Source organism: Lissotriton vulgaris, chromosome 7, assembly GCF_964263255.1.
Source record: "Lissotriton vulgaris chromosome 7, aLisVul1.2, whole genome shotgun sequence".
NCBI lineage: Eukaryota > Metazoa > Chordata > Amphibia > Caudata > Salamandridae > Lissotriton > Lissotriton vulgaris.
Window position 1 is genome coordinate 1,202,428,179 of NC_141695.1, and position 72,089 is coordinate 1,202,500,267.

The 72,089-nt window shown below is 47.0% G+C and overlaps 2 protein-coding genes across 2 annotated transcripts; one reads left to right on the forward strand and one right to left on the reverse strand.

Annotated features, from left to right (window-relative positions):
• Positions 1-16,494: 16,494 nt before the first annotated feature.
• Positions 16,495-18,614, forward strand: LOC147703177 (claudin-4-like). The gene has a single exon (XM_086931711.1). It carries the CDS (start codon positions 16,643-16,645, stop codon positions 17,297-17,299), a length of 657 nt encoding a protein of 218 aa, XP_086787837.1. The 5' UTR covers positions 16,495-16,642; the 3' UTR covers positions 17,300-18,614.
• A 43,700-nt stretch (positions 18,615-62,314) lies between these two features.
• Positions 62,315-64,735, reverse strand: LOC147703178 (claudin-4-like). Its single transcript, XM_086928893.1, has one exon. It carries the CDS (start codon positions 64,150-64,152, stop codon positions 63,496-63,498), a length of 657 nt encoding a protein of 218 aa, XP_086785019.1. The 5' UTR covers positions 64,153-64,735; the 3' UTR covers positions 62,315-63,495.
• Positions 64,736-72,089: the final 7,354 nt, after the last annotated feature.

The window sequence follows — 72,089 nt, forward strand, 5'->3', positions numbered from 1 at the left end:
GCTCAGCTGCCAGAGAGCCTCTAGGGCAGTGGTCTTCAAACTTGTTAATGCTGACCTCCCCCTGCCCTCCCCCAGTGTAAAAAAAATATCATTGCCCCACCCGAGAATTTTTCACAATTATTCGATTAAATTGGTAATGTTTAAATATGTCTAGACTCATTTAAACATTGCAGTTAAGTAGTTCTGTTACCCTTTTTAAAAAAGAAATCAAATACATGATTGCCAAGCATACTGTTCTGATCAGGCAGGCCTTACTAACGTGTAAAAGTATTCACAGTGTGATTATTAGACATGGGGGCGGGGAGGTTTGAAGAATATTTGGAGTCCCATCCATTTGATACATACTCCCAGCCAGATGTGCATGACAACAGATGCTAGTGATGGACCAGTACAGAGTGGCGTACTGCTGCTCATTTTTTCCAGCTTAAAACAAGGCACTGTTACTAGCATGAAGCTTCTTTCAGCCAGAGCCTGCCCCCCACCCCCTGGGACCAGTTAAGGCCCACCTAGGGGAGGGGGTGCCCCCCAGTTTGAAGATCCTTGGTCAGGTTGACAGGCTAGTGATGGAACCCAACTCATAGTCGAAGCCATGGCCTGCGGGTCTTCCACGCGGCTGGAGGGTGTCTAGGAGCTTTTGAGGTAGACACTCCAGTGATGTGGCAAGGGTGCCACAAAGCCATTTGTCCCTAATAAAAGCAAGGGAAATGCAACCTCCTCCCCTTACACCCTCCTCTCAACACAGGCACTGGTGCACAGTAAATCCAGCCATAAATGAGATTCAGAGGAACCACTCACACCTTTGGGCCTGTGTGGCACTGCACCTGCAGCACTAGTGACGATTACACACACTCCTGTGCAATTTTACGCTTGAGTCTGTGAAGTCGGTGCCACAACATCCACGGGATAAGGCAGGCGCCCGCTACTGAGCCAAGTACTTAGTGGGTAGACTGATTCCTAATGTCGGTGAGAGCAAAATCTAGAATTAGAAAAGGATTTCTAGAACTCAATATTATTTTTCTTCAGTCAGAGATATCTCTAGAAAGTGTGTCTCTGGGTGTAGGTTCTCATTCAGACCTGACAGCACTGAGCTCCTGAGGCGAAAAGCCGGGAGTGCCAATTTGTTTTTAACTTGTATTTTAAACATTGATTTGAGAGTCACTGTATTCCTGTGTCACTACCTACCTACTTCGCCTCCTCACTCCTGGTCACGCAGCCGATTTAGCGCTGGCGCGGCCCCTCTAAACAAACTTCTCTGCCGCCATCGCGGCGTGCCCGGAGGCCACGCCCCCTTTTGCCGAGGCCACGCCCCCTTTTGCCGAGGCCACGCCCCCCGGCCGCCGCCCTTCATTTAAGACGCTGATTGCAAGCGCCCAAGACCTGACAGCACTGAGCTCCTGAGGCGAAAAGCCGGGAGTGCCAATTTGTTTTTAACTTGTATTTTAAACATTGATTTGAGAGTCACTGTATTCCTGTGTCACTACCTACCTACTTCGCCTCCTCACTCCTGGTCACGCAGCCGATTTAGCGCTGGCGCGGCCCCTCTAAACAAACTTCTTCAAACATAAAGCCAGCCATGCTGACGCGCAGCGTCATCACGCAGCGTCATCGCCGGACTATCGCCGGAGTTTCGCCAGAGTCAAGCCCGTCTGTGCCCGTCCGGGCCCAGACGGGCCCAGGGCATACCACTCTGCTAAACACCTCTTGCCCTCAGATCCCCTGTTACAGGTATTCACGGGACACACTGCTTGCTTTACGCACGCCCAGACACCCCAGCTGCTGCTATTATTGGGCTGAGGGCTCCGTTTTTAAACATTGTCTTGACTGTCGCCCGTACAATACTTGCAAGAACCCTAACTCTCTTACTATGGCATTGCTCAACTGTAGATCATTGCCTTGTCATACTACCGAGGTTCATTCCCTCCTTCTGGACCATGGTCTGGATGTTTTATTTCTGACGGAAACGTGGCTGACTACAGGTTCCGACCCCGACATCGTCAACGCTCTCCCCTCGGGATATCTCATGTTCCATCTTGATAGGCCGGATGGGAGAGGGGGTGGAGTGGCCATTGTTTACAGAGACACATTTGTATGCAAAGCAGTCGACTGTGGCATCAACAACGCTGAAAGTTGTCAGTTTACCCTTCGCATCTCCTCAACTGTCTCTATCTCTGGCCTCCTTGTGTATCGGCCTCCCGCTACTCTAGGGAATTTCGTGGATTCCTTCATGGAGGCTGTTATCCCACTGGCTGCTGCCTCGTCCAACTTTGTCACCCTTGGGGACTTCAATTTTCATTTTGACGACCCTAATGACGTAGTGGCAAGGGAGCTTTTAAGCTCGCTTGGTGCACTGGACCTTCATCTTGTTAATATGGGAGCTACCCATAACAGAGGCCATCAGCTTGATGCAGTTTTTGCTAACTCTGTGAACCTGCAGGCTCTCCAGATGTTGGCTCTCCCCTGGACTGATCACCACCTTGTTCCGTTTAGCTGGCTGCTGGGGAACCGCAGAGACCCCGCTCCTAGACAACATACTGTGGAACGACTCTGGTCGAAGCTCCCGGTGGACAGTTGGGCGGAAGAGCTATCTAGAACCTGTCCTCACCTCACAGATGACCCCAACACTGCTGACCAGCTCTTGGGCAAATGGCTTACCAACTCTCTGGACTTACTGATCCCTAATAAAAGGAGGCTTGTCAGGGAGAGAAGAATTGGCTCTGCCCCCTGGTATACCCCTGAACTTGGGTGCATCAGAACCTCTTGTAAAAGGCTTGAACGTGCCTGGAGGAGAGAGCGGACGGAAGAAAGCCGGGCCAATTATAAAAGGGAACTAAGGAAATATAAAAGCGCACTGAAGGACGCTAAGAAGACTTTCTTTAGCGATCGGATTGAGAGAGCAAGCAATTCTTCAGGAGAATCGTTTAAAATCTTCAAGCAACTTCTGAAAGCCCCGGTCCCTCCAGTGTTGCACGATAATCCCAAAGAAAAATGTGAGGAACTGGCCAGCTTCTTCCACTCTAAAATAGAGAAAATATTATCCTCCTTACCTACTATCCCTCAAAGCGATGAATCGGTTACTAGTCCTACAAGTCGCCTGATTGAGCTAGCATCTTTTGGCCCCTTCTCGGAAGAGGAGGTCATAAAAGTCCTGTTAGAGATGAAGAGTGGCTCCCCGAGTGACCCAGTCCCCATAAAACATCTTAAACTCGTGGCTAACACCTTGTCAACTCCTCTGACTGACCTCTTGAACCTTTCACTTACGCAGGGCATAGTGCCCCAGAGATGGAAAAAGGCCGTGGTGAAGGCCTTATTGAAAAAGCCAGGAATGGACTCATCCAACTTGACCAACTTTAGGCCAATTTCACTTCTGCCTGGATTTTCAAAAATTGCAGAGAAGCTGGTTAACCGTCAGCTCTCTCACCATCTTGAGTCTAACCACCTGCTAGGAGACTCCCAGACTGGTTTCCGTCCCGGCCATGGAACAGACACTGCCTTGCTGGCAGTAGTGGAGGAGGCAAGGAGCACTCTAGATACAGGAGGGTCAGTGGCAGTGATCCTCCTGGACTTGAGTGCTGCCTTTGACACTGTGAGTCACCAAGTGCTCCTCCAACGTCTGTCAGAGGTAGGTGTCTCAGGGACGGCCCTGAAATGGTTGGGATCTTTTCTCTCTGACCGTTTCTACCAAGTCTGGGAGGGGTCAGAGCAATCTGCCCTAATCCCTCTTCAATGTGGAGTCCCGCAGGGCTCATCGCTGAGCCCTACTCTATTTAATATATATATGACTCCACTTGAAAGAGTGGTCGCCCCCTCGGGGGTGAAGATCATCAGCTATGCTGATGATACTCAGCTGGTGGTCGGCCTCACTCAGCTGGCGGAACAACCTGAGGTTTTACACGACTGCCTCGCCAATGTTTATCGTTGGATGTCTATCTCTGCCTTAAAGCTCAATGGAGGTAAAACCGAGCTGATGCTCCTGGGCAATCCCAGTCCCTCCATTATTGCGACCTGTTGGCCCCGGTCTCTTGGTGACCCACCATCCCCCAAGAAGGAGATCAAGTCCTTGGGAGTATGGCTGGAAGAAGATCTGTCCTTCAGGACTCATGCCAGGAAGACCGCAGGGGTTTGCTTTGGCTTACTGAAATCAGCCCGAAAGGTGCTACCTTTGCTTCCTGATTCAGCAAGGAAGCTGTTGATACGTGGCCTAATTCTATCGAGGCTCGATTATGGGAATGCGCTGTTTCTCGGTGCCCCCGAAGCGACCTTCAAAACCCTCCAACAGGTGCAAAACGCAGCTGCGAGAATCCTTATGGATGTTCCCAGAAGGCAGTCTGCTGCTCCTGCCCTCAGAGCGCTTCACTGGCTCCCCGTGAAGGAGCGGGTGAAATTTAAAGCGCTATGTACTGCCCATAAAATTTTACATGGCAAAGGCCCCCCTATCCTTGCTAATATGGCCCGTCCCTATAAACCCCCACGTCTGCTGCGCTCGGACCAAAAACACCTTTTGCAGTCAGCCAGAGTAAGAAAAGCTCGTTCTGGGGGCAGGCGTTTCTCGGTGCAGGTGGCGTCTCTTTGGAACTCTCTCCCCCTCAGGATTCGCTCAGAGCCCAAGATCCTACCATTTAGGAAACTTCTTAAGACCCACTTGTTTCCACAGTAGTGATTAGCTGAGTCTCCCCTTCTGGTCTGTTGCGCCGGGACGCCCCTGGGTAAGCTGAGCGCATTATAAATTTCATATTATTATTATTATTATTATTATTCAGCTATTGACATTCTTTCAGGGGTCCCCATGCTTATATTGAGCAAAGTGTCTTTCACCCCGATAATGTGGTTTGTACCATTGACATACTCTTTAATCAGGGCCAATGGAATTATGTGACCGGAGAGGGCCAAATTATGCGGCAGGGGAGAGCAAATTATGCGGCAAGAAATGGCAAATTATTCTGCATAATGTGGCACATTTTTTTTAATACTAATTTTTTACACTTGTTTACACTGTCTGGGCTATTCACCAGTGGCGGGGCAGGTAATAGGCGTCCGTTGAGGATATTGAATATATTTATCCTTATGTTCACAGGGATTGCCGACGTGGCCCATCATTCCTAATATAGGGGCTGGGTAACGGTACTCGAATTAGACGTTCCAACTAGCGCCTAGACGCATTGAAACATGACTTTGGGTGCAGTAGGAATACAGGGTGTCTTCTCCCTGATTCCTAGTTTTATTTTCACTTATTTTTCACCTCATGGTCCTGACGAAGCGCTCCTGGATCCTCTAGGGACCAACATAAAGCGTGAAACATGTTGACCTAACCATACACTTTTCTCACTTATTTCTCACGGTTTTGAGAGCAGCAGGAAGACACTCATCCATTCCTGCTCTACATTTGTTCCAAGGAAGTACTCCATTTCCCACGTTTTTTTTTAACTTCATTTTCCTGACCCCCCGAATAAATTTGTTTCTGGGCACAGTGAAGGTAATTTTAACTCACTCACTCATGTTTTTAGGCCCACACACCCACATGCACAACTACTGCGTCTCCTTAAAAGATCTCCGATAAAGAGCCCTCTAGCGGGCCCATGGAGGACATCAGCCCCACCCCCACGAGGAGCAACGGCCGATGATGAAGCATGCCACTTGCAAGGGTGTGTGAGGGCACTAAGTGAACAAGCATTTGCAATGCAATAGGTCTCGCATTTGTGAGAGTTGGGGCTATTGGCGTTCTAAAAGATGATGTTTTTTACCTGTGTGTTTTTCAGGGGCGGCTGGTGAAATTTTCAAGTGGTAGGGCGCAAACTGATTTGCGAGTGCGGGCCCCAGGCCACTCAGGCCGGCGGCGACCCCCCTCATACACAACACTCAAAGAAATGTATTCACACACGCATACACACAAACACATCCATTCGCAACACTCTCCACCAAACATTCATGCATACACGCACGCTCGCACCAAACACTTTAAAATAAAAGTAAAACACACACTCTTACCTTGCTGCCAGTCCCGGTCCGCGCCACCTCTGGGCTCTGCTCCCCACACGTCACAGACTCACAGCGCCCCTGGCCAATCCTGGCGCCAGGGGCACAGGTACCTTCTCGCCCGCAGCACGCCCATTAGGGCTCCTAATGGGCATGCGCAACGTCACAAAAACATAAGTGCGCATGCGTGGGCACGGGTAAAAATTCACCCTCCGTCCCCACGCATGCGCACTTGTGTTGCCGTCTGTACAATCATGTCAATCAATCAACATGACGCCAGACCGCCCACCCCTTCAGACTCTGAAGGGGCAGGGCAGTCTGACGTCATGTTGATTCATTGACATGATTGACGCCCCCACGCCCCAATGGACGATCCGCGCCTGGTGTTTTGTTTTGAAGTTTAGTGGATGTATGTGGTGTGGACTAGAGCGGAATTATGCAGGTTGTATTCGAATTGTTAGTTGTATATTTGTGTGTTGTCTAGTGTATTTGTATAGTGGAATTGTATGCCATGGTGAATAGATAGTGGTGAGAGCTGCAGAGAATAGATAGAAAGGAAGAATGAGAGGGATAGGTAGTTTGTGTAGGGAGCAGTTATTGAACTTGAGACAGAGGAGCAGAAATATGTATGAGAAAGATAGAAATAAGGTGAGAGCAGGCCATTGACGGATAAAGAGTGAAGTTTTGTGTATGCAGAAGACACCCTAAGAAGAGGTGGAGAGCGTGGATTGGATGGACAGAAAGTTTGAAAAGTTATGGCATAGAAACTGTGCTTGAAAACCTGAGTCAACCACTTGAGAGAGGCAGAAGTAGTGTGTGAGAGAGCGAGAGGGTTGTGTGAGAAAGAGTACAAGAGATAGAGGGACAAGTGGAAGGGGCACCGGTGGGAGGCGAGAGGTGGCCTAGCGCACAGAATGAGGAGGTATGGGGAGGTAGCATGTGTGAGTAGGCAGTATAGAGAGGAGAAAGTTTGTGTGAGGGAGGGATGAGAGAGGGCAGTGGTTTTGCGAGATGAGAGTGGGTAGTGGGAGTGGGAGTGTGATAGAAAGATGATAGGGGAAGTGGGTATGTGGGGGAGAGGTGACTGTCCATGTGGGACAGACACAGAGCAGTAACAAAAACTGCCTATTGAGCAGGAGCAATACACATTTTACACTGACGGAGTACAAACACACTGATCCCTTATCACTCTGAGTACCGGCACTTCTCTGCTTCCGAGGAGAGTACCAGTACTCACAAAAGGATAGGCGCATTGGCAGTTAGTGCTGGTGACCTGTCTATGACAGTCAAAACACTTCTGTAGCCGTGAGCCAAGCACCGCTGAACTATTCAGCATGGGCTCATTTGCAAGATATCCAGGTGTTCATCATCATGCTGTGTTACAAGGAATCGAGGCAGCCTGGTGACAGTGCAATTAAGAAAGGCATGGAAGGTAACGAGGCTAAAATGGCTTTAATCCCTCCCTATTCTTCTGTGAGTGTGCTCTTATGTTTGTCTATCTACCTGAACGTGTTTTAATGTGAGAGAAAAAAGAGGGAGGAAATCAAGACACTCGGGGGAATATTAAAAGAAATGTGTGGAATGCTTTATGTGTGCACATCTGCTTGTTTCTTTCTGTGTGTATGCATGCTCGAGAATATATAGTGTTGTGCCAAGTAACAGCAAAAAACAGTATTCCAGCTGCAAATATTACAAAACAAGAAAATGTTAAAATATCACTGCCTTTTTCTTTCATTTTGTATACCGACAACCTATTTTGTTCATAAAAGTGTTTTGGTATGTGCTACAACTAGTATAGAAGTCAATAAGTATGTCATGTCTTGCCTTTGGCCACGCCCCTGGCCCCGTCCACTCACCACATTTAAATGAGTACCTTAACTATTTTTTCCCCATTTAAAGCACTGCAAATACCAACTGTAAAATATCAAAGTATTCTGACAAAAAGAACATTTCGGGAGAATTCAGTTATTCCCCCAACATCCAAGTAGCATTGCTATTCAAAGTAAAGTTCACCTCTACATCTTACTCAAGAAATTAAACATTCACGCCCACTGGTTCGGTGTTTCACTGCTATCAACCTCCTCAACCACCAGCAGATCTCAATGCTGAATAGCACATGGACATAATCTCTGAACTGCTTGCAGGGAATCGTTCCTGCAGAAACTAACAATTTCAATAAGAGGAATCAATTTATATACTTGATTTATCCACTACCCCCCCTTCAACCCTAAATTAAGCACGTTATTACTGACTACGATCTATCCAAAATATGCTACACTAAACCCTTCCAGTAAGTCACTGTAACCTGATGGCTAAGGAAGAAACAGTAAATGTGCAGTTGATTGGTTACGCACATCATTACCCTGAATCACTCAAGAACTCATGGACACACTGCGGGAAGTGGTCGTCTAACTGTGGTGTAGGCACTCTCTAAGGAGACCACGGCTGTGAAACGGGGGGGGGGGGCAGATTTACAAGCCCCTTGCGCCTCATTTACGCCACCGTTGCATCACTTTTGTGTTGCAGTGGCGGCGCAAATCCTGCTCCATGGTGCAGGGGTACTTACAACATGACGCATCTGGGAGATGCGTCACGTTGTAATGCCCTGCGACACATGTAGGCGTGCCTGTGCAGGGGGGGGCGTTCCCGCGCAGGAATACCTCCTAAAAGTGGCTGAGTGAAATCTACAAGATTTCACTCAGTCACTTTTAGGCCCATGCTGTGTCAAAACCCTGTGCCTGCCTGAAGCAGGCGTAAGGATTGACGCAGCATTAACTAGATAGGGCTCCCAGAGCATTGCTGGAGCTGCGTTGCGCTTGCGACACAACTCCAGCAATGAATCACTTTCACGGCACAGATGCGTCCCGCATCTCTGCCGTTTTTGCCCCATGGTGCGCCGCATTGTAAATGCGGTGGATCCATAATGGCGGAGCTGTGGCGCACAATAACTGGCGCATCCCTGCTGATTTGCAGGGATGCGCCAGTTATTGTAAATATGCCCATATGTATATTGGGTACCCTGAGGCAAGAAAGAAGACTGGAGCATCCTCAGCCATTTTAAGAGACCATCAAGGACCCAAAAGTACCATCTTGCAAAGTGAGCATCTTTCCAATATTGGAAGACGTTGAATGCCTCAATTATAATTTTACAAATTGGAAATATTGTAAAATGTAACACAGCACACCTTTTTCGAACACGTCCTTCAAAATTGCCCTTTAGATCGCACTTGAAAAGTATTTCTTCTGTGCAATGTTTCACACTGCATATTTAATTCCAGTAAATCGAAAATCGCTTCTGGATACCCGTTTTTGTCTAGCAGCCTGTTACCATCCGTTAACACAATTGTCTGAATACATTACGCCATTTCTGGTACCTTTAGATCATTTAACAGGCGTGGATGGGCATATAAACGTTCCAAGACACCCGCTTTAAAGGATGGAGGAGGTATAAAGCAAGAGGACGTGCATGCAGATCATTTTGCAGCGTTAGGTGGGCAACACGTGCTAAGACAAAGAACACTATCAGCGTGGCTGACAAAGAGGCGAGAAGCGAAGCTGGACAGGGCCTCAAGGACACTTCAGGAGGTACGTGGAGACAAAAGACACATCACTTTTCAACAGCTGTTGCTGCCACAGTCCCCTCCTATCCCAACCAACCCAATACCCCATGCCCCCAATCTCTATCCACTGCTAAGCAAGTAAGCAACAATGGACAAGAGTCAGCAGAGTGAAAGCTGAGAGGGCAGAAGAGGCTGGGCACTCACTCAAATGGTGCCTGTCAGGTGCCTGCAGAACATGGGGGCGAGCGCATGGGGCGCTGTCATTTCCTCACTCGGAGTATGGGGCAAGCCAACCCTCTCCCCATCCCCGAGCCCCTCCACACCGGAAACAGCCGGTGAATGTGTTGCCAGTCTCCCACGTCCTCTTGCGACACACGTCCTCCATCCCCGTGGACCACAGAAGTGATGCTGCAGTGAGATTAGGCTGACACCATCAAACTGAGAAATGCAAAATTATACAGAACGAGGAACCTCTAACTACCAGCACCAAAAATGAGATGGTGGTGTAAGGAGTGCAATTGCCTAACCTCACACTTCCAAGCACAGACCCGTCGGAGTGATAGAGCATGGAGCTCTACAACACACCACCTTCGCCTCCCCCTCAAAAGATTCAAGAGAGAGCATCACTTCTTCACCTGCCCAGGTGCGCGAGCTCTGCCTCGGCACCTGCCATCTCACAGACCGCGGCTCCACCCACGCCACGGCCCCTGGGGGCGGGCCCCCCTCACACCCAACTGCCCCTTTGACCATACCGGGCCCCACCAACCCCACCCGAGCCCATCCATACCTGAGCAGAGGCGGCGGCAATGGCGCAGGCGCGAGCTCAGCTCTCCTCGTGGCAGCGAGGGTGACCCGCGGAGTAACCCGCGGCCCACTGGAACGGAAACCCGGGCGGACAAGCTAGGCCCTCTACGGCTGTGGTTCCCAAACTGTGTGCGGCAGCACCCCGGTACGCCGTTAGGAGTAGCCAGTGGCGCCACGCACGATGTGGGAAAGATAGCGTGTGCTGAGGAAGGTTGAGCTTCTAATCGTGTACGTGTGAGAATGTTAACAATTAACTACATCTCAGCCGGAAGGCAGCAAGTGAAGCTTATTTAAATTACACTCAGCTGCAGCCAACACACGGGGGAGTTACAAATGATACCTTTGTAATCCGGAATCATGATTTGGCCCAAGAGGGCACATCCGCTACATGCGCGTAGGATGTGTTTTCACGTAGCCTCCGCATATGCAGCAGCCAACAGACTGTCGAGCATTATTATTGCTCGAGTTCAGCTGCGCCTCTGAGGACCCTCTTCACAATTTACAAGTAGGTTGTATGCTCACTAGAATTCTCCTTGCTTTAAGGTTAACTGCACAGAAAGGGGACATGAAACGCACCTGCTTGTGAGCCCCAAGCAGGTGCGTTTATGTTGGCTGCTTTTCAGGCACATTGTTCTGTGAAGAAACATTTTGCCAGAATTTATTAGGTAAAAAAAAAAAAAAGAAATTCCAGTGGGCAAACTCGCTGTGGAACTAGGCCACATTGCAGCCTGGATTAGTTTCCCGGCCTTAGTCTGACCCTCAGCCAAGGCCAGGCAGGACGAATGTTTCCCAGCCTCAGTGAAAGCGGTTCCTCCTTCCCTCAGTATATTTCCCGATGTTAGTGACAAGAGTAAGGCCTCACAAATTAAATGAGTAGTATACCTTATCTGGAACCGATACTACCTTTTGAAGCTGTTTCCTACGGCTGAAGATGTATTTCACCAAGAGAAAATGTAGTGTTATGAACCACTGAACGCACTTACATTTTCTCCACTTTTGTCTGATTCAGAAAAGCTTCCCTTGAACTCGGGATAAAGATTTTGGAACTCATTCTGAGCGGTCTGATGTGGTTATTTCTGCTTTAATTTGGTTTAATTTCTGCTGCACAATTAGCATCTTTACTGATTGTGGAGTTAAAAACAATCAAACAAAGTGTGTTTCTGCTCACATTTTCACTTAGGAAATATAAACAGAGAAGTACCTGGAATTCAAGGATTGCACGCTGCTAAATCACCCCAGACTGGGCCACCTATGTTTTATATCTGGGAAGAGGAGTGCAGCAGAGGTATGAGAGCAATGCAGAAACTAAAAGTGACACCAAGACACTCAGGGACGGATTTACAATAACTGGCGCATCCCCAGGGATGCGCCAGTTATTGTGCGCCACAGCTCCGCCACCCATGGCATTTACAATGCGGCGCACCATGGGGCAAAAACGGCACAGATGCGTGACGCATCTGTGCCGTAAAGGCGGCGCATTGCTGGAGTTGCGTCGCAAGCGCGACACAGCTCCAGCAATGCTCTGGGGGGCCCTATCTGTCCATTGCTGCGTCAAGCCTTACGCCTGCTTCAAGCAGACGCAGGGTTTTGACGCAGCATTGGCCTAAAAGTGCCTGCGTGAAATCTTGTAGATTTCACGCAGGCACTTTTGCGAGGCGCACCTGCCCCGGAACGCCCACCCTGCGCCGGAACACCCACATGTGGCGCAGGGCTTTACAACGTGACGCATCTGCCTAGATGCGTCACGTTGTAAATGGGTTGCAGGGATGCGCCACATTTACGCTGCCGTTGCGTGACGCAACGGCGGCTTAAATGTGGCGCAAGTCCGACATTAATCTGCCCCTCCGTCTGAGAAAACAAGGGCAAGCAGCAGGTGGAAGAAGAAATACATGGGGTAAAAAAGTGTGAAAGAATCAAAGGGGAAGAAAAGGAAATCAGGACATAAAGGCAGAGAGAGGGGCGAAATAGAATGTATGAAGAGGAAAGACCGCAACAAGAGGTGGAGAAACGAAAAGGATGAGGGCATAGAAGACGCTTTCGCTTTTTCATAATTGAAAGTTTAACAAAGTGTCATTAACTGACCATATAAAGATACAGCAGGGTTTGCAACAGTGCAAGCTTCCTTTAATGCAAAGAACAGGCACAACTATAGCTGCTCTTTGGCTCTATTTTAGTGTTTAGTAGTGCATTCTAGGGCTTGCAGACTGTCTTTTTTACAATATCAGTATCATCTCACAACTCGTGGCAAGCAAGAGTTAATAGGTGACTCGGAGAGGTTTAGGGTGGGCAGCGGGGCAGTGCTTGTGCAGGGAGGCCAGAATGTGCCAAAAAGCCAAGTGTTGTAGCCCGCATTTTAATTCATGTGCCATTATAGAGGAAGCAGCAGTGATAATTAGGATGCTGCTTGGCTCTGACAGCTCTGAGTTTCAGAGCTTTAAAATTGGGCTGCAAAACCTGGCTTTGGCAATCGCTGGCCTCGCTGCACATGCCCAGGGTTTGCTTCTTCACTGGCAGCAGCACTTTGCATGACAGTGCTTACCTCAGTTAATACTGAGGTGGCATGGTGGTAAAAAAAACTGATGGATGGGTTGCGGCCTGAGTAATGTGCGTGGTTGAGATTAATTCAAGCATTCCAACCATCACCTTGTTCTTTGTACTACACTTATTTGGAATACTCATCGCCTTCATCCCAATTAATTTCAGGGAGAAAACTGGAAGTACTTCCGAGGTCGGGCTTACATCCCCCCACCGGTTAAAAAAAAGTGACATGATGGGGAGCCATGGCCAAATGCCAATTAGGTCAAGGGAGCCACAGGTCTAAAAAGTTTGGGAACCATTGCTCTACGGGCACGCTTAGATTCGAGCGACGCCAGGCCAGGGCCAATGAAAGCCAGAGCACTGCCCTCAGAGCAAGGGGACACCCCGTACACCGCATCCCCAACATCCCCAAACCCAGTGTCCCATCAGCCACTGCCTGCCACTCAGGAGCGCCTCTTATGCTCAAACTCCTTTGACAATAACAAGTTAAACACACTGGGGCTCGTATCTTGTTAACACGAGTTTTAACAGCACATGTTGTCACGTTGTCTGTCACAGAAAAACACTTACGTTCCTGGAAATAGTTTCCTAACCTCCAAAAAGGAAAGCAGCTTGGTAGCTTGCATTTTACAGCGGTAATGCCAGAGCAGCAGAGTATAATCGAAAAGAACTAGTGGGAGAAAAAACAAGCAGCAGGGAAAGCGTTCTCTTTCACTCCCGCTTGAAAAAAAACCCAAAGCCCGCAGGTGGTGTGCGCGCGCGCGCCTCTGCGAGCCATGGCCTTTTGGTGTCTATTACGCACATAAAGCGCGTAATAGACACCAAAAGGCCATGGGCAGAGCAATGCGTCCGCCTCTTGCCAATTGCGTGCAGTCTTTCAAAAAAAGACACACGCACAGGCCAATCGCGTAGCAGAATAGGAATTGCACACGCACCAGCGTGTGCGATTCCGGGGTTAGCTTAGATTCCCCATTTTTCACCTCCTCCAGTGCACTGCTAGGCATGAGACCTAAAAAGAAGCAACTCCCTCACCTCCATTCAAACCCGACTGTATTGAGAGACCACCCGCAGACTCCACTTCAATCACAATAGGTTGGACTCTGTTTATTTTCTTTCCTCTCCTCTTTAGGAACAGCTAACCCTTAGTGAGTACTACTAGCACAGTAAATCCAGCCATAAATGAAATGCAGAGGGACCACTCACACCCTTGGGCCACGGTGGCACTGCACCTGCAGCACTAGTGATGCCTACACACACTCCTGTGCAATTTTCCTCTTCAGTCTGTAAAGTCGGTGCCACAACCACCACGGGATAAGGTAGCCGCCCGCTACTGAACCAAGTACTTAGTGGGTAGACTGAGTTCTAATGTCCCTGAGAGCAAAATCTAGAATTAGATTAGGATTTCTAGAACTCAATATTATTTTTCTTCAGTCAGAGATATCTCTAGAAAGTGAGTCTCGGGGTCTAGGTTCTCATTCAGCTATTGACATTCTTACAGGAGTCCCCATGCTTATATGGAGCAAAGTGTCTTTCACCCCGATAATGTGGTTGGCACCATTGACATACTCTATAATCAGGGCCAATGGAATTATGCGACGGGAGAGGGCCAAATTATGTGGCAGGGATGAGCAAATTATGTGGCAAGAAATGGCAAATTATTCTGCATAATGTGGCAATTTTTTTAAATAGTATTACTACATTTATTTTGCACTTTTTACACTTGTTAGCACTGGGCTTTGGGGGCTTCTCATTAGTACCCTGTTTAATACCAAAATATAGCAATAAGCAACAGAAAGGTGACCAGTCAACCTTTGAAAAAGGCCTTCCACTGCGCAGAAACATGAGGTGCTGTGCTTTTATTAACTTTTGAACCGTTTGAACTAAAAGCTCATTTTTCTGGTTAAAATCTGCAGATTTTGCAGCAGATGATGGATTATATGGCAAATGCTGCAAACCTATAATTATGCGAAAATCGCAGCGGGTGCATAATCCCATAATTCTACTGCCCCGGTCTATAATATTGGCCCAAATATTTCCATTGACTCCATATTGATTACCTGTGGGGGACGTGGTGGAGGGTTGGTGTAAGCCCAGGACCACTCTCTAAGTCTCGCATTTGATCACGGTGCTGGCCCTGTCCTGCACAGTGCCTCGAGGCACATTCTGTTTTTATCAGTGTGGTGTGGCCCAGCGTGTCAAAGGAAGCCAAGCCATCCAGCACGAGCAGCCCTGATGCCTCACCATCCCAGCAAATGGGCAGCCGCTCGCTGTTTCCCTCCCTCCTTCTCCATCCATCCTCCTCTTCCTCACATTCTTCATTCCAGTCTTCTGCCCAGTTTACTCCCCCGTATCACTGTCTGAAGCCAGCTCCAGAACAACAACAAAAAACAATGAACAAAGACCATGTCAAAAGCCATCTCGAAGGCAGGGAGGGCTTTTCTGTTTATCCCAACATCTGCAATGCCCTGAAGCCCTCCTGCCCACCACAGACCTACTGTTTGCCCCTCCCTTCAACATGCGTCTATAAAGGACCCTGAGTGCTCTGGGCACAGAACTTTGGAGTCTAGGAGCAGCAGAACCTACACTCTTCATGAGAAACCTGGACTGTAAGAGACGTCACAACCTCAGAGGTCAACTACTGGGACCAAAAGCCAACACACAACCAACAGAGCTCAGCAACTGGAACATAAGACAATCTCCAACCATCGTTACACTCAGCTGGAGGCAAAGCTATCCGTGATTCCAGGTTCCAGGAATCCAACCACTTAGATCACACCCTTAACTGCAAGGACCAAAAACCGGTTGCAATACCCCATCACCAGGACTGAAGACAACTCATAATCTCAGCCACTAACACCATAGACAATTAGAAACCACCAATCACCCCTGCTGAAGGAAAGTCAAACAATTCAACCACCTGGATCACCAGCAGCCCACATCCACTGGGAACAAAAACAATTTAATATTCACAGAGATGATCGGCAAATCCCCAGCCCCTGGAGCAGGCAACTGTTAATAGCCTTGACGCGCTGTGACCAACAACAATCCACAACTCTGGAACAAAAGGAAATATGGACCCTTCAATGAAATGTGGTGGCAGTAATCCAAAACTCCCAGAACCTGTCACCACGTAAATCTGTGTAACCCCATGACTGGGGCCAACAATAAAAAACTCCCAAACATCATCTGAGTCAACAACAGGACCCCACAACTGCTTGCTTGTTGGTCTTCAGTGAAGGTTCCTTAGAAGAGAGTGAAAATCCCTGCAAGCTCCTGCTGGTGTTCAGCAGATAGAACTTTACCATCTTCAGTGAGTGAACATCAGTTCACCTTCTCGCTTGTTGATGCCCAAATGATATTCCTTGGACGCGTTGTATCAGACTGAGGTGCCACGCCCCACTTTCTGGCGCTTAACAAAGATTCCTTGGAGCCTACTTAGAACTTATAAACATTTAAGCACCCACTTGCTTCCTTGTTGCCACTTAAACTAGCCAAGGTCAAGTGTGCCTCACCAAAGCCACTTGCTTGATGCCACCCACTGGAAATTCTTTGGATTTTTCAAATTCAGTTGCTCATCTCTGTGACCATTTTGTGGTTTGTTGGCACAAATAGCATATTCCTAAGACTGGTCTTGATCCAGTGCATGCCCATCTATTAGCACATGTTGGCACCAAGAGGAGGTTCACTGGACTTGGCTAAGTAAACTGCACTCCTCTGCTCACTCGACTCCTTTGAGTGACCGGGAGATAAGTGCACCCAGACTGCCTGAGATGCCATCAGCTGGGCGCGAGATGATGGGTGTCTCCCTTAGCATAGTGGGTTTGCTGTGTTCTGTAATCGCCTGTGCCCTGCCCATGTGGAAGGTGACTGCCTTCATTGGAAGCAGCATTGTGGTGGCACAGATCATCTGGGAGGGCCTGTGGATGAATTGCATTGTACAGACGAGCGGCCACATGCAGTGCAAGACATATGACTCTATGCTGGCTCTGCCCCAGGACCTGCAGATAGCCCGCGCTCTCACCATCATCTGCATTCTATTGGCCATAATCGGCCTCTTCGTCAGCATCATCGGGGCCAAATGCACCAAGTGTGTGGACGAGGCGTCTGTCAAGACCCGCATCATGATTATGGCTGGCATCCTTTTCCTCCTCGCCGGCCTACTCGGCTTCATCCCCATCTGCTGGTTGGCTATCCATATCATTAATGACTTCTACAACCCGCTGGTGGCCGAGCCCCTCAAGCGCGAGTTGGGTTCTTCACTCTACATCGGCTGGGGCGGCAGCGTTTTGCTCATGCTGGGTGGGGCACTGCTCTCCTGCTCTTGTCCAACTTTGGGTGACCCGTACCAGCAGCAGAAGGGACACTCAGCCCCACCTGCCCCCACCACAGTAGAGCCAGCGGGCCTCAAAAGGCAGGACTATGTGTGACCGCGAAGGAGTGAGCAATGAAAACCAACATCAGGGGAGATCTGGACTGCAGAGGGATGAGGCATGGACCGCAAACCGATGATCTGACTGTTGCATGGAGGATAGAAGGCATGGGAAAGGGTAAACGCTACATTCCCAACATGCATGGAGGAAGGATTTCCATCAGACGTATGCCAAGCGATCCTTTGGGGTCGCCTGATGTGGCCAATGCCGTTGTGACTGGACTCCTTCCACAATGCTTTTTCTGTATTTCTTTTAGTGTGTTTTTCCGTCATGGGACCATGGACACACTACAGCAGATAAAAACATCACCAAGATGGTCTCAACAAATGCCAGGACGGAGGTGTCCTGTGGCATGGTGAGCCCACAATTGCCATGGCATCTGTGATGCGCCTACCTTCCTTCCTAGCACATGTCATATGTTGGTTTTGTCGAGGGTGTCAGAACCTTAACAAAACCATGCACAATAGGCCATTGAGTGACCGTTGTTGACACCACTCAGGTAACTTTGTGGGTTATTGGGGGGTGGGGTCTGGTGGGGGGCAACATTAAAACTGCATGCTATTTCAGAAAAACACTCTTTATCTGCTGAAAGGCGGCCATCGTTTTTCAGTGGAAAGCAACATTTAATCACGTGTACCTTCTAAACCATTTACATAAAAAATTTCAATGTAGCTAAACCTCCTAAAATGATTTCGATGTTTTTTTTATCGAATTCATATTTTATCGCCCTCCTGAATGAAGTTGATAAAAAACCGGGCTTGTTTATTAACATCTTCTAACGCACCATTTAAAGGCTCAGGAAAAAAGCTTGCTCTTTTTGTTAAATACTGCTCTTTTCCACGGTAATTTCCTGTATTGAAAAAACCCTGCCATGGCTAATTTTGCAGAAGATTCTGACACACGAATCCCTTTGACTAGCGGATTGGGGAGGCCTCTCTACAACTACAGGGCATTTTATTTTTCAATGTTTTGCCTTTTTAGCTGTGAAAGAAGATACCGGGCATCTGTTATTAATTGATAAACGTCTTTGCCCCCCGAATTTAAAATGGCTGTCGCAAAAAGGATGTACAATAGGTTGAGTGATGGTTCTCGACTGTGTGCACTTAGGTTGATCTAAGACCGTCAAGGTGTCTCTTCTTTGACTACAAGCAGTCAGTCTCAAATTATATATTTGAATGATTGTGCCCATCCTCCCAGGTGCCATAAACTGCTTTTTGGATGTTAGGATACGTTTTTATCATGTCAGAACTTTTTAATGTATGAGACTTTAACATCAATTTGGAATAATAAATATTTTGCTGTTTAATTGAAACGAGTCTTGTCATATGGGAACTTTTGTCAGAAATATTATTTAATGCCAGGGCTGGTCCTGAACAAAATGGCCACTGTTGAGGGCAGTGCCATCTGCAATGGTGCCCTCATCAGGGTACGTGGGAGCAATTCCTCTCTTTTGCAGCAAGTTGGCCATTTTTTGCAGCAAGTTGGGCATGTGCCTAAAATAACGTGTGTGCGCGAAATATACTACTGTACGTCCAGCAGCCGGCATGGAAAGCATCAATAACAATGGCTCAATTGGTGTCCTTCTTTAGAAATTCGTAATTTTTTGTCTGTACAAGTCGATATTTAATTAGAACATTGGAATGTTGGGAGCTCCATTGAAAACAATGGAGTGCTCTGGGCTTATAATGGCTGGTATAAGCCTGGAGCTCCACTCTGGCTGTGAACAAAGGCTTCAGGGAACCTGAGGGGATTCCATTCCCCTCACGCTCCCAAAAGGCTTTGTTTTTTTTGTTAGAACATTCTGTCCTCTAGTGACAGAATGTTCTAATAGCCTTATAGCCCTTCGTAGATGGGCTATACCGCTATTAAAGTCCCTCTCCCTTGTTAAAGGCCCTCGCCTTCGGCTCGGGGCCTTTAACGCTGGAGAGGGCCTTTAATAGCCGGTATAGCCATCTACGGCGGGCTATAAGGCTATATTAATTTCAGGAAAGCATTGCTATTATGTTATATGACGGGTTGGCATGTTAGCCGTATTCTGAATACCGCTGGCAAATCCTGCCACTCTGAATGGATGGGACCCACTGGAAAGATCACCTCTTGCAAACCCCATACCTAGTGAAATAACGTGAGTTATTTAACACGATGCTAAGTTGTAATGTCCCTCGCTTTTCTTTCTTGTGCCAGTGAAAAGTCAAAAGGTGTGTGCGCGCGGAAAAAAAATACCTTCAGAATTAATGCCAGAGTACTGAAATGGTAAATATAATTTAGATACACAGGTGCACACGCGCACACCAACACTGCTCACATTTTCAGGGATTTGGGATATTTTACTAAGGTGACACACAGGTATCTATTGGAGGCAGTGCTGGAAATGAGGGAAGTCCTGCCAGGTCCCACATCCGGCAGCCATTGTTGAAAGGGCCCTGTCCCTAGTGAAATATGTTGAACCTTTACAAACATACATGTGTTCTGGTGTCTAAGGTACATTCAAACCACATCTACTTTGGTCTGGGGAGGACAAGCTTCTCACATGCCCCTATGCCCCACTTGTATAGTTTAACTTCTCATACCAAACACATTTATATATATCTTAATTTTAACCCCATATCTGTAATGTAATCTGTGTGCTGATACAAAAAAGATAAAGTGTTTTCGAAAGTGCCGCACTTAGCATACATCAACTTGGTAGCACCTGCAGTCATCTGGCCTGTCACGGTGGAAGAAAATAACGTATGTAAACTCAAATCATGACTCAAAATGGTGGTTTCCCCATCAAGATAAGAAACCTAGGCAACATTGGTTTTTGGAGCAAATATCTTGAATAATAAATGGTTTTAAACTCATTGATACGTGAAGGAGAAAAATGCATGCAGTTTAGACACTAGGCTATTAATCTGTGATATTGGAATTGTTGAACATCTGCCTCCTGATTTCTTCTCATGTGTGGGACGATCAGTCTGTCCAGACTTTTAAATCCGCTGCTGGCTGCATTCTGGGACTCGTGGTCTAGCTTTTTACATCAAGGCAAAAAAAAATGTCAGCCTGCAAAGATATTGTAAACACCCCCAAAAAATGAAGGGCACTCCTGGAAAGATTTCCTTATCGCCAAGGGGTGTGTGTATGCTTATTGCTGTCACCTTCAGGGCTAAGGACCACAGACAGGTGTCTCTCGCCGTTCTCTATAGCGAGTTGGGATCATTCAGGGCCTCCTTTATGAAAAGTGTTGCATCGCTGCTATAAAACAGCGATGCAACACTTTTCACTGCGCTCTCCTTGTGACACCATGGATGCTCTGTAATTACTGTACGGCGTTCCGTGTCGCAAGGAGTGACAGATGTGTCAGGAATCCTGACGTATCTATCAGCGCAAAGGTAAGCATTGCTGCAGTGGTGTCGCAAGCATGATGCAACTCCAGCAGTGCATGAGGGAGGCCTGTCCCTATAGCGCTGCGTCACCCTTACACCTGCTATGAGGCAGGAGTAAGGTTTTGACACTGTGGCGTCCTAGAAGTGGCGCAGTGAAATTGGATAGATTTTGCTGCACCACGTCTACAAGGTCTTCTTGCGGAGAACACCCACCCTGCATAGCATGTAGCGCAGGCCTTTACAAAGTGATGCATCTGCATTGATGAGCTACTGTGTAAATATGGTGCAACGTGGTGCATAGTTTATGACGTTGCTTTTCGTGACGCAACAGCGGTGCAAAAGTGTAACAAGGGGCTCATAAATAAGCCCCTCAGAGTCAATCATGGCTGCCAAGGGTTATATGAAGTTACACAGACCCTCAACCTGATATCTCAAAGAAGTTGACACACAGCAATTGATGTTTATAACGTTTGGCTATTTATTATATATAATAACCTTTCAAAACATTGTGTATTAGAATGCAGAAAACTATTATTGTAATCTTAGCAGCCATAATATAAAACAAGAAAAACATTAGAAAAACCAAAAACATTTCATATCACCCGTTCCTATTATCTGTAACAATTTGTCTAAGCTCTATCTATCTTTTTTATCTCAATTATTATCAGCCTCCTAATTATGGTATTGATTAATTAGTACTTTCCCTCACTACTTTATACCCAGCCATAGGTTATTCCGGCATGCTTTTATGAAGCTTTCAGACCTGCAGTTGAATATCTGGCTCTCAGCATTATCTACAAATAACTACTTTTTGCGTCTACACGTCCCAAATTCGTAGAGGAAAATCTTTTCCCCTTAATTATACTCTTTGGTGAGAGCAGGAGAGAGTCATTGTGTAGCTTCTTGCATCTGCTTCACTGAGTGAATAATGCCTCAGTCAGAGACGTATTAGAAAGGTGAGCAATTGTATCAAAACATCCTTCCTTCAGCATTAGCTCCGCGCTCAGCCGGACAACCTTGCACTGTTTCGCACTGCACCAGGGTTGGACTGGCCGTAGCGGGCACCGGGCAATCCCCCGGTGCGCCACACGGGTGGGGGCCGGTTTTGGGCCCATGGGGGCCGTGTTTGTTACAGGGCCATTTTTGCAGCATAGCTGAAAAATCGGCCCTGTAACAAAATCGTCCAAAACCGGCCCTGGCAAAGACCTCAGCGGCACCTCCAACCCCCTCGAGTGGGGAGGCTGAGCACTTTGCCAGGGCCGGTTTTGGTTCCCAGTCCAGCCCTGCCCTACACACACCTTTCTAAACATCAGGGGCGGAGCTCCATAGGAAAAATAAAATGATAATAGCAGCATGTTATTAACATTTTATTTTTCAGTACTCTTCTGTAGGGGAGGGGCGGATTAGACTGTCCACAGAGCAGGGGGAGGAGTGGTTTGCACTTCCTAAGTTTGTATGATGGTTTGGCCAGCCGTCTGGAGCCGGCCAAACCATCATGCGCACTTGGCATGTTTTCCACGAGGCTGTAATGCACAGCCTGGGTGGAGAACATGCCCAGTCCTCATCTGAGCCCCGAAGCACAGCACCCAGACCAATCACAACGCTACTATCAGCAGCGTCGTGATAGGCCAGGGGGGTCTGGAAGCCTGGGTGCTTCCTGCCCCTGGAGTCCTGAAAGCGGGTGAAGAGGACTGACAGGCGATGGCTGGGAGGCAGATAAGTGATTTTTAATGTTTTTTTTTTCATTCCCTCCCACTGCCCGCGATTGGGCCCCTGCGACCCAGCTACCTCGCGACCAGGCACCCCCGTGACCCGTCCCCCAACCACTATTAAGTAGCAACCACCACTGCTAAAAATCAGAATGAAAGCTTTCCTCCTTACTGCAATTCTGTTAGCACGACTAATGTCAACCTATTTATAAGATGATATTGAGACCTCGCACACTCTATTAGCTATTATTACATTTCAAAATATTAGTTTTCTAGGCCCTAAGCCTTTCACAAACACACTCTAAAGCAGTGGTTCTTAACCTGTGGTCAGAGGACCCCTGGGGGTCCGCCACACCTACTCAGGGGGTCCGCTATTCGTTTAACTTTTATTATATTTAATTGTGAATTAAGCAAAATATTTCAAATATGAGCATTTGTTTGATACATACTTGCTTTTATTTTTTTGTGTATTGTTTGAGGTTCAAACCAAATAAATTGCTTCCAATGATGACTCAGTGGAGGTCCCCGGATTTCAGGAATGAATCAGTTGGTGTCTATAGCAGTCAAAAGGTTAAGAACCATTGCTCTATAGGATTAGTGAGGTCATGTTCATCATAAAGTTCTTCTCAACTGTCCCATGCCCGCCGTATCAGGAGATTTCCATTGGGCTGGAGGTGTGTGGGTGGCGGGGTCATGGTGGCGGTACGCTTCGGCTCTGGTAATAAGCCAGGAGCCATTGCTCACCATTCTACAGTGCCTCAAGCCAGTCGGGCGCACTGCTTCCTTGCATTACGTTGGGCAAGAGAAACACTGCGCACACCTGACATGAAGCCACTGGAGCTTAAAATACATGACTGGTAGCAGAAATGGGTCAGTGGCAGTGTTCAGTCTCACATTGATATCAGGCAGTTGGACCACCAGAAAAGCGGGCAGGCGGGCGGACTGCCAAAAAGCGACGGTGGTTCCCTAACCACTGGTGTCTAAATTAGGCCTTGGGTCTGCTTACAAATAGCTGCTTCTTTTAACATGGATATTGGTGTTTACTTTTCATTCTTCGATTACAAAGTAAGAGGATTTTGTATAGGGAATTATGTGACATTCTTGCTGGAGTGCAGGGAGCTTAAAAGGAAAGACTGTAGGATGTAATTTTTTTCAATCACCACAAAGTCTAAATACCTATACGATGACTGTACAAATATTTCTAAATATATCAGCATCTAAGAAAGCACCAATATAGCACTTTAAAAAAATAATAATACTGAAGTGTGATGGAAACAGACATTTTCAATAGAATCAAAATGGGCCAAAACACTACCAATTTACTAGTTTTCTGCAAATGATCATTGTGAACTGAAATCAGGTTTCCACGCGTTGTTTGTGCTCAATTGAGTTTTATCCCTTGAACTGCATATCTATGCAAATTTAGTGGTGATTTCAAAGAAAGATGTGCTGTCTATAAATGACAGTGCACTACCATGCCATGCCTGAGTAATATCTTTGCAACAGTGTGCTCCAAAATGCACCACTGGCTACATACCACACCCTCACCATTCTCCTGCTCAACGGTTGTGGCTCATATGCTACACTTGTTCTTTGACAAACCGATTTTTCAGCATCCCTATGACTTGGGTGATGTAACATTGATGGCAGCAACCCAGCTCTGAAAATTGTTCCAGCACAACTGGTCTCTTTGTCTCTGTTTTCCCATCTTTGTCTTCCTTCTCCATTTCCTGTCTTTCACACTTTGGAACTGGGTCAAGTCTGAGAATGAATCTAGCCAAACGCACAAGGCTTAATCCGTCACAGCAGCCATGCAGCCAAGATTGAGGCCTTGAGATCTGGAATCCAAGCACAGGTTGCACTGGGCTATACATGTGACAAAGTATACAGTAGCCTACAGTTCCCCCCTCAGCCACAGTTGCAGGCCCTCACCTAAAGGTATTGATTAGAAGTGAGTGAAGCTGCAGATTCCATTGAGTCACAAGTCTACAGCAGCTCGGTCCATAAATCTCCCAAAGTTTTTGTTTCTTTCAAAATGAAGGCTTCTTCAGCAGCCTTTGATGGACCTCTTAAGGTCAACAAGTGGAATGGTGCCCCTTAACAACTATACCCAGGCCGAGTCCACATCCCTAACACAGTGGCACAACAAAGACCACCGCAGCCCCCACGTAGCAGGGGCCCCGGACCTCACTGTGACCAAATTGTTGACATGATAGAGAGATGTTCCAGTTACAGGTATCTTAAAGCAGATTTTGACCATTCTCACAATAGAATAAGGCAGGACCCTATGTACATAATGATGCTAAAGCAGCAGCTAATTTCCTAATGAGAGAGGTGATACTGAGATGGGGTGTGGCAGAAGCGATTCGCTCAGATAATGCGTCTCAATTCATTAATGTGATCTTTCAACACATTTGCACCACCTTGGGAATAAAACATAAACTGACATCTGCTTATCACCCCCAAAGTAATGGAACAGTGGAGTGCCTGAACAGGCTCCTCAAGAGCAAAATAAGTAAACTATGTGCTTCTCTGCAAGAGATATGACTGTACTGCTTACCACTGGCGTTGTATGCCCTCAGCAAACAGCCAGGAAGTGGTCACCATTTAATGCCTTACCAAATGGTTCCAGGACCTCCCATGCCCACCCCTTTAACAATAGCAAGGCAATAGACAGATGTCCATAAAACAGCTGAAGTTTGTGGGGAATACATTAATTGTTATTTGTCTGAGTTAATGAAATCTGTCAAGTTATTCTCTAAAAAGGTATTGCAAACAGAGAAGACAGTCTCAGCCCCGACCAGTCTGATACCCGTTGACCATAAAGTCTATGTGTGAAATATCGTCCTCCATTGGAAAGATCCGAAGTACAGCGGTCCCTTCTCAGTGAAGATGAGCAACCCTATTGCTGTGAAGGTGGATGGCAGGAAACCTGAAAGATGGGCGACTAGATCCCCCCTTGCCTCAAACACTTCCACAGACAAAAGGGGAACAAGAGGGGGAAAGCGAAACATAAGAGTAGCAATGTCTCCTTTCAAAGCGCACATGGAGTATTTTGTCGACTCTACTAGCGGACAGCTATGTATTGCTATTTTATTTTTCTTTCTAAGCCTTCTTATTCTGGTGGCAACATTGAAATAGTATTTTAATTCATGTATGGGATTATGTAATACTATTATGTGCTTGCAGAGAGCAGTACCTGAAGAGAAGAATATGTCCCATAGTATTCATGTTAGTTTATTAGGTAATATTTGGTATCAGCACATGACGGAGATAGGTATACAAACCTCTAATTCCTCTTGTTTTGTTTGTTTTTTGATTTCACATGTCACTGGAGGCACCCCTCGTCTAAGCAGGAGACAATCAAGGGGGAGGCCTTTACAGACTACCACCTTTCTCCATCTAAGGGACCCAGCTATGACTAGGGGCACTACAGCCACAGGCCTAACAGTGAATCCCCATGGGACAGCCCTTACTCTTCTTGTTTCTCCTGGGACATACTGGTGTGGGAGTACCAACCCGTCATGTACCACAGTGTGACTGGCACAAGTATTTCTTAGGACAGTGGCTGGGTCTCCATTCAATAGTAAGTGGTGGAAGTGTCTACTCCCCTCTGAGATCTCCAGCTTGCCCTCCTGACCTATTCTCCAGTTGAAGGCTAGGAGTAGTTCCTCCTCTGAGGACCTATCCTCCCATGCTACACTAGCAACCCCTGGGACTACACTAGTCACCCCAGGACCTGTACTAGGGATCTTGTTCTTCGGACAGCTAGGGTTCTTGGTGTGGTGTCCTGTCTTTTGAAAGTTGTGACACCATATTCTGTAGGGATCCCAATTCTTACCTTGGTACCCTGGTTTAGCTTGTGAGGTGTATTTGGGCCCACCCTCCTGGATAGGTTTTTTGGGGGGCTGCCTGGGACTCCTTACTTTTCTTCTTAAGGGGTTCACTATCTTTCTTCTGGGGACGCTTTGTGACCCCTTTCTTTTGGTCACCCCCAGTGGACGTCCTAGTTACCCTTGTGTTGACCCAGTGGTCTGCCTTCTTTCCCAATTCTTGGGGAGAAAGTGTACCCAGTTCTACTAGATACTGATGCAACTTTTCATCAATGTAGTTACTTAAGATGTGTTCCTTTATAAACAGGTTGTAAATTCCATTACAGTCATGCACATTGCTTCCAGTCAACCAGCCAATCAGTGTCTTTACTGGGTAGTCTACAAAATCAATCCAGGATTGGTTATGGGTTTTTGGAGCCCCCTGAATCTAATTATGTACTCCTCAGTGGCCAGTCTAAATCCCTCAATCATAGTGCTCTTCATGAGATCATAGGACCCTGCCTCTGGCCCAGAGAGGCTCAGAAGCCTGTCTCTGCAGTTACCAGAGAACAGTTCCCACAGGAGTGCCCCCAGAGAGGTTTCTTTACTCTTCTTATTTCACAAGCCCTCTCAAAGGCTGTGAACCACTTGGTGATGTCATCAGCTTCCTCAAATTTAGGGACAATCCCTTTGGGGATTTTAGGATCAGAAATGTCTTCCCTATCCTTGTTTTTATTATTGCTGCCACCATTGATGGGTGTTAAACCCATCTCGTTCCTTTCTTTCTCTAGAGCCAGGAGTCTGGACTCTAGATCTACTCTTTTGGCCGACTTTGCTAGAAATCTGTCCTCTTCACTGGGGGCTCCCCCAGTGAACTCTCTGATACCTGGTCCGCCTGTGTGGTCCCTAGGTTTCCAGATGCTGATTCATTCATTCATTCATTCAATAACTTTATTCCGTTATTATACATAGATAACCATAAAAGTACAATAATTTCATGACCATTTAAATATAAAAACAATCCATTTCCAGTAAAATAGGCTTATTAAATTTCATACAGATATTGATTTCTGTGCGATAACATTTTTTTAAAAAAATTTTAAACGCAGAGACAGATGCAACAGTTAATATATTATCTAACTTCTGGATAGCTAGAAAAGCAGGACGACACTGTCTAAAATCCATGTACTTCAGTATGGCAATAACCATCTTTTCCTAGGGATTGTGTACAATTTGCAAAAACACAGGATATGCATTTCAGATTGGTTGGACCAATCATCGCATGGGCATTTAATAAGTTGCCTTGTCCAATCATTCATAGTAGGAAAACTTAGTAGTCTAATTAAGATGTTTAATCTAAAACGTATTAATAAAAACCTGTCAGTCTCTCATCTGTAACTTAATATACGGTTGGATATCATTCGTAATCATTGTTAACTGATGGGCAACCACCGTGTTTTTTTTTTTGTAATTTCCAGTTTGGTCCTAAGATCCACCAAGTGCGTCATACACAGTTTTTTCAATTCTTTCCTGGGGATCTGGCACATTAGTAAAGGATCTTCATAATAATCTAGGCGGCCTATTTGTATGAGAAACGTCCTTACGTAACATAACCAATTCATCCTATGTACATTATCGAGACTTATCGCATCCCTCAAAATGAAACGGATAAAAGTGCACTCCTCGGTGGTCCATACCCTATGCCACAGAAGAACCGATTGTACCTTGATAACATCTTCTAGGTACGGTTGTCCAAGTTCAGTGTGGCAAATATAGGTGGATACACTGTCCGGGACTGCTAAAAGATATCTCATAAAACAATTTTCTGCTACCTGCAACGATTTCATGTTAGCATGTCCCCAGATACCCTCACCGTATATGTCAATTGCAACACATGTTGCATTATAGATACATAACAGTTCTCTGCTCGGTTTTCTGCCCATTTTTCTACTAAAAGTTATCAGGGCCATTATAGACTTGGAAAACAGCAATCTCCGAGTTTTTATTGCAGTGTACCATAGACCAGATTGATCAAACAAAATACCCAAATATGGAAAAGTTTGAGTAAAATCCAAAGATTTAGAATCAATGTACATTATTTTCTTCTTTTTATCTGCCCCTGAACTGCAGTTCATACAGAAAGTTTTCGTACAATTGATTCTTAGATCCAAATTGGTCATAAAATTTGTGAAGGATTTTACCATTTTTTGCAAAGCCTGGGGAGTCCTAGCCATCAATACCACATCGTCTGCATATAATAATGCTGGTATTGATCGATTTGATGCCAATGGCATATCCCAGCATTCCTGCAGCAACGTTCTTTCCAGGTCATTGATGTAAATGGTAAATAAAAAGGGGGCAAGGACGCATCCTTGCCGCACTCCTCTGCCTATACTAAAGGGCTTAGTACACTCTCCATTCTTACCAAATCTTATAGAAGCCCTTGCCCCTCTATAAAGGTCCCTGAGGAAACAAATTATATTCTCCTCAACCCCCAGTCGTTCCAATATCAGCCAGAGCTTACTATGGGTGACACAATCAAAGGTGGATGATAAATCAACAAAAGTTAAAAACATCCGGCCGCCCTTTGCTTTAGTATACTTTTCTAAAAGAATATGCAGGTTAAGGCCCTGATCAATAGTGCCAAGGCCTTTCCTGAAGCCATATTGAAGGTCACTAATTATTGTGTGCTTGTCTGCCCATGTTTGCAATCTATTTAAAATCACTCGGCCAAGGATCTTAATGGTTGAGTCCAGATGCTGATTCATGAATTCAAGAGTATGGGGGGCCTTTCCTCCCTAAAGATGATTGGGGGATGGGGGTAATTATATTATCCTCCCCCTCAGACACCTCTCCCCCTTCTGACTGGTCTTCACCATGTTCAGAGGGGTGGCCTTTTGCATACTCAGCCAGGAGCTCCTGGAGCCCTAGTTTGGTTGGATGCAGGCCATTGGTATATTTTTAAGTTTGCATAAGGACCTCAAGTCCATGAAATTCAAGTGTAAGTAAGGTGTGAGGTCGAGCTCCTCAACCAGGTCCATTGTGTTATCTTCACTAATAGCTGGGTTCTGTTGAGACATTCTAACCTAACAGTTTTAACCCTCTACCCTTGACTATAGTGATTTGTATTTTTCTAAATTTCTAAAGGGACTTAAGCAAGGCCCTGACAAGACTTTTAGTATTTTAGAAAAACTAATTTCAGAACTCTAAAGGCAATTTATGAATTCTGTCCTGTGATCAGATGGTAACCAAGTAGTCAAACAAATGCAAGTTTGTATCCCACCACTGCCACCAATGTAAGAAAGTGGCTCTATATATAGTGGACCACAGTAAGGTACAGTGTGTATAGAGTCCCCAGTCTCCAGAGGTATAACAGAGGCTAAAGTCAGATATGACCTTACTCTCTAAAGTGGTAGCTTGGTTGAGCAGTAAGGCAGTATCAGAGGACAGTGTAAAGCATTTGTTGTACACTCTCAGTCAGCAAATGGTTTCGCACACTCAAGAACTGAACTCTAGGCCAATTGTTTTTATATCAACAGATATAATTGTTTTATTTTAGAACCAACAGGTATCAAAATATACTTTTCTCAATATGAGAGGCTTTAGGTAATTACGTTACAGAAAGGCAATAGACTTTGTAAGTTCAATAGCTACAGTGCTTGCAAGAGGCAACACAATTCTAAACACAATTTAACATTGAGTTCAACAGGTTTTTCTACATACATGCAGTTGATTACTTTAAGGATTACTTTTCTAACCACAGGAATGGATCCTGGATTCATTCCCGGGACCTAAGCTGTAAACAGTTAATTACAGGCGTATTGGCTACAGTGGTGATTTTTAAAGAATATAAATGTATTTTCAAAGTTGACACTTAGAAACTTTTCAGTGAAAACCAAGCAATGTTATCCTATGGGTGGAAATTCAAGTCACAGGTACAGTAGGCTCTCGTTACTTTTGTAATCCAGTACTGGACTCCTAAGTTCAGCACTGGGACCTCTACCTAAGACAGGTAAGTAATTACGTTTTGGTATTTGGAACAATTTTTAAAGAATATTTGTAGTTTGCAAAAATCGACAAGTAGACGAAATTTCATAGAAAAACAGTCAATGGTTTCCTATGGAAGAAAATGCAGGTAATTGGTAAGTACAGTTACGACTACTTTTGCGGTTCAGTACTGGGATAAAAGATACAGTACTGGCTGCTCTCCTGATCACAGGTGATTAATTCGGAATTTGTTATTCGTCTGATTTTAGATGAATATTTTAAAGTTTCAAAACGCCACACTTAACGCCACACTTGCTTTGAGCAGTCCCACTGCTCGTGGGAGACCCAGGTAGTCAGAGTCAGAAGGCAGTCAGGTCCTCTGGGGTTTTTGAGGTTGCTGACCACGGAAGACGCCGGGTTTAGCAGGAGAATGTCCAAGGGTCGACAGGCCTGTCGACGATACCATATCAGGCAACTGATCCTCAGTCCTGATGATTATTCCATATTTTTACCAGATTGAAACGTCGTCAACATACACTCTGAGAAAAGAAATTTCAAATGAAAACCAGTCAATGTTAGCCTATGGAAGGAAAGTGAGTTATCTGCTTTCAGGTGAGTACTCGACTGGTGGAGTTAAGGTTCTGGGCATACACTCAGGGGTCTCCCAGGGTCGGACAGGCACAGTTGGTACACCCTCTGCGGCACAGTGGCAGCCGGGTGCAGAGGTAGTTAGGCCCAATGTTATCCAAAGAGAGGCAGGGGGCCTTTGGTTGGTGGCTGCTGGCTAGCAGGCCACGCGGCTGTGGGAGCTGGGCTTCTGGTCACTTGCTCAGGGCAAATTGGGAAGTAGGATAGGACAAAGGTTGCACTGCCAGAGGCACTCGGGCGGCTGGGGGCTGGGTGCTTTTGAGCCGTTGGGCGCTCAATATTATTCAATGGAGGTCTTGAAAAGGGAACAAGGGCTGCAGGCCCGGGGACGGTGGATCTTCTGGAGCGACCAACACTTCGAGGGGTAAGTTGGGATCTTGGAGAATAGGTAGGCACCCAGGAGTTGGGCACACGGGGCCGTGGGGCACCGGGTGCAGGGGTGTCTTTTGCTGTTGGGAAATCCACCCCCTGCTGGCCGCGGTTGGAGGGGACCTTTGTCCTGAGGCTGCAGGCTTCATCGGGGTCATCAAGGAGGGTCCTTGGGCACTGGATACCAGGTCAGAATCGCCGGGGGGACATCCTCAGGGTCTTGATTCACTCCAGCACAGACCAAGCTTGGTGGGTGCAGAGTGTGCAGGGTTCGCGGTTCCGGGCTGAAACCAGGGCTTGTTACTTGCTTTGAGCAGTCCCACTGCTCGTGGGAGACCCAGGTAGTCAGAGTCAGAAGGCAGTCAGGTCCTCTGGGGTTTTTGAGGTTGCTGACCACGGAAGACGCCGGGTTTAGCAGGAGAATGTCCAAGGGTCGACAGGCCTGTCGACGATACCATATCAGGCAACTGATCCTCAGTCCTGATGATTATTCCATATTTTTACCAGATTGAAACGTCGTCAACATACACTCTGACCCATTACACTATGCTTTGTAGTTTTTTGTTTTGGGTGAAATAGTGTTTTGATTTTAATAAGAAGTGACCTAAATAGGTTATATTAATGTTGGTCACTGTTTGCTTGCCTGTATATGTTTTTTGCTGTCCGTTTTTAACACCTGGTTTTCAGTGCATTATTGTTTTTTTGCTAATTTTTTGTTTCAGTTCATTGTTTTTTTGCTCTCTTGATCTTTGTTTTTTTAAATTATTCCAGCTGGGGTAATTAAACTTTTGGGTCGAATTGTAGTGCTAAAAGTGAAGACTCTGATCATTGAATCTGTTTATGGAACTTATTTTTGTATCCAGAATGACTATATTTTATTTTTTGTTAAGGGGCCAATATCTCTAGAATTACTCAAGTACCCTTGGTCCCAAACGATCTTTGGGTTTCCAATATTTACATATACTATGTTTTCACCTGTGACTTCTTCTGATTATGGCAGATTTTTCAAAGCAAGATACTGTTACATCCGCAGGACCCTTCCGGTTGCGGGTATATATAGGGTTTGTAGGTTCACTAAGAACTTGAGGTACCCAGAGCCAATAACTGAGCTGCACCTTGCAATGGTTTTTCATTGTGTACCATTTATACAACAATTCATTTGGTAAAATATAAAGAGTGAAAAATAGGTATCAAGGAAACCTATGTATTTCTTAAATAAGAATGAGATATGGAGTTTGGAAGCAGTTGTTACTTGCACATCTTTTGTGGGTACTCATAATAGCATGTGAATTAGAGGGCATATTTCAAAATGACTTCTTCTTTACACACTGTCTCACATTTAAAAGGCAAAAAATGCATAGATAGACAATTTGTAATAACACTTGCTCTACTATTCAGTATTCCCCTAAGTATCCCGATAAAAATGGTACCTCACTTGTGTGGGTAGGCCTAGTGCCGATGACAGAAAATAGCACAACACTCAACGTGGATACATCACATTTTTCCACTGAAAATTGACCCTTTTTTTGCAATGTGCCTAGCTGTGGATTTTGGGCCCTAGCTCAGCCAGCACCTAGAGAAACCTGTACATTTCTGAAAACTAGACACCCAAGGGAATAATCCAGGATCGGGTGACTTCTGTGGCTCCCACCAATTTCTGTTACCCAGAATCCCTTGCAAACCTCAAACTTTGTCAAGAAAACCAAAAAAAACAAATTTTTCTCACATTTCTGTGATGGAAAGGTCTGGAATCTGTGTGAGCCACAATCTTCCACCCACCCAGCATTCTCTCAAGTCTCTTGATACAAATGGTACCTCACTTGTGTGGGTAGGCCTAGTGCCCGCAACAGTAAATGGCCCAAAATGCAATGTGGGCATGTCTCATTTTTTCACTGAAAACTGACCTTTTTTTTGCAATGTGCCCTAGCTCAACTGGCGCCTATGGAAACCCAGAAAACCTGTAAAAAGTTTTAAACTAGACACCAAGGGGAATCCAGGATGGGGGCTTGTTTGCCTCTCACCAGTTTCTGGTACCCAGAATTCCTTGTAGACCCAAAATGTGTCTAAACAACACATTTTCCTCCCATTTCTGTGATGGAAAGCTCTGTAATCTGAAGGGAGCAATAAACATCCACACACTCAGCATTCCCCCAAGTCGCCCTATACAAATGGTACATCACTTGTGTTGGTAGGCCTAGTGCCAATGACAGAAAATAGCACAAAATGCGACATGGACACATTACATTTTTCTACTGAAAACTGACCATTTTTTTGTAATGTGTCTAGCTATGGATTTTGGGCCCTAGCTCATCTGGTACCAAGAGAAGCCTAGCAAACCTGTATATTTTTAAAAACTAGACACCCATGGAAATCAAGGATGGGGGTGACTTGTGTGGCTTTCACCAAGTTCTGTTACCCAGAATCCCATGCAAACCTCAAAATGTATTTTTTTTAAAACACATTTCCTCACATTTCTGTGATGGAAAGTTCAGAAATCTGCATGGAGCCACAAACTTCCACCCACCCAGCATTCCCCCAAATCTCCTGATAAATATGTTACCTCACTTGTGTGGACAGGCCTAGTGCTCATGACAGGGAAGGGCCCAAAACCTATTGGGGAGACAGCAAAAGTATTGATCATGAAAACGACCTGGTTTTGCAAGGGGGTCACCTGCATTTTTAGTACCAGGCTCAGTGGCCTTCTAGGGAAACCTACCAAAGCCAGATAAGTCTGAAAACTAGACATCCAGGAGAGTCCAGGGAGGTGTAGCTTGTAGGGATCTCCCAACATTTTCTTACCCAGAATCGCCTAATTTTCCTTACATTTCTGTGTGTAAAAGCTGTTGGATCACCGCCACAAATTTCCTACCACCCAGCATTACCCCAGGTCTCCCGATAAAAATGCTACCTCACTTGTGTGGGTGGGCCAATTGCCTGTAACAGGAAAGGTCCCAAAACTTATTCGGGAGACATAAAAATGATCGATCACAAAACAATCCCGTTTAGCAAGGGGGTCACCTGCATTTTTTGTCCCAGGCTCGGCGGTCATCTAGGGAAACCTACCAAACCCAGATAGGTTTGAAAACTTAATACCCAGGGTGCCCAGGTAGGCGTGGCTTGCATGGATCCCCAACATTTTGTTACCCGGAATCTCCTGCAAACCTCAACTTTAGTTAAAAGAAATCACATTTTCCTCAGATTTCTGTTTGGGAAAGCTTTGGGATCAATGGGCCGGCAAACATTACCTATCACACAGCATTCCGCCTGGTCTCCCGATAAAAATGCTACCTCACTTGTGTGGGTGGGCCAAGTGCCCGCTACAGGGAAGGACCCAAAATGTATTGTGGAGGCATAACAAATTATTGATCACAAAACAACTTAGTTTTGCAGGGGGGCCACCTGCGTTTTTGTTGCCGGTCTCGGCAGTCAGCTAGGAAAACCTACCAAACCCAGATACTACTGAAAACTAGGGGCATGATCTACAAGCCCCATGCGCCGCCGGTGCATCACGCAGCATGACGCACCGGTGGCGCAGGTAATACAGGTAAAGTCACCCAGCGTGACTTAACCTGCGCTGTTCACGCAACACTGTGCGTGTTAGGGGCAGGACATGGGTGTTGCTGTGGGTGTTCTCACGCAACACCCATGTCCATTTTATGCATTTCCAGATTTACGAGAAATCGTAAACCTGGAAATGCATCAGTTTGCTGTGCCACCATAGGGGTGGCGTAGCCAAGCGAAACGAGGAGAAATATTTTAATTTCTCCTCGTTTTTTCCTCTTTCAATTGGTCCTACATTCTACAGCACGCATTGAAAGAGGAAAATGCCTGCAGTGATTGCTTTTGTGCAGGAAGGGGCCCCTTCCTTCACAAAAGCAAACTCCCCATGGCGCAGGCATCCTTGCACCATGGTGCAAGGGTACCTGCGCCGGCGCATGGCATCTGTTTCTGCGCCAGCGCTGGGGAGAGCACAAGAATGCGACATATCATTGTAGATATGTCACATTCCTATGCTCTGAAAGTGTCGCAGCGTGGCACTGCCAAAGGGCTTGCGGTGCCACGCTGCGGCACTTTCTTGTAGATCTGCCCCTCGATATCTGGGGTAGTCTGGGAAGTGCCAAAAACATGTAGAGTTTGAAGGGGAACCAAAGTGTGTTCATAAGGGCAGTTTTTTTAATGAGCTTTTAGGATGACTCTGCTTTGAGCACCCACACAAGTGAGGCATTATTTTTAAGAGATCAAGGAAAATGCTGGGTGGTAGGAAAGTTGTACCAGCGCAGTGATCCTTTAACTTTCCCACAGTGACATATGAAGAAAATGTGACTTTTTAGCTACATTTGAGGATTATTGATAAGAAAACGCTGGGAGATCCATGCAAGCCATGCTACCAGCCAAGCGACACTCTACACACACACCGCTATCCAAGCACCATCCACGCACACCGCCAGCCAAGCGCCAGTCCACGCACACTGCCAGTCGTGCGCCAGTCCAAGCACACCACCAGGCAAGTGCCAGACTTCATATACCGCCACCAAGCACTAGTCCGCACACATGACCAGCCAAGTGCAAGTCCATATACACAGCCAGCAAAGTGCCAGTACACACACAGACAGCCAAATGCCAGTATATGCAGACCATCAGCCAAACTCCAGTACACATACACACACACAGAAACTTTCCCTGGTATCTATTGGTTTTAGGATTGCAGCTCAAATGTCTGCCTAATAAAGTGAGAGTGACCCTTGACTATGGGGCTGCTCCCTGACATGCCCATAAACATACCCCTGGTGTCTAGTGGGTTTTCAACCCCCACCGAAGGGGGGAACAGATCGGGTGTAATAACTACCATCTGCCCCCCGGAAGGGCAGAAAGACCGTGGCCATTTCTTTTTGGGAGGTGGGGGCATGCCCATTTTAGGTAGCCCCCAACCCTACATTAAGTCAAATGTGGTGGTCGCACAGTGGTTTTTAGTGGGCCTCTGCCCCCCTGAGGGCAGATCAGGGGCTGTTGCCTATATCTGCCCCTAAGTCTCTGCCCATTTTATTTTGGGGGGGGGGGGCGGTGGGGGCATTGGCATCCCCCTTCAGGGCAGCCACCACCCCTGCACAAGAAAAAAATGTCCAGAATATGACCCGGGCAGAAAGACTGTGCCTATTTTTTTGGGTAGGGGCGAGGGCATTGGCATGCCCATTCTGGACAGCCCCATCCCTACACTAAGAAGAAAAATTGTCCCTGGTGCCTAGTGGGCTTTTTGTCCCCCTGGAAGGTGGATTGAGGGCTATTGCCTCACCTGCCCCCTAGGGGAGGCAGAAAGACTTCAGTCCTTGATTATGTGGGATGGGGGCCAGCCACGCCAATTTTGGGCAGCCCCCACCCCTCTTTTGTAAAAAAAAATCCTTGTTGTCTAGTGTGCTTCCTGCCTCACCAGGCAGATCGGGGGTAATAATCCCAATCTGCTCCCGGGGTGGGGGGCAGAAAAACTGTCCCATTTGTGCTTGGGGGGAGGGGGCATTGGCAGGGAACTTTTGGACGGTTTCTACCCCTACATATTAAATCATTATAATCATTGATGCCTAGTGGGCTTTCTGCCCCTCCGGGTGGGGCAGAAAGACTTGATTCTGTTTATTTTGGAGGGGTCATTGTCTTGCCCATTGTGGGCATCCCCCACCCCCACTTAGATTAAGAAAAATCCCTGGTGTCTAATTGGCTTTCTGCCTCCTCCTACCTGGTGGCAGATCAGAGTAATTACCCCCATCTGGGCCCCATGGGGGCAGAAACACTGTCCGTTTTGTGTTGGGGGTGGGGGCATTAGCGTGCCAATGTTGGCCACCCCCAACCCTACATATTCAAAAAAATCCCTTGTGCCTAGTATGCGTTCTGCCCTCCCTCCCCCAGAGTGGGCAGAAATACAGAATATGCCCAGAAACATTTGGGGCGTGTAAAGGCCCTTGACCAAGGGGCCGCTTACCCCTCCCTGGTGCCTAGTGGTGGATCGCTGCTTGGAGATCACAATCCTCAAGCAGGGATTCACTTGGGAAGGGCACCATTGGAAACAGGAGAGTCTCCCCTTTCCAATGATACCTCTCCTGTGTATTTTGGTGCACGGGCTGAGAAAGCCCCACGCGCACCGAATCAGTGACAGTGAAATGAGCCGATCAGCTCATTCCAGTTTTACTTTCAATGTAATGACGTCAGCGCACCATGTTCGCGATCATCATTACACTAGAAAGAAAATAACTGCCGCTGGCGGATGGGAAGGCTATTTCCGAGCTCCAGAGGCTGAAAGAGAAGAAACAACAGAGGGATTTCCTGGCTGTGTGCAGAGGACGGAACGGTTACGTCCTCAGCACACAACCACCATGGCTGAGGATGGAACCGTTCTGCTCTCCGAACCGAACCAGTTAAGGTTCTTGTGATATTTATTTTAATGTACTGTGTCCTCCAGATAGTGATAGTATGTTGTAAAAGGGCTAGTCAGAAGGTAGGAAGGATTTTCACTAGTAGGTTGGTCAATAGAATGTAGGATGTTGAGGAGAATGTACACACGTTGATAACTCCAAGCAATAGGAGAGGTGAGGAAATAGTTGAAACTTCAACTGAAGGGGGAATGTTATGATAAGCATAGAAAATGAAGGAGGCCCACTCATGTCAATGAAAGCATCAATAGAAAGCCATGCACAGATGTGCGCATTAAAGGAGAAATACAGGCCTAAGTTATCTGCAATGGTAAACAAGCATTTACAATGCAATGGTCTCGGCAATATTATAGGTAGAGCTATTGGCATTGCTCATTTTTTTTTCTTCTGTATCCGTAAATAAATGGCATTGTCATTTGTATTGGCAATAGCTTATTTGCTTGCATATGCGAGACCTATTGCATTAGCAGAGAGAGAGTGAGGTAGTGAGATAGAGATAGAGTGAGGTAGTGAGAAAGAGAGTGAGGTAGTGAAATAGAGATAGAGTGAGGTTGTGAGAGAGAGATAGAGTGAGGTAGATAGTGAGTGAGGCAGTGAGAGAGAGTGAGGTAGTGAAAGTGAGTTAGTGAGGGAGAGGGATGTTTTGAGGTAGTGGGATAGAAACAGAGAGTGATGTTGTTAGGTAGTGAGATAGAGAGAGAGAGTGAGGTAGCGAGAGAGTGAAAGTGAGTTAGTGAGATAAAAAGAGACAGAGTGAGGTAGTGAGATAGAGAGTGAGTGAGGTAGTGAGTTAGAGAGAGAGAGAGTGAAGTTGTGAGGTAGTGAGATATAGAGTGGGGTAGTGAGAGAGTGAAGGAAGGCAAAAGAAGGGGGCTTCCCAAGGGTTTTCTTAATAGTATAGGCAGGCCAAGGGGGAAAAAAAACTGTATAGAAAATTAAAGAAGGTACCCTGCCTAGTCTTTATAGAGGTCCTAGTTAGAGGATCCTACAGTGATAAAAAGTGGGGTGATTAGCCCAAGGGCTGACGCTGCACAGGACAAACACCAGGTCAATCAAAGCAGACTAAACAAGATATATTAGAAAAATACATACTTTTTATTTTGCTTCTTTTTAAATATATTATTAGTAGTTTTCATAGGACAGACATATACAGATTAAATAGTCACAATGATATATCTCAAAATTCATAACGAAAGTTTCTTTTAAGATTAAGGGCTACCCAGTACTGACCACACTTCAGACAAACTTACACACTCATTCACACAGGGATTGTCTCTAGCTCTAGTTTAAGCATTCAACTACCATTCATCCATTCATATAGTCCTGGCATAGGCAACAATAGATATTCAATAAGTTGCCTAAATCGGGAGAGAGTGAGGTAGTTACGTTTTGAGAGAGAGAAGTTGTGAGATAGTGAGATTGATAGAGTGGAGTAGTGAGGTAGTGAGAGAGAGGTAGTGAGAGCAAGTAGATTTGTCAAGGCCTGCAGATAAAGGATAGTCCGGAAGGTGTGGGGAGGAAAAAGGTTCAATATTTACCAGAGTGAGAAACTGCATACTAAAGTGGTTTGAAGCATGGGTGTAAATTGAGGGTCATCAGGGGTCGTCCCTTGCTGCCCCTGGCACTGCTCTTGCGACCCACTGGCCTCAGAGGTCGCAAAGGCAGCACCTGTCCTGTCACAAATGATCTGGACTCTGAGAGCAGGCAACAAATAACAAAATATAAACTGGCTTAATTTCTTCTGGTGTGTGTAAAACACATAGGCATGTGATCCAGGCGACTGCTGGCTGTAGGGCAGGAAGCAATTGAAACTTGTTACTCTTTCAATTTGTCAGCCTGCAATATGACCTTCAAGTCCTTGCAAGTCCCAAGCTCCCATACACACTGTGTATCTTATCCTGCAGAAGAGGTAGGGATTTTGATGTTTTTCTACACTCCTGTTTAGTAGAAAAGGTAGGAATTAGAAGACGTGTATCTTCAGTTGGCTTTCCTGGTTTTCCAGTTCTGCTGAAGCCTAGCTACTATTGTGTGCCTGTGAGCTATGCTGCCAAAAGTTTGGGATTGCATCATTATGCAATGAGGTTGACTAAATTATGTGGCAAGAACAGGTAAATTACACATCATAATGAACACACATTCTGTGGTAGGGTTATTACGCCATCTCGTCATATTAAAATGGATGAAGCAATATTTTATTGTAATTGCAATTAGATAGCGCTTCGTATACGTGATGAGGACCCGAAGCACATTAATGGATGCATTGTATGCTTCACAGTGTGGGAGTACTTGATTGAAACAGTTGTCAATTGCCATGTGCCTTACATGGGAAGTGTCTTTGGGTTCTGTGAGTGTGACCAGAGTGGTGCTCTCTCAGATGCGTGTGAAATTCAGTCTTAGAGGTGTGATGATGTCACTTCGTGTGATGTCACAGTGGTTAAAGGTCACATGATGACATTTTTGTGAATTGACATCCATAGTTTGGCGGGGACAGCTGGCATGTTTGAGACACTCCCGCTTCCTCAGACTTTCATAATGTTTATTTCGCTGTCTCATATTTTCAGAATTGAAACGGTTTCAGTTCTAATTATTCATTTCTGTGACACTGCTAACAAACATTGTCAAAGCATAGAGATTCGGCTTTAGGCAGACTCCTATTATTGTGTTCTATGTCTGGAAGGAATAACAGAAAACGCACACAGGTACCTAAATACTAGTCAGGTCATGTCACATGATGGGTGAGGCCTAGAATATTAGTTTACATGTTTTAAGCCACCCTTAATTACATAGGCCATGCCTCTTGGATAGGATTCCTTGGAGGTCACCCAAAGCACTGCTCCAAAGAGTGACCGAGGGCTTACCTGACCAGGCCTCCATGTTGCTGCATGTAGATGCTTTCCTTGCCCTCACCCGCACAGATCTCCGAAGCAGAGGTATCCACAGTGCAAAGAACCAGACGCAAGTCTGAGGAGGTTGATGGCACCGGATCCATGGGATAAATGTACACACAACCTCTCCTGACGTCCTACCGTAGCCAGTCTCCGGCCGACCTAATCAGCGCGAGGAGGGCGGGAACAAACACGGACAGCGGGAGGGGGGAGGGAAAAAGACCACGGCAGGGAAAGAATACAACGGCCGACCTAATCAGCGGGAGGAGGGCGAAAAACAGAGACGGACAGCGGGAAGGGGGCGGGAAAAAGACAGCGGGAAAGTATTTACCTACATTCCACATTAAAGCTCTGTCGGGGCTGTTGTTTGTATGATTAAGGTAGATGGCGAACAGCATAATGTACACCTCTGCCAGCAAAGGGAACGTGATGCCCTGCTCCTGAAAGTGGTTCTGCCCTAGCCTGAAAAAACCCTTAATCTTCATCCGTCAGCGAAAAACATCAACAACCTCCCTCACTCTACAGCATGCTAATGCCCTCATTTCCGTGGGTACTGAAGGGGCCATGAAGCTGCCTTCTGTGCTTACCACCGCTTGGAAAAAAGTTTTAAAAAACCAGCCACATATACACAACTACGCAGACACAAAAACTACTCGCCGAATCAACATACATGCACCTACAGAACTATACGAACACAACTACGTAGGTGCAAAACCTACACACGGGAATCAAGTCAACATACATACATGCACCTATACACACACGCACAACTATACACACACAACTACGAAGACACGAAAACCACACGCGGAATCAACATACATGCACCTACACAACTATACACACACAACTACGCAAGTACGCATGCACAAAACTACACACGGGAATCAAAACCCGCACACTTGAATCAACAAACATACACCTATACAACTATGCATACACACACAATTACGAACATTCACATACACGGGAACACAGACACTTACACAAACGCACAATACTACAGCCGGTTCAGAAGGCACAGATACTTCGAGGGGGGCGTAAGACACATTGTAGCCTTTCCCGACTGCTCCAGTGTGAACTCTGAGGCACAGAGGAGAAGGTGCTTCGGTGGCAGCCACTCGCCTGAAGATTGTTGGTGCTACGACCTACGCGTTCCGAACATTAGAAGCAATAAAAGCATCCCTAATGGATGACTTTCAGAGCCAAGTCCGAGATATGCAGCTCCAGCCGTCAGCGGCAGAATGAAAGATGGCCTTCCGGAGCACAATGCAGCGCCCAGCACAGGCACCGGCAGGGCGGACCCACGGAGAGAAGGAGAGGGCAGAGGGGCGCCCCGCAAAAAAATAGAACCTACTGCCCGCTGAGAGGAAATGCGCAAAGAAACACAAATAGAGACACTGAATGATTTATTTAGCGGGAGGGGGGCGGGAAGAAAGACGGACAGCGGAAGGGGGGTGGGAAAAAGAATACAACAGCACAGCGGCCGACCTAATCAGCGGGAGGAGGGCGGGAACAAACACGGACAGCGGGAGGGGGGGGGAAAAAAGACCACGGCAGGGAAAGAATACAACGGCCGACCTAATCAGTGGGAGGAGGGCGGAAACAGAGACGGACAGCGGGAGGGGGGGCGGGAAAAAGACAGCGGGAAACGAGGACAGCAAGCCTACCTCATCTTAAGGAGCCGTAAAAAGGCGGCCGAAAGCTTTCGAATTTTTCGGAATGGGGGCGTGGTTTTGCTGTCCTGAGTGACGGACTACGTCACTGTCTAAAGAACAGCAAAACTTACGCCCACAAATCCGAAAAAGACGGAGCCTATTTGGAGGTACGGCTCTCTCCTCCAATGGCTGGCCTCCGTTTAGGAAGCCAGCCAATGGAGGGAGAGCCAAAAAGAGGGAGGGATAAAGCAGCCCTCTTACTAACAATAAATCTCGGACTTCCGGTCTGCGACCGGATATTACCGAGACCTAAAAAGAAAGGCAGTGCAAAATGGAGTCAGGTCCTGGGGGAAGAGAAGTAGATGCAGAGCTTCAGTAGAATAGAGAAATATATTTTGACTTAGCAAAAATGGAAAGTTACAGGCCTGTGTTGCAAGAGTACACCCTTGAGAAAATATATAGATAAGTTAGCACCGGATAGGTGGAGGAGTAGGCTTTGCAGAGCGGTAGACATGTAAGAATTAGAGCATTGCTAGGCTTCAAAGAGGTAAGGCAAGAACAAACGGTAGTGTAGAAGCGCAACCAATTAACATGTGCACATTAATCCCATTCCTTAGACACATGACTAGCTGTTTTTTGTAGAAAGTTTTATTTTGATATTATGTTGTGCTTCAGTAAATACCTAATAGATTATACTAATATAGGACGTATTCATGCTCAAGAAAATGTATAAAAGAAACTGTCAGCTCTATTGTAAGTTGAAGCTCAGATTCCAGTTCCATAGAGCTGACTGACCTTCCGCGCGCGCTTATATTAAACTTTATACTATATTGCCAGCAAGTAGGTTTGCTTTTTCCTTTTGTCCGGCAACATTCTGTTATTTCAAGATTGCAAATAAGGGTTTATTTGGGAAGTAAAAAAGTATTGTTAGTGCAGACAATGACAATCATTTTGTTACGCATTTTATCCTGACTGCGTTTTTGTCGACCATTTACTCTTAACAAATAATGTCTACAAAGTATAGACGAAATGTGAGTCCTACTCTTTATATCCCTCATTGTCTTATGTACCAGTTCCTGTACATTGATTTACACACTAGTATGATTCATTGTGTCTATGTGTATGATGTAAAGCCTAATTACACATTACGCTAAGATGAGTAGCTCTATATTAGATATAAATAAAAATGTACTAGGTGCGTTTTACATCAACAATTGTGTTAATACTTATACAACCAGATACATATTGCATTCTTACAGTGCTAGCACATCTCTTACATAGGGAGGTGAATAAAGTTTAATCCCTGCCTCCACTAGTTTTCCCTAAGTATTTGTAAAGTGATTACAAGCTGCTTGCCTTTTTTTCCTTCCATTACATTGGCATCTAGGTGTCATGGCTCCAGACAGTCGCCAGCAAGGGTGATATTTGAATAAAAGCAGGGCTGATGGCCCTTTAAATCAGGACTTGGTTTTGGGCTAAGCTGGATGTTAAAATTATAAAGACCGCTATTCCCTGCAGGTTTGTGCTCCAAACAGAACTACAGGCCAACAGCAGACTCACATCTCGCCTTCTCGGTCTATCTCGACAGTGTGTAGACGCTCAATCTGTCCTCACCTAGCATTGACTCATCTCTACATCAGCTTCCAGTCAGGCCCCGCCCCCTTCTGCATTTGAGGGAGGGAGACTGCCAGTAAGAGCTGTTCAGCGCTTGGAGCCAGAGACAGGCTTGGATTGGCCTCCACGCCTGTGATATTCAACCCTGTGAACCCCAGAATACTCTGGACTGACTGGCAACCAGCCGTGGCATTAGAATACCAGCCCTCAATTATCCAACTAAACCCTGCCCAACAGGTTTAACTGGGTAAATCAAACACCTGTCTCTTGCTGGCTACCAACCAGTGTGGTGCAAAACCCTGACCAGGGGGGGTTTGGCACTGACCTCGGGGGTAGGGGAGACGGGGAATGATGCTGTGTATTGCAATAATTTACGATTTAAAATCACCTGCTGCAGAGTTTTTTGTGAGGTATCAGGCAGCAATTCAAATGTCATTATAACTCTTGTGATTAATGTTCCTGATAGAGAGAGAGTCGGAGAGAGAGAGTCAAAAAGAGAGACAGAAAAAGAGAGACAAAATGAAAGAGAGTTTAAGAGGTGAGTAAAAGAAAGGGAGAGAAATGGCAAAAAAGAGAACGTAAGATAAGTTTTCTCCAGAGAGAGTATAGTGTCTAAAGAAGTCTGGGGAAGGGAGGTGAAGAGTCACCATTGCCCTAGGCATTCACGTTTTCCATGTTAACAGGGGGAGCAAGGCATGGACATGATCCAATTTCTTGTTGAAATCCGCACATAGTCACAAAAAATCAGGGCTTTAAGTGGGCTGGGTACCGCCGGTGCTCAAAAGCAGGTGCTGAGACGGGTCCCTATCGTGCTCTCCATTTTTGCCCTCACACTAAGGGTGCAAAAACATTTTTTCTCTCTGCAGCAGAACCAGCCTTCGCTGCCTTTGATGTACCGTCAAAGAGACTCGATCAATCAATCAATCAGGGTTTGTTAAGCGCAACTACTCACCCGATAGGGTTTCAAGGTGCTGGGCGGGGGGCGGGGGAGCAGCACCCGGATGTTGACGGTGATTCGTTGAAGAGCCAGGTCTTGAAGTCCTTCATGAACTTGGGGAGTGTTGGCGTCTGTCGGAGATGGAGAGGGAGTGTGTTCCATGCCTTGGCCACAGGGAAGGAGAAGGAATGAATGACCTCCTGATCTGGTCTTCTTGATGCGCGGCACCGTGACAAGGGAGAGCTGGGCATAATTTTTTCACTGTCTAATAATTTCACAACTGAAGTATTTTCAATATTATGTACAACTAAGCCATAGTTGTTGCTTGTTTAGCTTATGCAACTAACAACCATTGACAAAGCCAATAGCCCTGGCTTGTTTTAGGTGTAAAGTTACATGCATTATATAACTGGCTGCACTGACAGAAACAGCAAAATACCAGTCGGGTGGCACACTATGCTAAGCACAGATTTTTAGCATACATGTTTATAAGCCACGCCCTTAATTACGCCCCTTTGCAAGACCCCCCAGTTTATTCTTCTTACTTAAAGCCCTGCAAAACATTATCCTGCCTCAATCTGTAAAGGAGACCCCATAACCCCAGCGCACTTCACCACCTGTGGCCTTCTTTTTTTATCTGTGCTGACTTGGAGGCCTCCCCTCTACATATAGTTGGGCCTCGTGACATCACATTGCAAAGTCTGAGAAATCATAAGTGCTCCATTCCAAGGGTTCTGCAGCTGAAACGCAAGGGGGACTTTCAACAGAATAGCTCTCAGTTCTTGTTTTAAATAACTGACATATCCATCCCCACTGTCGTGTTTTGATCAATGTAGCACGCCAGGAGTCTTCTGTTGTTTAAGGTACCTTTATTGTTCGTCTCGCTGCACACGACTACATGTCCTGCTTGCTGCCCCGTTTCTCTCTAAGTAACCGTCCCCCCACTCCTTGACCGGAAGTGGTGTCCGCTTCCTTGCCCCCTTCCCACCAATCAGGTCCAGGGTCCTAGTGCCCTGTGCCCACATCATGGCATCTCCCCCTTTGTTGCAGAAATGACAGAGATATATTTGGAGAGAGAGAGAGAGAGAGAGAGAGAGAGAGAGAGAGAGAGAGATATATATATCATGTGTCCACATTATATCTCTTCAATCAATCTCTTTGGTCTTTTGCACTCTCTTCTTTGACGGGTATCTACTTTATCCGTCCGCGCATCCTCACCCTGTCTCATGCCTGTGTCTCCTGTTGTTCCTTCTCTTCCGTCTTCGTCCACGATCCTGAATTCCTTGAAGTGTGAACTGTTTTGTGTGATATGGTACCATCCTGCTGATGCTGTTATCATGGGCCCTTTTACGTCTGTCACCGTCAGTGGCTCCTTGGAGAATGGGCTGTCCGAATTTCTCAGCTGCCGCACCATCATGATATCCCCTTGCTTTAGGTGCACAGGAGTGGCGTGTCTCCTCGCATCAGCATATGCTTTCATTTTTTCTTTGGCTGCTTGGTCTCTGATGGTGATGCTGCTCTGCTACGGTGTTGCTGTTGCTTCCAGATGCGGTAGCCTTGTTCTGCTTGGTCTGCTTAGTACCAGCTCGGCAGGACACCGGCCTGTGGAGCTGTGGGGAGTGTTCTGATAGTTCCTCAGTACCTGACACAGAGCCTGTCCTATTGAAATCTGCAAAACACACAAGATGATGGACGGAATGTTGCACAATGGCAAAACATTCACCCCCAGTCACAGATCTGGGTTTAATCCATCGTTATTTTGCTCACCAAGCCACCCCAGTTCAGACATGGCCATATGCAAATCAGTCTCGAGCCTGTGCCTCATGGGAACAGTCCAGACCGAACTGCCAAGCCATGTCTTCCCTGGACCGGAGTCAAGCATCCTAGGACCGGTTTCTGGCTATCAGCCTTCATCAGCCAGGATATCTGCGCCAGTTTTGCTCTTTGGACCGCCTTCTTTATTTTCCCCATAAATCTCTCCAGCATGCCATTTGCTTGTGGCCACAGAGGCGTTATTTCCCTGTGATGGACCCCTGAATAGTCCATAAACTTTCGAAATTTTTCCCCTGAGAATGGTGGGCTATTGTCTGTCTTCAGTGTTTACAGAGGGCCCCATGCCACAAATACGTCGTCCATATTTGGCAATGTTGCACTTGCTGATGTTGACGATACTTTTTGTATGATGGGAAACCTGGAGAATTCATCTATTATCACAAGCAGGTAGTTTCCCGTCGCCAGATGTCTGTAGAAATCTGCTGCCAGTTCGGTCCACACTGCCTGCGGGAGCTCTGACATTTGTAGCGGTTCTGATTTTGCTGGTAGCCCCGTCGTTTGGCAGGTGTGGCAGTTCGTGACGGTGGCCTCCACCATGTTGTCCAAGCCCGGGAACCATACTTTCTCCCATAGCAGTATCTTTGTTGCCACCATGCCTCTTTGTGATTTGTGCGCCAAATTCACAGTCTGTCTCCGCAGCGCATTTGGCATCACTATTCTTGTTCCTCTCATTATTATTCCATTTTTGGTCTCTGACAGCTCTTCATGAATTTTTTTGAAAGCCAGCATATCCTCTTTATTCACTCCGTTTCCCGTGATGCTGTTGTTGTTGACATGCCTCCATCTCTGCTGTCTTGTTACCGTTTTGACCGCCTGCATTGTGGCGTCCTCCTCTGTTTCTCGCTCCAACTCTGGTACCGTTATTGATGCCCGAGTGTTTTGTTTCAGTACAAAATTCAGGTACTCCTCCGCTATTGATGCAACTTCCACTGTTTGTGGTAAAGGGTGTCTCGTCATGTAGTCTGCCGGGTTGTGCTCTTTCCCTGGTTTGTGTACGATCTTGAAGTTGTAGTCCATCAGTCTGATGCCCCATCTCTCTATTCTTGGTGGTATTTTTGCGTTAGGATTTCCATCGATCGTTACTAGAGCCTGATGATCCGTTATGATGGTGAAAGGCTTTCCATATATGAACATGTGATAGTGCTCACATGCCTATACCACTGCAAGGCTTTCTTTTTCTGGCTGAGAATAAAGCCTCTCAATGTCGACAAGCTCATGTTTGCGTACGCCACTATGTTCCTTGGGGACTCTGTGCCTGGCTTGTGTTGTGCCAAGAACGCCCCTAGTCCCACCGGGCTGGCATCCACCGTCAATTCTGTGCATAGCAGGGAATGGAAGTACGCAAAGTGGTCCACTGCTATCACTGCAAGTCTGATGGCCTCAAATGTTCTGTTGCAGTTTTCTGTCCACATGAATGTCTGTCCTTGTTTCGTCAGTTCTCTCAGCGGTGTGCTTACAGTGGCAAAGTCTTTTATGTATCTCGCGCAGTAGCTGGCAAGCCAGAGGAATGACCTCACTTCTGCGACATCGCTCGGGGGGTTCGCTTTTTCTAGCGTTTCCACTTTGCTGCAATCTGGTCGCATCCCTTTTTTAGAGAAGATGTGTCCGAAAAACACCAGTTCATCTGTCCCTATTTCACACTTCTCTTTCTTCAGCGTTAGACCTGCCTGTTCCAGTTGGACGCACACTTCTCGCAAATCTTTGTCATGGACGTCATCTGTCTGACTAAATACCAGAATGTCATCACTGTAATTGAGGCTGTTTTTTACCGGCCTTATGACCTGCTGTATTGTCTCTTGAAATATTTCTGCTGCCGATGAGATGCCAAAACTCAGTCGCTTGTAGGGAAATAGACCCATGTGCCTGGAAAATGTTGTAATATACCTTGACTGTGGGTCAAGCTCTAGCTGATGATGACATCCTTTGCACAGGTCCAGCTTCGAGAACCGGCATGTGCCCTTTAGGTAGCTGATCATGTCGTTGAGGTGTGGTCCCAGGTGTCTTTCTCGTTCAATTGCCATATTTGGTATCCTCATATCGACACATATGTGAATTTTGGATAAGTTCTTCTTTGGAACTGCCACTATTGGCGACACCCATGGTGTTGGTCCTTCCACAGGCTCTATGATGTCCTGACTTATCAATGCTTGTATCTCTTCCTCTACCTGTGGCTGGAGATGTATTGGTACTCTTCTGTGATGTTGAGCTACTGGTTTCACTACCTCGTTGATGTGCAGTGTTATTTGTCGTCCTCTTAATTTTCCCAATCCATGTAGTATTTTTGGATACTCTTGCAGAATGTTCTTCTTCTCTGACATGTGGTATGTCATTTCGAGGAGGCCATCACTTGCGCTGTGACATTGCTCAATAGGCATGGTGCTGGTATGTCACTCTTTAGTACATGTATGCCTTCCTTACTTGATTGGCCTATGTATATCAGTGTTTCCGTGAATTTACCCATGTTGATCACCGGTTTCTTTGATCCCCACGTGAATACGTCAACCCTGGACCGCACCAGCGCCGGCTTCTTCTCCATTTTTCATATTCTGATACACACATGATGTTACATGTGGCACCGCTGTCTAATACAAAGTATGTTTTGTGCTGTCCCACATCTATGTTCACTGTCGCAGTCTTTTTTATTTGCTGCTCCTCTATTAATTGGATGCTTTCTCGCCCTTCTTCTTTTTCTGCGGAGGCAACATCGTACATTAAGTATAGTCGTTCCACGTTCTCTTGCACTGCTTCTCCATCAGATTCGGCTGATGAACTACGGTTTGCCGTATCCATGTGCATGGCATATCTGTTTGTCGTCATCCGCTGTCTTCCTGGTCGTCCTCTCTCACTTCTGAATTGTGTGCCCAGACATGCGCTTGCAAAATGGTTGCTTCTGTTGCATTTTCTGCATGTCTGACCCATTGCCGGGCATGCACCGGTGTGTGGGAACTCGAGTCCGCATCTGTAGCATGTCTTTTCTTGTTGTTTTCTTGGCGGTTGCTCATTGTTCTCCTTCTCCAGGTGTTCATGCGACTGCTTCCGACCATGCGGTTTGCTTGTTCCATTCGCCTCTCCTTGCCCAGCTCCATTTGCTTTGCTTGCGGCGTCGCCCTCGCTTCTGCCCTGACCATCGTTAGAATTTTTCCCAGCGAGGTCGGTTCTTTCAGAATTCGGGCACGGAACTCCATTGATCGACATCCCTCAACGATGCGCAGGCGAATTGCTTGTTCGTTGGCGAACTTGTTAAATTCGCAGTGTGTGACCAGCTTGTGCAGTCTTGTTGTAAACTCGTCGAGAGACTCGTCTGTGTGCTGAAATGCAATTGCGAACGTGTATCTCTTAAAGTCAATGTTTTTTTGTGGATCAAACTTGTCTGAGAGGCACTTGATTAGCCCTTTATATGTTGCTGTTTGGTCCTCAGGGAATGTCACTAGTAGGTCGTCCACTTCGTCCCCTACGAGGTTCAGAAACAGATCTAGCTGCATCTGTTACATCCGTGGCGCGCATGTATCTTTCAAACTTGCGAAGCCATCGCTCCCATCTGATGCCTACTTGTGGTTCAGATAAGTTAAATGGAAGTGGTCTGCGGTATTGAGCGCTTTGTTTCTCGCTCACTTGTTCAGTCATCGTGAGCCTGAGGTACTTCTTTTGTTTATTCTGTTATTTACTTGTTTTCCTTTCTTTGTTCTGCTTTTTTTCTCTTTGTTTCTGTCTTTTATTCTGTCCTTTCATGCGCAGCTTTGTCTTCTTAGAACTTTGTTTCTGCTATTTTCTTGTATTAGTGTCTTTCCTTGCTTTCTACAGCTTTGATTCTTCTTCTCTTTCTTTCTTATTGTCTCCTTGTTGTGTTTTTTACTTGTGCTTCTATTATCGCCTTAATTTTGCTCTTATTTGCACTTATTCGACTTATTTCTTTTGTTTCCTGGCCTTTATATGGCCGCCAGGCCTCTCCCGCTTGGCTGAAATCGCCTGATTTTAAGATGGCCGCCCAGATCTCGCGAGATCGCGTGACCTATCCAGTTCCCGCGTGACTTTCAGATGGCCGCCGGGTCTTTCGCGACTCTGATTGGTCGCTCTGCCTAACTTCAAAATGGCAGCTATCGCTTTCGCGAGATTCCTTTAAAGTTCTCACGCCTTTAATTATCGGGACATCGGGGGCTTCTTATTGGCTTTGTAGTCAGGCCGGACAACTTTTTCTTCACTTTGCTCGCCGGTCTTGTTGCGGCTGGGGTGGGCTCCTGCGCCGTGACTCCTCTCAGTCACTCGGACCAGGGTGGGCTCCTAGCTCCGTGTTTCTTCACTTTTCGGGCGCCGGACACACGCATGATTCTTCCCTAGCACCCTCGTCGCCAGTTGTCGTGTTTTGATCAATGAAGCACGCCAGGAGTCTTCTGTTGTTTAAGGAAACCTTTATTGTTAGTCTCGCTGCACACGACTACACGTCCTGCTTGCTGCCCCGTTTCTCGCTAAGTAACCGTTCCCCCACTTCTTGACCGGAAGTGGTGTCCGGTTCCTTGGCCCCCTTCCCACCAGTCGGGTCCAGGGTCCTAGTGCCCTGTGCCCAGATCATGACATCCACAACCTGCCTGCGCAGAGCTCCTTTGTTTATTTCTAAAAGAATTGTCACATGGACGCATACAAGTCCCTGTGTATGGTTTGCTCTGTCCTCTAGCAATGTCTAGTCACCTCACTCCTTTCTAGAAGTGCACCAGTAGAGTCCAAATGGTGGGGATGATATCTATAACATTTCTCCAACTGTGGTTATTTAATCCTGTGAACAGAAGAGTGGTGAGTATCTTGAGTTTTGTCTCTGGAGACAAGCAACTCGAACCCAGAGGCATAACATAGGCCCACCGCAGCCCACGCGGTGCTGGGGGCCCCAAGCTCCAGGAGGTCCCCTCAACACAGTACCCTAGCCAGAGAGCTATTTTCTAAGTCCAGAGGGGGGCGCCCTGTACTTTGCAGGGGGGGGCTCAATTTCGGTGGGCCACAGCTTGAACGTGGGCCATGTTGGTAAGGGCCTTAGTTTGCCCCTGTCTTCGGGAGTTGTGGCTTCTGTGTTTCGACGTGGGGCTTCTGACGAGACCTGGACTGATGCAAGTGCATTCCTTCTTTCCTTTGGTGGTGCCATCCTGTGACCAGTGTACTCCCCCTCCACCCCCCAGCCCCTTATCTCGTGCCATGTTTTGCCCACACACACAAGAACGCTTCCTTTACCTAGTACCCGCCCATATGCTTCCATTTGTAAAACGTACTTAATGGGTCCTACTTTAAAGTTTTCAAATGAAAAGAGTCTCTGACCTATAAATATATTTAAGTGAAGGACCAAAGTCTTCCAAAAGAGCAGCTCTGCATTCCCAACTACAACCCCGAACATTCTCCAAGATGCGAAGATGTTTTACATTTGTTTTACACGTTTCCCCTTGTTTCCCATACTTTTCATTACTTTACACTGTAATGCTTACCCTCATGCACTAATGTAGCTTCTATGTGCTATAGAGCACACCTGCGCAGAGTGAGGTATCCCGGCATGCAGAAGGAATGGACACTCTCCCCTGTCTGTTGGGTAGATTATTCGAGATCTTCTGTGATTTGACAGTATAAATATAGGATTTGTTTAATTTATTACAATGATCTGCTTATTTCACACTGTGATACTTTTGCTTCTCTACTTATCTCTTTAGTAGCTGGCATATGGGCCACCAGTGCCAACCAAACCATAAACTACCGTTTACACCAAGAGACAGAGTGCACACCTCTGCAAAAAAATAAAAACAATTCAAGATAAACTGGACTTTGCTTATAAATGTTCCTAACCTGAAAAACAAAGGTGCTGTCCATGTGTGGATACAGGAGAGAAGGCCTTTCTAATCCTATCTGAAGTCCAGTCACCATAATCTCATGATATTATTGACTTCACATCTCTATTCGGTTGTATGCCATTACCCTGCATGCTTTTACCCCGCAGTCTTCATGCCACACAATCTTTCACAATGCAGGGCTTGACAACTCACTCCGTTACAACGCATTCCCCATTACACCGCAATTTTTATTCTAACTCCAGGGGGGGGCATTACTTTGGGGAATGCGTTCTGACAGTTTGCGGTGTATAGCCCTGGTTGTAAAAGTTTGTGGGGTGTAAAAAAATGCGGGGTAAAGGCATGCAGAGTAATGCATGCGTTGTAAAAGCTGTTTCCCTTCTATTCATATGTGAAGGGTCCCTGGAGCGCTTCCCTTCCTCCCTCAATGCAATGCTGCCAGTTCTTTGTTACCCCTTCCCGCACGTACTGGGTGGCAATCCCTTAATTTAAACAAACAAACAAACAAAACCAATAGGTCTGGCTTTATAGAACTAGGCTGGAAACACAGACACATGAATCTATACATGCTTGTGCACGCATACCTTAGCATATTAAAGTCAGATCTATTGACCTAGCAAAGCACGTGCATCAGTGCTCTTTCAGCTGTCGGAAAATGGCCATTATATTATTTCTCTCTCTTCCTTTTGATAATAGGCCCATATTGAAAAGCCACTTCTTGCCAATCCTGCGCCTGGATTATCCCCTAGGAGATTCAAGCTGAGAAGATTTCTAGCGTGACTCCCTTCTTCTAACTCCTACCTTGCTGAAAATGTGCTTTGACGCCTCGTCAGGGGTAGTAAACGCTATATAAATGCAATCACAATACAATACAATAGCTGTCCCCCTTAGCAAGGATATTACAGACAACTGTGGGGTATATTCACAAGGTCATGGCACAGCGTGGTGCTGTGGTAAATTTTGCAGCATCACACTGTCATTTAAAAAAATTCAGGGATACACCATATTCACAAAAATACAGTGCACCTGTGTGCTTTCCTTTACGCTGGCACAAACAATTGCTGCCTTGCACTAAAACAGACAGCCTTGTGCCATAGTGCAAGGGTGCCTGCATTGCAGGGATGATTGATTGTATGCAGAAAGGGACGCCTTCCTGCACATAAACAATCTTTAACATCGATTTGCTCTTTCTATGTGGAGAAATAAAAGTATTGCTCTTTGTTGCGTCAATCTAACTTCTGCTTTTGCATGGCTTAACGCTGCTTTGCAAATAAGGCACCATTTCATGCAGTTTTCTGCTGCAAAGAGGCGTGCAGTGGGTGTTGCTGTTGGCGTTCCACTGCAACACCCATTGCTTTTTGACGCTGCCCCAGATGTATAAAGTTGTGTGAGGCAGCGCCAAAAACTAATGCCATGCAAAAGCAGCCTTTAGATGGGTACAATTAGGATACTTTTATTTCTCCTTCTTTTTGCTTTTTCTATGATGTGTTGCATTCTGCAGCACACATAGAGAAAGAGCAAATCACCTTTAAAGATTGTTCATGTGCAGGAAGATGTCCCTCCCTGCACATAAACAATCATTCCTTGCAACATAGACACACTTGCATCATAGTGCAAGGGTGTCTGTTTACAGAGTAAGGGTGTCTGTGTTGTCACTCGGCAGCTATTTTTAGCACCAGCGCAAGGGAAAACAGGGGTGTGCCGTATTCTTGTGTAGACGGTGCATCTCTGCGTTTTTTAAATGACGCAGCGCGGCGCTGAAAAATTTGACTCAGCGCCGCGCCATTTCCTTGTGAATATACCCCTCTGTGTGTAGAAGTGGTTCTGTGAGAAACTTGTGACAGAAATTGTTGTTAATGTGGTCTGTGTGCCCAGTGAAAGAGTTAGTGCATCAATTGGTCTTTTTGCTTTTGTAGCCGTAAATGGGATGGGTATGCCCAGAAGTAAGTCTCGTACTCACTGTGTCACTGGATTCAAGCTAGCCTGGCTGATGGCTCAAAACCTGTCCCAGGAAGCTTGTTTCCGGTCCAGGGAGAATGTGGTTTTGGAGTTCGGGCTGGACTGTTCCCATGAGGATCACGGTCAAGACTCACTCTCATATGGCTGGGTCCAAACTGGAGTGGCGTGGTGAGCAAAAAAATGGTTGATTAAACCCAGATCTCTGTAAGTGGGGGTGAATGTTTCATTGTTCAGCATTCTGTACATCAATTGTTCTTTTTGCTTTCATCCTTACACTTAGCATGAAAGCGGATTGCGATAGCACCAGTTAGCATGACAATAGATCATGATAGCATTTCCGGAAGCTAAGTCAAGTTCTGACATCACTCCATAAGCCTGACAAAAGACAACAACATGAATCCTGGACCCAGAATTCACAGTCAGATAATATAGTAAAAATTGACATAATTCGAATGGGCGCTCTTGAATCCAGAGCCTGTCCTAGGATCTATCACGCTGAATCAACACATCTTGATTATTTAGGACCTCATTACGAGTGGCGGTTACCAAGGGTAGGATAACTCCCAAGGCCATTCCAGCTAGGACAGTCCCTTCAAACTCAGTAATTCTGGGCCCTTTGACACTATGAGTTCTCCGTGTTCAGATGCACATCTGGAGAAACAGTTGCAGGGTCACGGGCAACACAGCAACAAGCCCCCGACCCACAAGCACCATAGGTGCAGTCTAAAATGCCCATCCTCCGTGCCCTAAGCCTCCCTAATTTACCTTAGCCTGGCCTAATCTCCTGACCTCGCCCAACACTCACTGGCCCTTCTGCTGATATACTCCACCAGCTCTGGGCAGGCGTGAAGTATCAGAGAATTCACCCTCCAATCTGGAAAACCAACAAAAAATACATCTTGTTCTCATGTCTATATGGTTATTCCCCATTCCAGGGGGAAATTTCACACCTAAAGGATGCCATTCCAGGATCAAAGCCCTGCATCTAATGAGGCATTCGTCTCATGGTGGCTCATTAAGCTGAGTATTTGCTTCGGACAAGTTTCCAGTGAGCTTGGTACACATTACATAAAATATAAAAATGAATACAAGTCAAAGGGAATTGATTAAATTCATTATATTCTTAAAGACAAAAGTAAATGTTGTACAGCACCCATGTGAAAAGAAAGATACACAATCAATCGTAAATAAAAGACAAAATAATGAAGTGTAACGTGTAACTGAAAATCAGGCTGCCCTTGCTCATGTCTTTTTGTAATGTTCACTCATCTAACTGCGTGGGAGACAAAAAGTACCAGTTCATCTGACCCACACTACTATTGTTTGACACTACGATTGTTACACTAAATGGTACTAACTTTACACATACTGGAAGGGTGACAGGCCCCCAGAAGACTTAAATCTGCTGCCTGCCGGGTACACGCAGATCTCTGCAGCGGGTACATTAATGTGATCCAACAAAGAATCCACCCGTTCTCAGAGCCTGCCCCAGACAGATACCCTTCAGGACCGTCTAAGATGAAGGAAGTGCTAAATCAGCCAAATCCCTAAACAAACAACCATTAATATTAGGGAGAACCACATTTACCTAGAAACCCAACACCCAGGGCATCATTCTCAAACAAAATACACAATGAGCAATGCAAACCCCAGTGATTGTCCTTGTCTCAAAATTTTAAGACATACCTAACAACCCACTATCCAGCCATACCACATAACTCAGCACCCATACTAAAAATACAAGTACAAAGTCTGCCAGTTTCAATGATTCTCAATGTCTAGGTGGGAGAGACATTAGTTATAATGGGGTATCCCAGTGACCCTCAGAACCTGGGTCCTAAAGCGAAACAAAAATAGTAGTTCTGTCTGTTGTATAGCAATTTCTTTGCTTATCTATATAAATAGGTATTCTTTACGTATATTACAGGGGAACATTCAATAAACAAATTGCAAAGACACCTTTCTCTAAATTTTGAAAGACTTTTCTTATTTATAAGTATTTTGCATGTATCAGTCAAGTATACACTATAGCTGTCCGAGACAAACGTGATGTGCAATCATATACAAAGTGAAAAAGCTTTAGTGACTGGTAGTGACAAGTGATTAGTGTGCTATACAAGGATCATAAAGAATAACATATTAACATACAATACTACAGAACATAAATTATCATTCATCACCGTTTGAAGACAGAATCAGACGTCTTCTGCCTAACTTCCAAGTGATCGCTAATGCGGCACTTCCCTAATTTCTCCACCGGCTGGTGAAGAAATTGTACCCATTCAATACGAGATCTCTCTGTTTAAAGAAATCATCACAAGGAAACTATTAGAAGGGTGTCGGCTGACACCTCATTCTTTCAAGCATCAGGAAATACCTGTAGATTTACTATCTCTCAGGCTGTCCTTCCTTCTTTGTCCTGATGAAGACCCGTCCCGGATGCAAATAACCCTGCACCACAGTTTAGGGTCGAAACGCTGAGGTTATATATATCAATCTGTCCATGAAAAGTTACAACACAAGAAAGAAAAATAACTCAGTTTGTTGTGACTATTGAACCCTAAATGGACTGATGATAATTTATGTTCTGCAGTATTGTATGTCAATATGTTATTCTTTATGATCCTTGTATAGCACACTCATCACTTGTCACTACCAGTCACTAAAGCTTTTTCACTTTGTATGTGATTGTACATCACGTTTGTCTTGGACAGCCATAGTGTACACTTGACTGATACATGCAAAAGACTTATAAATAAGAAAACTCTTTCAAAATTTAAAGAAAGGTGTTGTGTCTTTACAATTTGTTTATTGAATGTTCCTCTGTAATATACGTAAAGAATACCTATTTATATAGATAAGCAAAGAAATTGCTATACACCCGACAGAACCACTATTTTTGTTTCGCTTTAGGTGGGAGAGACAGACAATGTTGGCGTCACTAGGGGTCAGATGGCGCAATCTGAGACCTAACAACTTATACCACCTACTCCCAGGTAATCAACTTTCAGCCTTGCTTTCTACTCTATGTCCTCAGGTTACATCCTCAACATTCCCTAAAAGCCCTGAAGGAAATACCCTACTTTATAGCTAAGGATTATTCTCTCCCGTTTTCCTATTTGAATGATACACTGATAAAAGTCCATTGACTGAACAACTTAGTGGCTCTGAGTCTACCTTACCCTTTCACATGCCGGCCGCCCTACTTTCTACTTAATGTTAGTAAAATAAGCGTACCACTCCTTACAAAGAGTCTTAGTAACAGTTCCTGCAATATTAAAACTATCTAGCCTACCTACTCACCCCTCTCCCATAAATCACCATTCCTCATTCTGTTTATCCTTTCCTTGCTATGTTCCAATATTTAACCTCCTCCAACCTACTTCCTCACCCCTCGTTTGCCACTTACAATATCTCACTCTAATAATAACACCTAACTCCTACGGACATACCACAGCACCATTTTAAAATAGCGGAAATTCTCTAGTTTCCTTAACAGTTCACCACTAACCCAATAACCAACAAATCAGTGGCGGAGAAGGTTGGTTGGGAGGAGGAGGAGAAATACCTGAGCGGTATTTTTTGGGGGGCGGCGGGAGTGGTGAACAATTTCGGCGAGAGCAAGGTAAGTGCTTTCCTTTTTTCAAATGTTATTTTCCCTCGCCATCGTCTGTCGACCCCTCCCTCTGCTCTTACCTGAACCGGCAGTCACTGGGCAGCAAATTCAGGAACTGTCCTGGGCAGGAAAAGCTCTAGCTACGCCACTGCAACAAATCTACAACAATTATTAATAACCACTGGATTAACCAATACTTTTGGTCTAAAGAGCAGAGTGCTATCCACCATAATAAGCTTCAACGCCTCATCCGGTGAGTTAGCTCTGTGTAAATGCAATTCTAAGACAATACAATGTTCTACTGAACGGCTTATTCCACCCGTCCTCTACAACCAAACAATAGCACCTGTCTGACCTAAGCAGGTATCCGCCCCTCCCCCACACACCTGCAACTAAATCCACCTGAACCAGAGATTGAAATACCCTCTTACACAATGGAAAACACAGTCAGGCTCCTGTCGCTAAGGTGACAAGATTTGAAAAAACACAGGGCAGGCAGAAATAGCTACATGTTTACACTGACCCTGGATGGAAAATGTCTGTATTGACTGCATCCATTGACAGAGATGAAGGACTCCACCGGCACATCCATAGACCTATGAGACAACTATATTTGAAATGATAATAAAGATCAATGCTTTAGAGGTTGTGCCTTTTGTTCCAGTTCAAAAACCTTTCAAAGAACACAGCAAGGAGATTTCAAGCTATCCCAGGAAGAGCTCGTTCATTTCAGTCTGACTTTCTTTACATTCTGGGACTTGCAATCATAAGCCTCCTCTGGGGGCAGAGGGAAAGGAAGTTGAAAGATGCATATTGGATCATAAACATAGTTATTTTTATTTCCACTACTATAAAACTAAAAATGAAAAGTACCAAGCTCCTCTTTCAAGTGAAGCAGGGAACTGGAACCGGTCCAACCTCTGTTAGATGTTGGGAAAATAATGCAAAATTATCATCTGCCCTGATGTAAAAGAGCTGGTCAGTGGAATGGGGCCGTGTAGTACATGTACCGATTCCCTCGACATTCCCTCTAAAACGGGGACGTGCATGTAAGTTAGAGAATAGTGCCTGGACGCACAAAAAGCAAGCAATGGCTAAGCCAATAGCAGGCGCTTATGAGCCGACACCTATTGCCTTTGTCAGTCGATATTCATTTTGTACAGAAGCATTGCTGCCGTGCAGTATGGCTGAAAGTTAAAAAGCACAAGGCTCTGACATGGCCAGCGCTAGCTTCGTCATAGTACTTTTGTTTTCATGCTGGCAAAAGGGAGGGTAGGGTGGGAGGCAACAACGAAAGCAGAGGATGTGGTTTAAAAAGTGCTGTGCCAGAAGCAGCCATGTACGAATCGTAGCACTTTTTTTGTTATAGAGGGAGGGTGGGAGAACGCAGCAACATGGATGATGAAGGGAGGGTGGGAGGCAAGCAGCAACAGGTGGAGCTTCAATGGACGGACCACAGCTGCGTCCACTTCACCTTCAAGAGAACAACGACCCACCACCACCAGCAACAGGCCGCCCGCAGAAGCTGGAACAAGATCACAGCAGACCAGCTCGCCACCTCCCTGAGCCAGCACCCTCCTGCCAGCTCAGCGAACCCCAGCCAGGCCGCCGACAACCTCACGAAGTGGATCAGCAACTGCGCGGACGAGCTCGCCCCGCTGAGGACCCCGCCCAGCAGACCCGGCAGCAAGAAAGCCCCGTGGTTCACCGACGTACTCAAGAGCTCCAAGAAGAACTGCCGAGCCCTCGAGAAAGTCTGGAGAAGGGAACCTACACCGGACAACAGGACCTCCCTCAAGCTTGCCACCCGGAAGCACCACCAGCTGATCCGCGCCGCCAAGAAAACGGCATTCAAGGACCGGTTGGACAACAACGCACACAACTGCAAAGAGCTCTTCAACATCGTGAAAGAGCTCTCCAACCCCAGCGCAGGAAACAACGACATCACCCCATCGCAAGACCTCTGCAACTCCCTCGCTTCATACTTCCACAACAAGATCGCGGACATACACAACCGCTTCAACAACCAACCAACGCACACCATGACCGAACAACCACCCCCCACCACCACCCTCCACGCCTGGACCCCGATCAGCACCGAAGACACCATCCGCACAATGAACTCCATCCACTCCGGATCACCGACCGACCCCTGCCCTCACCACGTCTTCAACAAGGCTGACGCTGTCATCGCACCCCACCTGCGGGACATCATCAACACCTCCTTCGACACCGCCACCTTCCCTGAGAGCTGGAAACACGCCGAACTCATCGCTCTCCTCAAGAAACCAACAGCGGACCCCACCGAACTCAAGAACTACCGCCCCATCTCGCTCCTCCCGTTTCCAGCCAAAGTCATCGAGAAGACCGTCAACAAGCAGATGGCCGCCTTCCTCGAGACGAACGGATCCCTCGACCCCTCACAGTCCGGCTTCCGAGCCAATCACAGCACCGAGACCGCCCTCATCGCCGCCACCGATGACATCCGAGCCCTGATGGACAATGGAGAAACAGCGGCCCTCATCCTCCTAGACCTCTCCACGGCATTCAACACTGTCTGCCACCGCACCCTAGTACAGCGCCTCAGCAACGTCGGAATCCAGGACAAGGCGCTGGAATGGATCATCTCCTTCCTCGACGGAAGAACACAGAGAGTCCGCCTACCACCGTACAAGTCAGAGGCCTCCGAAGTCATCTGCGGCGTCCCTCAAGGGTCATCTCTGAGCCCCACCCTCTTCAACGTCTACATGAGCCCCCTCGCGGCCATCGTACGCAAACACAACCTCAGCATAATCTCCTACGCCGACGACACCCAGCTGATCCTCTCCCTGACCAACGACCCCGCCTCCGCCAGAGCCAACCTGCACGAAGGGATGAAAGAGGTAGCCGAGTGGATGACGACCAGCCGCCTGAAACTGAACTCTGACAAGACGGAGGTCCTCATCCTGGGCTCTTCACCCTCCGCCTGGGACGACTCCTGGTGGCCCCCCGCCCTGGGCACCGCACCCAAACCGACAGACCATGCACGCAACCTGGGCTTCATCCTGGACTCCTCCCTCTCCATGACCAGGCAAGTCAACAACGTCTCCTCGGCGTGCTTCAACATCCTACGCATGCTACGGAAGATCTTCTGGTGGATCCCCACCGAGACCAGGAAGACCGTCACCCAGGCCCTCGTCACCAGCCGACTGGACTACGGCAACGCCCTCTACGCCGGTACCACCGCCAAGCTCCAGAAGAGACTCCAGCGGATCCAGAACGCCTCAGCCAGACTCATCCTCGACATCCCACGAACCAGCCACATCACCGGACATCTGAGAGACCTTCACTGGCTCCCCGTCAACAAAAGAATCACCTTCCGCCTCCTCACCCACGCACACAAAGCCCTACACGACCAGGGCCCGAGCTACCTCAACAGCCGAATCAACTTCTACGCTCCCAAACGCCACCTCCGATCAGCCAACCACGCCCTCGCCGCCGTCCCCCGCATCCGAAGAGCGACTACGGGAGGAAGGTCCTTCTCCTACCTGGCCGCCAAGACCTGGAACTCCCTCCCGACCGACCTGCGCCTGACCCAAGACCACCTCTCCTTCAGGAAGATGCTGAAGACCTGGCTGTTCGAAAAGTAGCGGCACCCCCCCCCCCCCCCCCCCCCCCCAGCGCCTTGAGACCCTACGGGTAGGTAGCGCGCTATATAAGTGTCACTGATTGATTGATTGATTGATGAGGGAGGGAGAGTGGAAGGCAAGCAGCAACATGGATGAGGGAGGGAGGATGAGAGGCAAGCAGCAACATGGATGAGGGAGGGAGGATGAGAGGCAAGCAGCAACATGGATGAGCGAGGGAGGGTGAGAGGCAAGCAGCAACATGGATGATGAAGGGAGGGTGGGAGGCAAGCAGCAACATGGATGAGGGAGGGAGGGGGAGAAGCAAGCAGCAACATGGATGAGCGAGGGAGGGTGAGAGGCAAGCAGCAACATGGATGATGAAGGGAGGGTGGGAGGCAAGCCGCAACATGGATGAGGGAGGGAGGGGGAGAAGCAAGCAGCAACATGGATGAGCGAGGGAGGGTGAGAGGCAAGCAGCAACATGGATGAGGGAGGGAGGGGGAGAGGCAAGCAGCAACAAGGATGATGAAGGGAGGTTGGGATACAAGCAGCAACATGGATGAGCGAGGGAGGGTGAGAGGCAAGCAGCAACATGGATGAGCGAGGGAGGGTGAGAGGCAAGCAGCAACATGGATGAGCGGGGGAGGGTGAGGGGCAAGCAGAAACATGGAGGTGTGAGGGTGGGTTGAGACAAGCAGAAACATGGGCCTCCAAGCCGCCTGTTAAAAATAAAAGGTCTTGAAGAGACGGGGAATTTGCTGTCTAGATCTAACCTAAAAAGTGAGATGGTCCTGCATTATCAGGATATCTGGACAGTCTTACTTAATGGCACAACTTCCCTTTTCTGGTGCATGCAGGTGAGGAAAGAGTGGTGGAAAAAGTGCCCCATTTGTTCCAAAAATACACTTAGGCTGTACGTATTAGCCACACACAACAGATGACACAAATCTTATCAGCTATAGATTATTCTGTTTATTCATCCTTCTAACTTGTCTCTATCAGAAGACAAATACATGTTCGGAAGGTGTGGTCCCATGCATATCTAAGTTTCAATATCCAACTGAATTTGTACAATATTGACTATGAACATATCGTCAGGGTAACCAAAGTACATAAATGTGAGATAAGGATAGAAAGTCTATAGTTCCATATATATGCTTGACCTGATTATATGCTGTTAAAAGATGCTGTGAATTGGCGAAGCCATTTGAGCAGGTGCTGGCTGCCAGCTTTTTGCTTTTTTCAATGCTTTTTTTGTTTTGCCACGTTTTTAGTAAAACTTTACCGTTCGGGGAGCTGTCGGTTTCTTGTCAATATTAAAAAAACATCAGTCAGCTAAAAGCAAAGAATTGTTTTGGTCTAAAAAAGCACATATTGGCACAGTAGTATCTGATACTGAAGAATAATACTTTGTGTATGCGCTCTTTGTAAAGAATAGAATGCAGTAACTCACAGTAAAGTTAGCCAATGGCTGAAGTGGGCTGACCCACTGCTCCATGATATATAGTGTAGTGGTGAGAAGAAAAATGTGAATGACGCAACAACAAACCAATGGTTGAAGAGGGGTGGCTCAAAACGCCCCTATAAGCAAGTATGTAATACATATATCAATTATATTAGTAAAACTAGGTTATTGGTTAACACCAGAACTAAAAGAAAACGGACACACGTACTACCAGCAAGAAACTCAGCATATAAATAAAGACAAATTGCGATTAAAATGATTACCACAATGCATTCTCGACTTATATCACTAAAAGCCAAAATCAGGGATGATATTGCTGATCCCAAATGTAGTCACACAACTGCTGCCTCATGGCACTACCCCTGGTTTGGCCCTCCATCCCACTCTAAATGAGACTCAACGTGTCCAAGATGGGATACTTCCATTGTGAAATCCGTGGCCACTGCGCTTCTCCTTGCAAGTCCATCTTGCGGCTCCTTTGATATTCTGTTGATGATCATACGTAGTCTTGCTTGTTGAAGTTGGCAGGTGCCGCTCTGGAGCGGGCAGGGGCTGCTGTGTATCCCACTTGCTGCTTGCGGGGCTCATCCCTTGGTGGGCACGAGCAGCAGAGAATGGCCCCGCCCAGCACCAGCATTACACTGGCCCCCATGCCAATGTAGAGCGAGGGCCCCAACTCCCGCTTTTGGGATTCATCCACTTCTGGGTCGAAGAAGTCCTGGACGACGGTGCTGGTCGACCAGCAAACGGGGATGAGGCACAGCACACCTGCGAGGATGAAGATGACGCCAGCCACCACCATGACGCGTGCCTTGGAGGCCGCATCCTTCACGCAGTTGGTGCACTTAGCTCCAATGATGCTGATGAAGAGGCCCAGAATGGCCATTAAGATGGAGATGATTGTGAGGGCTCGCGCCGCCTGCAGGTCCTGGGGCAAGGTCAGCAGGGAGTCATAGATCTTGCACTGCATATGGCCGCTGCTCTGCACTACACAGTTCATCCAGAGACCTTCCCAGATGAGCTGGGTCACCACAATGTTGTTGCCGATGAAGGAAGTCACCTTCCACATGGGTACGGCACAGCAGGTGACGGCGCACATCCAACCCACCATGCTGATACAAATGCCCATAATCTCCAGCCAGGCGGACAGCATCTTGGAAACGGTATCCCCTGAGTGGAGCTTACAAAGGAGTTGCAGGATGTTTTTATGGAATCTCCGTTGGGTGCCAGCAAGCAGGTTGGCAAAGGGACACTAACTTGCCACACACATGTGCCAAGAAAGATCGTAGGGCACCACAGGTGTGTGAATGCTCACTTGATAAAGTCAGGTCCAAATGCTTCCTGTTGGCCCTCCAACAATGAACTGTGTTTTGGAAAGTTCACTCAAAGAGTGATCCATGAAATGTCTCCTGAGGAGAAAGCCCCATTGGCCTCCTTGTTTATTGTTTCGAAAGAAACGTGTTTTGATAGACAGGGGTTAAGTGATGGGGTTGCAGACCAAGCATGAGCCCATGAGTTGCGCCTGGAGAGTATTGGTCCGTTTTCAGTTTCCCTGCTGGAATGTTGGGGTTGCAGGCTGGCTTTGTTCCTAGGGGCAGTAACAGGGTTCTCAGGCGGTCTCCGCTCTCTGTGCAGTTGGGTCCTGAACTATTCCAGTGAGGTTGAGCCTCGTCGACGTTGGAATCCTTTGACCCCAAGGGGTCAGGCGCTCCGGCTCCTCGGTCAGGCGCTGCGGCTCCTCGGCTCCTGAGTGCGGTGCGCCGCGCACACGCGGCCCTTTAAGAGGCACCTGCGGGCGGGCGCGGTCGAGGAGGGCGCGTCCGGCTCGGAAAGGCGTCGCTGACGTCACGTTGGATCCGCAGTCCTTTGGCGTGTCTATTATACTGATTGTTCTTTGTTCTTGGGACTCTCATTCTTCTTTTATCCTGAGCGTCGGATAAGGTGGCCAAAAGAATGAATGAATGGAAATGTAGCCAAGCTGAGGAAGTGAGGGAAGGCGGGGGCGGGAGGAGGGAAGCCATGAGGTGGGGAGAAAGAGAACGCGGAGGAAGGGAGGGCGAGGAATAGGTGACAGAGGCAATGAAAGCGAACGCCCGCATCTAGGAGAACCGCGTGACATCACGTCGTGACATCATCAGACAGGGTGTCACATAAGCAACTACATTACAAGTTAGAAAACAAAATGAGACAGGCGACAGTACTCACTCCTACTTCCCCCAACAATGTATACTATATTGCTTTAACAAAAGCACGAGCTTTTTCTAATACAGCATTCCTAATTTCTCAAATAGGTGGTGTGTACAGTCTGTTGGTCCTGGTTTAAATATTTCAAAGATGAGAAAAACCTTCTGGCCTATCTTTATATTTTAAGGCAAACACCAGTGCACATTTAGCACGTGTTAAGTCCAAGCAGACATTTTCAGGGCTTAAACATTGTATTATTACAATATTAGACCATAGGCCAGACAGTCTTGTAAGATAAGCAGCACTAGTGAACAACTATTGTAAAGTTCTAATACCAGCTCCCACAAAAGAGAAAAAAATGGTAAGACCTGACATGCAGATACATGGGATTATTTTGAATCACCACGCCAGGACCACCAGACCGAGGCTTTAGGACCTACCGAATTCGAGGGCAACTAGGCAATCTTTGTCAGTTGCCCCTGGAGTCACAGGAACTGGGTACTACTGCAAACTCACTGAATGAAGAGATCCTCCATTTTGATTTTCAGGGGTCAGCAAGGTCGAGCGAGCACATTACTTACTCTTGAAGGCTGGTCTAGGGTTGCTTGCACCCACTGCTTTCAAGCTGTGCGAAAAGAGGAAACATAACATGATAATAACTTTCATTTATTATCATGTTATGTTTCCGTTGCGGGCAGGTGGGTGGGTTTGGCTGCTTTGCTCACGGAGCCGGTCAGGGCTGGAGTTGTTTGCCCACTCAAGTGCGCAATGACTATTCGATCGACCCCTTGGGGCCGCCCAAAGCAGTCATGCACACTTCACCTGTTCTCCATGCAGGCTGCATTACAGCCTACATGGAGAACATGCACACCCTTACAGGCCCCAGGCTGAGTGCCGTGACCAATCACAACGCTTCACTGCAGCGTTGTGATTGGCTTAGGGGAGGCTGGCTGCCTGCTTCCTGTACCTGAAAGCGGACTCCGGAGAACAGGAGCACAGAAGACGCAAGATCCGGCCTCAAGGTAAGTTTTTAAATTTTTTTTATTTCTGAACCTGCTCCTCCCCATGAGACACTCCCCGCCACACCCCTGTACCTGCCCCCCACCTGCGAGCCATGCTGGCCGCCCCTGCTGGCACGTGTGATGTACAGTAATTGTATTGTCCAGTCAGTGTTGCAACTGTGTGTGTGCAGTAAGGGTGTCTCTGAAAGAAGTGGCCCGAGCACAGTGTCTGATATGGGGAGGGCTTAGTGCTAATGCAATTGTTTACTTTGTGCATACTTTGCATATTCCATTGAAGTCAGGACAGCCAGTTTCTGGCACTTGGGTCCTGTTCAGTGGGCACCCATCACTTCGAAGGTGTAGGACAGACTAGCAGCTAAGAGTGTTTTGAGTCTCTAGTCTTGCAGAGCACATATACCGGTGACCAGTGGTGGTTGGCGACCCACAAAAATGATGCGCTGACATAAATAAAATTCTAAAACATACAAATAAACATTTACATTTAAAAATGAAAAAAAAAAAGATTCACTTACCTTCTTAAACTGCAGCATGTCTTCAGTGTTCTCCGGCCCCAGCTCCAGACTCCTCCAGCGTGAGGTCTCACAGTTCCTTATCCAATCCAGACACTGCTCCCATGCTTCATGAGAGAAGCTTCTGGATTGGCTGGAGAAGGCTGGCTCAGCACTCCGCAGAGCAATGAAGGCCTGTGCCTGTTCTCCAACCCAGGGTTGGGGAGGTTGAATTGCGCATGTCTGTTTGGCCATAGCAAGGTAGCCGGCCAAACCGACGCAATTCATACTGAAGGGGGACCTGAAGGAATCAGCAGCAATAACGTACTGGACCCACCCTGAGCAATCTTCACCTATTACAGGTCCCAAAAATAAAAAAATCTCGCCAGGGAGGTCGTGCTTTGGCACATACAGGACCTGTCCTTTGGAATTCCCTTCCCATTCAACTGAAACTCATTACCAACCATTTATCCTTTCGTAAAAACCTTAAGACTCACCTTTTCTCTTCCAACTAATCAGTTTATGATTTACTATTTCTGTTTATGATTAGGCATGGGTCAAATGTACTTGTTCCATCATAAGCGCAGAGATATCCTTTCGGGGATCTAGTCAGGCGCTATAGAAGCACATAAATAAATAAATAAATCTCTCTGTTCAGCAGTAAGCCGGAAAAATAAAATGGTCCTGGGCCCTTGACTCCTGCGGTCATGGCAGTACTGTCTGACGTGCTGGGGCAACAGGGAGGGACATCTACAAGTGGTCAGGTCCTCTTGAACCTTGGCCATACAGGAACCGATGTCTGGCAGCACTCCTTAGCACATCACTATGGGGAACCTAGGCACCGAAAGAGAGCTGGAGCGAGCCATGTTTTTATAAAAGTTGAAATGCGAGGGTTCTTAAATTTTCCCTCATCTCAATGTGCATATGAAGATGTGCTTAATTTCATCTCTCTCTGTGTAAGATGGAGAGATGGAGGGTGCTTTGATCTATATAGAACAGCAATACTGCCTTAGGATGGGCAGTGGCAGAAATTCCCAAGTGCCAGCACAATTTGTCCCTCCAAGCTCCTCACTGCAGCAGTGCAGCTAGGGAAAGAGATCATGGTTTGGAAGAAGACAGGTTCTCAACACCTCAAGTAGTCTACCTACTTTTTTAGGTCTGGGTTTAGACAGCACAGCTGCCAAACAGAGCTCTTGCTCACAATAATTGACATCAGAGTGGGCTTTGCATCCTCCCCCTTCAACCGATAGCTTTTTGTGACCAACATCTTTCAGTCATTGGCTTGAGACTTTCAATCACAGCTTGTCTCAGAGGAGAATTATTCCTTCATCTGATGTAATTGGCTGTCAGGGTGTATATTTCCACATGCAGTGCACGGCACTAGGGACTACTTTAATACTATAGCTTTCTCTATACTCTCTTGTTGGCTCCTTTCCATGTGTCTTGTCGGTTTCTCTTCATGCTCCTCGCCCCTGCTCTGCCCACTAACTCTTCCCCTGTGCCCTCCTGATTCCTCCCACTCACAACCCTCTTGTTTCTCCATCCCCGTCCCTTATTCTCCTATGCTCTTCCTGCTTGTGCCACCGGCTGCCAGGCACTCGTATTGCCCCAGCCTACTCTCAGTGGCATAACGAAAGTGGAGGGCACCCCCCCTGCAAAGTACATGGAAAGTTCCCCCCTGGAGTCAGTCAGAAGCTCTCAGGCCAGGGTACTGTGCTGAGGGGGGCCCTGGAGCTCCGGCCCCCCCAGCACCGGGGGGGCTGAGAGGGCCTATGGAACACCACTGCCTACTCTTGCCTCTCAGCAGTTTCTCATAAATCTATATTTACAGGTCAGAAGATCCTTGTGGACAGTGTCTTGGACAGTGTCTACAGATAACCTAGCAAATTTGAAACTTTTCGAGCATCAAATTTGTTTCGCTCTTCAGAAAAATCCTAGTGAAATCTGCTGGTGCGGGTTTGATCCAAGGAAGGTCGGCACAAAGAAACCTTCCTTCATACATTAAGGAGATGTGGGTCCAAAACTAGGCACATACATTTGGATTACAATGGATGCAGCGAGGGAAGGGGGCAGTAGAGAGCAGGTTAGGGAAAGCTGTATATAGCTAAATAGCCCTAAACCAAGGAGAGCCCTTAGGCAGGCTCTGGCCCATGAGGTGAAGGTGATAAGCAGTGGCGGCTGGTATGGAACAGGGTGGCGAGGGAGGGCAAAAAGAAAGAAAAAAATCACTTCTGCATGCTGTCTCTCTTACGTTGTCTTTCCTCCGCTCCTCTTCCAGGAAGCACCCAGGCTCCCCTAAGCCAATCACGATGCTGCTGTCACCATGGTGTGAGTGGCCTGGTTCAGTGCGCAGACAGGGACTACAAGCCTGTGTATGTTCTCCACCCAGGCTGTGTAGTAAAGCCCGGTGGAGAACATGCTAAGCGCGCATGACTGTTTGGCCGGCCCAAGATGGCTGGCCAAACTGTTATGCACACTTATGTGCACGTAGCACTCCTCCCCCTGCTGGCTGTGATGACAGCGAAGCCCTGCACGCACAAAAGTGTGTTCAGCAAGAAAACATTTTTTTCCCTTTTTTATACTGCTGAAACTTAGTGGGGAGACACTTCTCCGCATTAGCGGAGGAGCCATTGCTGGAAAAAGGTATGTACCACACTGGCTGCCACCAACTGCACATCATAGGGACAGTGACTGCACATGATAATACTATTTTGGGTAAATCTCTACCATTCAAAAGAGTTTAAAATGCTGCCATGAAACATCAAACAAAAACTAGTGGTCAGGGGACATGTGATCCCCATGGAAACATACAAGGCCCATCAGAGTGGTGAAATGAGAAGAACATTGAGATTGTTCGGAAGACTTTCAAGCCTAAAAGGACCATCATGGCACAAGCTCGACATATGATGTCACAAGCCGCCGGTATCGCAGTAAATAAATGGACTATCACATGACAAGTATTGTTGTCATTTCAATGCATGGCACTGTCACATCACCAGCCAGGGCTACGCGTGACGAACTGAGCACATGTGGGCGCGATTAGCCCATTGCCTGTTATCACCACACAGGATTATCACTTCGCCAGCTAGAGCTTTCCCATCAAGATCAAGCACTACTCTATCACTGGTCAGGAATATCACAGCGCTACCAGCACTACCACCGCACTAGAGAGGGTTACCACACAATTACACTGGAGCATCACATCACCAGCAAGTACTGGCACAGCACCAACTGTGATTATCCCATGCACACCTCGCTGAGACACTGAACATGTGTTGTACTTGGCCCTTCTGGCAGGTTCACCCCTGAACTTTTTGCCTTTTAGTGTTACATATTTATAATGATTTCTGGTCTTTGCGCACTTTTGCACTGTGGCGCAGTGTAAAGTGTTTGCGCTCTCTGAGTGGGTGTGTGAGATTGGCCTGCCCTCCCATAGGAATGCATGGGGAATGTGTGTGTCCCTGGTAGTTCCCACCCCGCTCAGCCTTCCGCTTATTACCCCCTGTTCCTTTTTCTTGCTGAACCATTGCTGCCATATAGAGGGAGCCTACCCCTCTTGTGCCTAGGCGACGAGAAACACCGCCGCCGGCCCGGAGATCGCCTCGAAGGAGCTGGGCCCGCCTCCCGACTGAGGGCCGCGCTGCCATTGGCAGCCCCCAGTAACAGGAAGCCAGGCACATGCCGCCCGTACGTGGGCGGGACCAGCCGATTCCTCCCTCCGCTTCCCCTGGTCTGGGGAAGCCAAGCAGAGCCCGTGCCAAAGAAACCAGGAGAGCCGCCGCCAGGAGCAGAAGCAGCCTGACGGAGACGCCCCCCCCCTATAGCAGTGAGTGCAATTGTCTCGTTGGGGCTCCCCGTGTAGAGCGGCCCCGGGAGGCAGTGGGCCACTCCAACGACGGGGCAAGTTGTTTCTCGAGCCCACGAGTGGCTCAGGGGGCATTTCATGATTTAGAGTCCCACGAGCAGGACTCCACCGACAGGTGCGTGGCTGAGTTGGCCCACGAGGCATACCTTTATTTTCGAGTCCCCCGAGAGGGACTCCGCCATCAAAGGGGGCATTCAGGGTGGTAGAGCAGCCCCGGCTGGCAGCGGGCCGCTCCCCCCGCAGCAGGCACACAGTTTGCGATCAGAGCCCACAAGGCTCCTAGGGGGCAGTTCATTTCCAGAGCCCACGAGGCTCCACTGTTGTTTTGGGTCACAGAGCCTGCCAGTCTCCAACGTGTGGGCCCCTTTGTTCGAATTGCGAGCCACAAGAGAAGAGCCAGGAGGCACGCTGGTGTCAGGCTCCCTGCTACAGATGCCCAGCACTTAGTGGGCAGCTGCTCCGTTTAGGCCCCCTGACATTTGGGACATAGGGCGCCCTAGCCCCAGAGAGGTCCGTTGGCCTGGGGACAGTCACAGGTTGTGGCTTATGTGATTTCCGCGCAATTGTTCTTTGCTGCACCTCTGAATGTGTTTTTATGTGTCATGTGCTGTTCCCTACACCGCTGAATGTATGTTTATGCATCATGTGTTTTTCGCTACACCTCTGAATGTTGTGATGCATCATGTGTAATGCTCTTATGCCTATACCCCTAAATGTATTGTGATACTTAGGTGGTTGTTCTTTCTAGTACAGGTGTTGCTAGTGAGGTCCTGGTTCCCTGCGTAATATTCTCCTAAGGTGGTTAGGGTTGCGTAGGTGGTACTTACCTGTTACCAGTGATTACTGGTTGTGCGCTACATTTTCTATTTTCGTGCTACAGTGATTATTATTCTATGTCTACAAAGTGTTATTTCTACCAAGTGCTAGTTCTAAAAGTGCTTATTCCTGACAGTGGTCCATGTGGCCCTGTCCCATGTACATAATTCCCTGTGAATATTGCCCGTGCCAGTTGGCACAATGTACAGCCTGTGATTATGATTATGATGTGTTCTGATAATACAAAGGCTATTTTTATATAACCTTGTGTGGAGTTCCTTTTGTGGGGGGCCTGGGATCTTGTTGCTGGGGGTGCACGCGCAAATGCTTTACACATCGCCTCTGAGATAAGCCTCACTGCTCGTGCCAAGCTACCAAGAAAGTGAGCAGGGGTTATCTTGGCGGGTGACTTCCTTGCCCTGACTTAGAATGGTGGTTTCTGCCTGACTTTGGCACAAGCCTTAGTCAACCAGAAATCCCATTTCTAACAACATGTACATCTTTGGCACCGGCAGTGCGCACTTCCCTCAGACACAGAACATGTACAGCACAGGCACAGGCAGTGCAGAATTTCCAAGACACAGAACATGTACAGCATGGGCAACAGCAGTACGCACTTTTCCGAGGCTTAGAACAGGTGCATAACAGGCATTAGCAGTGCATACTTCACCCAGACACAGACATGTACAGCACGGGCACCGGCAGGGCACACTTC

What these genes read in the sequence shown, in the direction of transcription:
- LOC147703177 (XM_086931711.1), top strand. Translation starts at nt 16,643, where the DNA reads ATGCCATCAGCTGGGCGCGAGATGATGGGTGTCTCCCTTAGCATAGTG.
- LOC147703178 (XM_086928893.1), bottom strand. Translation starts at nt 64,152, where the DNA reads ATGCTGTCCGCCTGGCTGGAGATTATGGGCATTTGTATCAGCATGGTG.